Source organism: Nelumbo lutea, chromosome 5 (genome assembly GCF_056320005.1).
Source record: "Nelumbo lutea isolate HS-2025 chromosome 5, American lotus-T2T, whole genome shotgun sequence".
In the NCBI taxonomy this organism is placed as follows: Eukaryota; Viridiplantae; Streptophyta; class Magnoliopsida; order Proteales; family Nelumbonaceae; genus Nelumbo; species Nelumbo lutea.
In genome coordinates, this window is record NC_142688.1 from 1,336,146 (window position 1) to 1,407,641 (window position 71,496).

General features: G+C 40.4%; 4 protein-coding genes and 1 long non-coding RNA gene across 6 annotated transcripts; 2 read left to right on the forward strand and 3 right to left on the reverse strand.

Annotated features, from left to right (window-relative positions):
• Positions 1–2,105: 2,105 nt before the first annotated feature.
• EMB2762 (CCAAT-binding factor) lies at positions 2,106–37,472 on the reverse strand. The gene is made up of 15 exons (XM_088944015.1): positions 36,995–37,472; positions 36,781–36,873; positions 36,387–36,460; positions 36,013–36,077; positions 35,797–35,848; positions 34,122–34,225; positions 19,055–19,110; positions 13,773–13,874; positions 7,048–7,106; positions 6,774–6,948; positions 6,199–6,570; positions 4,804–4,907; positions 4,056–4,265; positions 3,851–3,956; positions 2,106–2,693 (listed from the first exon to the last, which is right to left on the reverse strand). The coding sequence occupies exons 1-15, from the start codon at positions 37,358–37,360 to the stop codon at positions 2,499–2,501; spliced, it is 2,133 nt and encodes a 710-aa protein (XP_088800141.1). The 5' UTR covers positions 37,361–37,472; the 3' UTR covers positions 2,106–2,498.
• Positions 37,473–52,271: 14,799 nt separating this feature from the next.
• Positions 52,272–54,172, forward strand: LOC148849740 (uncharacterized). Its single transcript, XR_016099599.1, has 2 exons — positions 52,272–53,250; positions 53,535–54,172. It is a non-coding gene; the product is annotated as an uncharacterized LOC148849740 (long non-coding RNA).
• A 557-nt stretch (positions 54,173–54,729) lies between these two features.
• On the reverse strand, positions 54,730–57,729 carry LOC148849741 (F-box/kelch-repeat protein At5g42350-like). Its single transcript, XM_088942588.1, has 2 exons — positions 57,433–57,729; positions 54,730–56,890 (listed from the first exon to the last, which is right to left on the reverse strand). The coding sequence occupies exon 2, from the start codon at positions 56,631–56,633 to the stop codon at positions 54,894–54,896; it is 1,740 nt and encodes a 579-aa protein (XP_088798714.1). The 5' UTR covers positions 56,634–56,890; positions 57,433–57,729; the 3' UTR covers positions 54,730–54,893.
• A 2,833-nt stretch (positions 57,730–60,562) lies between these two features.
• Positions 60,563–63,131, forward strand: LOC148849742 (Pentatricopeptide repeat (PPR) superfamily protein). Its single transcript, XM_088947784.1, has one exon. The coding sequence runs from the start codon at positions 61,026–61,028 to the stop codon at positions 62,907–62,909; it is 1,884 nt and encodes a 627-aa protein (XP_088803910.1). The 5' UTR covers positions 60,563–61,025; the 3' UTR covers positions 62,910–63,131.
• A 29-nt stretch (positions 63,132–63,160) lies between these two features.
• Positions 63,161–67,725, reverse strand: LOC148849743 (U-box domain-containing protein 44-like). Of its 2 annotated transcripts, XM_088947783.1 has the most exons (5): positions 67,323–67,693; positions 66,555–66,605; positions 65,899–66,477; positions 65,488–65,797; positions 63,161–65,117 (listed from the first exon to the last, which is right to left on the reverse strand). In XM_088947783.1, the coding sequence occupies exons 3-5, from the start codon at positions 66,451–66,453 to the stop codon at positions 63,541–63,543; spliced, it is 2,442 nt and encodes an 813-aa protein (XP_088803909.1). In that variant the 5' UTR covers positions 66,454–66,477; positions 66,555–66,605; positions 67,323–67,693; the 3' UTR covers positions 63,161–63,540. The 2 variants fall into 2 exon arrangements, with proteins under 2 accessions (XP_088803909.1, XP_088803908.1); XM_088947782.1 differs by having other exon boundaries at positions 65,899–66,605; positions 67,323–67,725.
• Positions 67,726–71,496: the final 3,771 nt, after the last annotated feature.

Below are 71,496 nucleotides of genomic sequence, written 5' to 3' on the forward strand. Positions count from 1 at the left end.
TGGTGTTAGGTGGGCTCCACTGATAAAATAAGTTTTTTTTGTTGGTTTTAAAAATCTTTACATTGGAAAAAAGGGGAAATTTTATATCTGTAGTTTCGGCCAAGTGTTACTTTCGTCCATGAATTTTAAAATATGTTAATTCAATATTTAAACTTTCAAAATGTGTCAATTTAGACCCTGCTGTTAATCAATCATCAATTATATGTATGACATGATGTCATGTATAATTTAAAACTTTTTTAAATGTCAAAATTATCTTTTTGAAATAAAACAATATTCATCATCTTCTTAAACAACTGTGCAATAAAACAATGTCAACACCACCCTTTGTTTGTTGTCCCATTCAAATAGGGTGGAAACATCACTAAGGATGCACATGGATCGTCCAAAGGTCCAACAAAATGTTATCCGAATTCAACCAAATAGGAACGGATCTCAGATCAAATCAGAACATAATCCAATCCATTTGCACCCCTAACCACCAGGCCCACCACCACCATGGTAAAGTACACCTAGATGCTGAAAAACGTGGGCACTCCGGACACCTATAAGGCATGTATGTCTTTGTGGACGATGACCGTGAAGATCTTGGTTGAGCCGAATACATTGAGTTTCAGTCAGCCAAATGAGAAGTAGACATTTATGGTGACGTTTAGTGGTTCGATACCATCGGGGATGACAAGCTTCGCTCATCCTGAAACAAGGAGCAGAAAGAAAGAAAAAATCTCTGGGAATGACTTATTATGTTTCGTATTTTGTTATCTAACAGAAAAAAAGGCCTTTTGTAGAATGGATTTAGGCAAAAAATATTAAAAAAAACATCTAAACACTGATGGTTTCACGTTCAAGTCATCAAGTGTTAAATGCATTATTAACGCATGTGTAGAATGGATTCTTTGGAGATACACGAAATATAAAAAAAAAAAGAGGAAATCCAAAACCAAACGAGACTTGTCATCCCTAATGGAGACTCACCGGAGAGAATCACCCCTGGACCTGACGATGGCTATGTGCATGAGACAAGAACCGGCGGAAGGAGGCAGAGGAAGTTCTCCAGACAGTTTTCTAGTGATATTTCTATTTCTACGGATTAGAACCAATGTGAAGACCCGGTGACACTAGAAGGTATTTGTGTCCTTTTACATGTAATTTAAGGGCTGCTTAACAGAAGGGACTAAATTGACACATTTTAAAAACTTAGATACTGGATTAACACATTTTGAAATTCAAGGACTAAAGTGACAATAAATCCAAAGTACAAGGTACTAATCAGAAATTTTTCCAAAAAATATCTTGACATCCAATTGGCAAATAAAACCATGGCCATGGGGCATGACTGGAATCCACTATATAAGGAAATAGATTTCCCATCACCAGACCAAAGAGGCATTACATAAAGTATTTAGGTGTTTTTTGTTTTGAAAACGTTGGAATGCAATGGGCATCTGTTGTGCCTTGTGGGCTGATGACTTAGATAAGCGACTCAAAATTGGTCATCTCTCGTCTTCATCTGTCTTAAGAGTTAAGGCCCTGTTTGGTTCGTGAGAATAAGGGTCTAGAATCGGAAACAGAATAGGCTATTCTGATTCTAACTATTTGATTGGATGGAATCAGAATATCATTCTCATTCCTGCTGGAATGACCTTCTCCCATTTGAGGGAATGGCCATTCCCTCCCCTCCCTTAGGAATGAAATCTCATTCCTGCTGATTTAAATTCCTATTCCCATTCCTGTCTAAACCAAACACAATATGAGAATGGATCATTCCAATTCAGATTCTGATTCGATAGGATTTTGATTCAGATTCCAATTCTAACTGCAAACCAAACGGACCCTAAGAGATTCAAGAGAATCATTGTTGACTGTGGAGTTGAAAGAGTTATTCAAGCGAGGAATGGTGTATCATCATATTTTTCGTTAAGTCGAGATTTTTTTATCAGAATCAATTTCATTAAAAAGGAATTTGACTGGTGAGCACATGAAACTCAATACAATGTTCATGGGTAATTTTCCGTGGTGTCTCTGAGACACTGCCTCCTGGTTCGTGGCTCTCTGGACACATCAGATATGAAATCACTTCAAGGTTCGCACTAAAGACTCCTCCCTTCTGAAGACGTTTTTGACAATTGCGACGAATGGAATTGTTTTACAAATTTCTCAGGTCACAGTTTAACTATGGGCCATGGCATCCTCAAACCCAATAGCCAATACCATCAATACAATTAAGAATTCGATAGCTTTAGTGTAGGTGGGCAACCATCTAAAATATGCCTCAACAGCATAAAAAGCCTATTAACGAGGCGAGAGAAAAGAAGTTAAAAAAAGCATTAAGACCGATCAAAATATTCTCAACAAGCTTTACAACATATTGATCAAATAATTGTAGAGAGAGAGAAGAGAATTGATTGGAGAATATTACTTCCACTATTAGGTGAAGGTAAATATACTGCAGATGAAGAGGCCAAAAATCGCTTTAGAAGCAAAATTTCTATGCTGGTTCAGCACTCAGTTCGTGGTCTCTTTGCAGACTTGTTACCTTCCGATGGCGTATTTAGTATTGGATTGTCATCGTTCCCCTTTTCCCGTTTCTCACTATCTTTGAAAGTCCAGCCTGCAAATTCAGATTCTGAAAACAGGGAGGTTGGAGTTGCTTTGTAAAATGCAAGAGGGACCTGTTTCACCCTGCGTCCAATCTGTGGTTCATATTCCAACAATATCACTGAAAGGTTTTATGTACCAAGATGAAGCAAAAACAAATGAAATTCCAACCAAAAACCCTGTGGCTCTGATAGGAGGGGGAAAAAACAGATTTTTGAATCCAGGTTTGCTCCATCTTAATTGAAAAAAGGCAGCATATCTGCTGGGCCACTGGATGGTACCATCTAAATTGTAGCTTCATGCATACTTTGACACATGTCGAGGAGACATGTAAAAATATCTTTTGGGGTTGCTTTGTGCCTAAACTTGGTGTTTTTTATATAAAATGTACACAAATTTTAGCTAAACCAATAAACCATATCATAATGGGGTAAAAGGGTGTAAAAAGGGCATCATAAAAGACTAATTTTCAATCTTGAGAGCCATAAAATGGGTTTGGAGCAAATCACAACAGCAATGGGAAAGTAGTGCTTCAACTAGCAACCCTCGTCATGTATACTTCACAAGATATTCTTTTACTAACCTCTGAGTTTCTATGAGCAAAACAAAACACCATCAACTTTATAGCAGATCAGGGCATTTTCACCTTAGTTTTTTCTCCTCTGTGATCAACTCATCATCCCTCTCAGTATTTCTAATTAATGACCAGAACAGGGGCTCTGCTCCATTTTTTCTTTTTCTCCACAATACACACAGGCACACACATACATTTCAATCTCCCTCTTGTTAAAAAAAAAAATTGGGCTCCACAGCCTCCACAGTTCTTTCCCCATGGGCTCCACCCCAGTTTTAATTCTTCCATGCAAGATCACTTTTAATGTCTGCTAGGCAACAAGGTTCCCCAGTCACCTAGCCTTGCCGCAATGCCTTGGCAATTGGCATGCCTTCTTCCTCCCTTGAAAATGAGTCTTGCCCCCATGGGGTCCACCCATAGTTTTCATTACTTCATGCAAGATCACCTTTAATGTCTGCTAGCCAACATGGTACTCCCCACTCCCCAGTCACCTAGCCCCAACAACTATGCCTTGGCATGCCTTCTTCCTCCCTTGAAAATAAGCTTTTTCTTAAGCATTTTTAGCAACCCATGAACAAATTCCCCATAGAACTTGGATAACAAATGAAGTTGACAATTTAAAAGAAAAAAAGAAAAGTCTATAAATTTATATCAGAATTCAGAAGCCACAGATCTTACCTCCGATCTGAATATTGTGGCATATGAACCAGAACTGAAATCCTTCACAGCAACTTCAGTGGTCTTGGCTCTAACAGTCAGGTCAGTCTCAAGTGAAAGGACAAATCTATAAATATGCAGAGTAAGTTGTTAGGAATAAACCTTTGTTTATTATTATTTATTTTTTGGAGGGGGGTTAAAGGGATCAGCAATACAATATGCTTACCTTGAAACAGCTGGGCAGTAATGGTAGCGGAGTGTGTCGATTTCCCATAAAGAACTTTCTGCTCCAGCAATTATATTGGCACATACATTATAATAAGCAACCATATTAGTACATCGCATGACTGAAAACCTAAAGATACAACCTACCCTCAAAAATATGCATAAACAAAACAGAAACAGATGAAATACAGAATTATGCATATGAATTGATCTATTGCAAAGATTACCAATAAAATTAGCATGGCAAATATAAGTCAATTTTTAAACAGGGTGAAGTGCTGAACAAAAGGAGGAAATCCTACAGCAACCATTCATGATCCTGTCTAGGAGAGTTTCTTAGTGTCATCTTTTTATCAATACTAGAAATCAAGATAGAGGAAAAAGGAAGGGTTTAAAATTGGGAGAAATTGGTGTAGCTGTAGATTTTTCCTTTTTTAGGGGGGTGTATGTGCATTTGGTTAGTCTGAATACACACACAGACACAGACACATAATATGCTGGAGATGGCAGCACTGTCGATTTTTTTATCAATAACGCATTCATTAGCAATTTCATTAATTCAGGATAAAGATGATTACAAAGAAGAAGACAAGAACCCTTGTCTTCCACATACAGCTAGAGCACTTAAGAAAAGAAACGAAAAGGAAATGGAAACAGTAGTTTACAAATTGGCCCAAAACATTGAGTCCCTTTCTACCCCTTGTTTAGTTAATCCATCAGCCAAGGAATTAGCCGACCTTTGAACCCACCTCATCTTCACTTCCATCTCCCTCACCAGCCACTTAAACCTTTTCCTCTCAGCATTGTCGATTTCTATAGGTACTAAGAGGACACATGGCATGCAAGAGTCACCCTAACCAGAGCATCAACATTCCTTCGTTTTCATTAAGACTCTCAAACCATAGAGGCGGTTTCTATCCTAACAATCATTTTCTTCATTTGTTCTTCAAGAATAAGAGAATAGATCAGCAAATGCGGTTGGTATTTAGCAACAAGAATAATAGTAGGAAAAGGACATGCTGGACACTAGTATATATTGTACACCTCTATATTTGACACCTGATCCACATGCCAAGTTGATATAATTTAGAATTTTAATATTATTTTATGGGCATGCCTCCTCGCTCTCATCTGTTTCCAATATGCTCTGCATTTGCCACTTGCTATATCCAGACAAAAAACTACTCCAGCTCCTACCTCTATTGTTACTTTAGGGAATCAGGATGGTATTTCCTTCAGGGATCTTTTGAGCCTTTTATGATGCAGTCAGATTGATTGAAAAATAATTACAAAATGGAGGGGTTAAAGGAGTCCCATTATCCCAACAAGCTGGGCATATGTGTAGTGGGTGTCAACAAGGTTCAGATTTCAGAACACAAACTAAGTAGATAATTTTCCAAAATTTGCACCTTCTAAAAATTCCTAATAAGTTTTGCTGAATTCACAATATTCTAGGAAGGCAATTATTAGAAGCCCCAGAGAAAAGTTCATTTGTTATTAGAAGTCCCAGAGGTAAAGTGATTTTTTTGAATAACAAGCCAAATGAAAATTTATGGACTGTGAATTGGGATCCCTTCCCCCTATGAATAGAGAACAACTCAACTCAAGTGCCTAAATCCCAAGCATTTATGGTTTTTTAATAATACCCCCGCTTCCAAGGACAGTTAAAGACAAGAAATACCCCTGCTATTTCTTGTTGAATCTAATATTAGTATCATTTTCATACTCTAGCTGCTCTTAATTAAAAAGAGCATCCATTTATCAGAAAATGGAACATGCTCAAATCAGCAGCCAAAGTCGTTTATTAATTACTTGAGCCACAACTGGAAGCCAACAAGATTTTTTTTTCTGAAAAAAGGAAATCCAACGAAAGAATTTTCTCAAGTTTGTCACTCTATATGTTGCATAAAGTTTCTCAAGTCTGTCAACTTGGTTCAATTTTTGCTGTCATTAGAATTATTCTACTATATGCGAAATTCATACAAATTGTACTACTATGTCAGAAGGAAGGGAATCTGCCCAATATCCCTTAAACTACAATATATGGCTGCTATGGTTAATGTGCCCGTGAATGGTATCAAACTTGCTATTACAAAAATGAGAGAAACTGAAGCACAATGCATGTGTCAGAGAGAAAATGATGCCCACATCTTCACAATTATTACACATCTAACATAAAGAAAAGCATACACACATACACACACAAACAAAAAGAATATTTGCATACTAATGCACCCACTATAATTCACAGTTTCATACATGCAATCATGTATAGTATATGGTAGTCGGTAGACAGATGTCTGTGTGTGTGTGTGTGAGAGAGAGAGAGAGAGTAACATTACCCAATGAACCAAACAGTTAATTGAAGGGTGCCTCCTTAGGAGGTTGTGTATTAGAGCAATAATAACTAGTGCTCCTGAAGGAGGGACCAAAAGTGCCAATCTGCTCAATTTCTTAGCAAATGCAGCAGCCAGATATGCTGGAAGAAGTGGAGATTTCAAACAAGCATCAAGAAGCTGCAGAATACGAAACAACTTAGACAATATTACAGTATCATCTCCAAAAACTAAATCTTTCTATAGTCTGAACTGTTTGTTCCCAACTCTTAACATCAAAATTCTGAATCAGCTTAGCTACCAATTGGATGAAGTAAAAGAAAACCTTGAATTTACAACAAAAGGTTATCAACTATCTTAATGGATCAATCAACAAATACTACCTCAAAAAACTTCGCCCGATGTTTTGCCATAAAGATAGAAGGCAAAAGTAGCACATAAAGCTTTTGATAGAAGTTGGGATACTCTAAACCATGCTGTGTCATAAGAATGTACAGGCTGCTAAGAGCCATGACACTAACACCACCACCAATGTCATATGATCTTGTTAAGAAGTCACTGCATATGGTCACATGATAAATAAGATGCTCCTCAGTTATACACATAAAATAAATCAAATATAGAAGAAAGGAAAAGAAATCTCAAGAGAGGGCTCACCATAACATGACAGGATTTGACAGATAAGGAATAACTGACTGATGGAGAGTAACAAGAACCTGAATGTTTTGAAGGGGAAAAAGCATATTAGGAAATAGGGAAACATAATAAGGAACTAATTTACCCAACAAAGGATAAGATCATTCAAGGTCAGATAACATGAATCTTGCCAAGTAAGAGAGTAAAATGAAGAATAGATGCCCAATCAGTTAGTTCCCTCCCTCCCTACGCATATCCCCCATAGGGGCTGTTGGGTAGCATAATAGTCATGGTTTGCAATATCAACGACATTTGGCAAAATATCCCCAATATATCTCCATTTGCTAGATAGTGATACGAAATCTTCGGGAATCTTTTTTTCCCAAATTACCTACGATACATTGCCAATATATCAGCGATGCTTCAGATTTCATTGATAAACTATATATTTAAAGTTTAAAAATTTAGAATATTATTAAAAACTTTTCAATATTTTATTAAAATCATCATATTTAAAAAAAAAAAAACTAAAAGAACCAATCAAGAATTAGCAATTGGATAACTGGCTTACTACTTCGATATGATTCACTTACTAAGTTACTATGATTCAAAAGGAAAGAAAAATGCATATAACCACAAAAGAGCATTCTCAATCTAATCATAACATGTAGTAACAACAAAGACAAAAGTTAAAATGGCATGCAACTGACATACATTAAGATGAGAAGATGGCTAAAGACCAAAAGGGAGACACAGAAACATACTTATCACAATCGCTTAATTTTGTCCTATATGAATTATATAATTCTTTGCTATGGTTTTTAAGCCTTAAATGTGCAATAATATTTTTTCTAACGACCTCTTGAAGGTTTATTAGCAAATTTAATGTTTCTAGGAAACTTATCTGATTTTATAGATTTGTCAAGTATCTTAGCAAAATTAGAGAATTATCTCCGAAACTTCCCCAACTCTACATGTAAAAATGTACATCGAAAATTATTTATCAAAAAAAAATGTACATCAAAAATTACGAACCAAGCAACACCAGTCCATACCCATAACCCCCCCCCCAACTTGGTGACAACAGGATTGGATACCCAGCTCAGGAACCACCTGGCCATGAATGTTTCTTTTACGTAGTGCACTTGTATCTATTCCCTCTCTGGCTAGACTTAACAACTTCCCCCGACTCTAATATCTACATTGACTTATATCATGCAAATAAAACCTCCTTGACATGTCCAAAAAAATGTCAACCTTCCCCTATTTAACTCACAATTACATAGGTATCCCCTCAGAGTTGCTTGTAGTTGTCAATATCATGTCCCTTCCTCCGTTGATTTTCTGCCCCCTTACAAGACAGAAGTAGCACATATTTCCCTTATGCCTCTTGTTCAAAGCCTAAGGCAATAACCCCCCTCAGTGTTTTAAAAGCGCAAGGAGCAAAAAAAGCACAAGGGAAAATTGTGCCCGAGGCACAAAGCAAGGTGCACACCTTTTTGAAGCAAGGCGCAAGAATGCAAAAAATGCCTAAAAATACAAAAATGCAAAATAAAATAAATAAAAATATTAAACATAATATAAATTAAAAAATTAAATTATATTTTAAAATAAATGTTTTAATAAGCATATTATCTCAAATTAAAATACATAAACATAGCATGTAAAACATATTCAAATGAAAATGTAAAAATAAAATCAAGCAAATAAAACATATTCAAGCATGTAAAACCCTTAATCTCATTTTTTTCCAATTGAATTACTTCAAATAGCTAATGTGGTGTAAAACATGATCTTATAATTTTAATTGACTTTTAAGAATGTATTATATTAGGATGAATCAATGAACAACATTAGTAAATAGGGGATTCTCAAAGCTCCGGTGAGCAAGTGAAGCGAGTAAAAAATTTTTAAAAAAAGGACAAAAAGGCACTTACTTTTCGAGTGAGCGAGTGAACCTAGGCAAGTGTTGTATCTAAAGCCTAGGCAAGGCACATACCTTGAAAGCATCTCGACTGTGCACCTAGGCGTGCCAAAGGCCACCTTTTAAATCATTGATCCCCTTCTTATCCTTTGTTTCTGGCAAGTGATCACGGGACTGGTCCAATGCCTCTTAAAAGTTAAAGTTTATTGCTAGGATGATTCTCCTCCTGTGTGATCCCTCTATCGAAGGAATGAAGAAGGTGCTAGGCACCTCTTTCTAGAATGCACTTTCACTACAAAAGTATAGGAACAAATTTACGCTCTCTTTGGTTTTTCATGGTCTGCTCCCTCAGATGTTGTAGGGATATTGTCATCTCAGCTCATAGCAATAAGAGGAAAAATTATTTCGCAGTGCACAAGAGATGCCCTCTTGTACCAACCGGGGAAAAGAAAAAGGGCAGCTCTCTTATGAAAGTATTTGGTGTGCACAAAATGCCAGAATCTTTAAGAACAAATATCAAGATACAAGTTGCATCCTTGACCTCTGCATGCTACTACAAGTGGCACTTTTGGTGTTGACTAGAGATGAAAAGGGCATAAAAATAGACTCAGTCCTTCATGATTGGTCTATGGTGATAGTATATTCACATCAAAGACAGGTAGCAGCTACTGAATGGCAATTGCCCAAAAAGAGGGAATAATATATTAGACTTTTAAGAATTTGATTTGCAATCCAGAATAATCAGGTGTTGGGGGAATTTTCAGAGACCATTAAAGAAACATAATGATGACTTGTGAAGAAGCAGCGGGAGTTTGAAATTCTTTATGAGCAAAGCTGATGGCACATCAAGGTTTGAAGTTAGCAGTTGAAACAGGCTGGAGTGTAATGAAAATAAAAGGTGATTATTAAATGGCAGTCAGCTGGTTTCTATCAAACAAGAAAGGCCCCTGGAAGCTTCAATATCTGACGAGGGATGTAAAAGTTATGGCATCTAATCTGAACTGCTTGTTCAGGTGGATTCCAAGATATGCAAATAATTTGGCTCGCTGTCTAGCTTAGACTAGAGTGACAAAAAGTGCTCTAGATTGGGGCATGCAAGGACTTGAGCCAGGGGTTGATTGTAACTTGCAACATTTCAAAGGAACTGAATATTGTGGTGCCTAGTTTTCTATAACTTAGGAGGTAAATGTATATTTTCTTTTCAGATAAATGTTAATGATAAATAAAAAATCCAAAAATATCCTTCAGCCTATGAGAACATAGTACACTATTTGCAGAATTTTTTAAATAATGGAAACTTTTTATTGATAAATTAAATAGTGGAAACTTTAGAGATTAAGGAAAAACACCATGGGGTTAGTTTAGGCTTTTCTTTGTTTTTGGTTATCAGGTTGGTGTGATGTTTTTTCCAGTGCCATCATCTTCTGTTAATATTGCTCTAGCAAAGAACTTAAAAATCCCATTCCCCTTTTATTCTATCAATTTCAAGGTGGTTCTGCAAGTACCATATTCAACTCACAGTGGTTTCTTCAGTTGAGGACAGTAAAACAAGTTAGTTGAAGAGACATGGTATATAGAAGATTATCCACTATACAAGTAAGAAGTGGCATGTAATGATTCTAGAAGAGTTAAGGGAAGGCCAGAAAGGACATAGGTTGAGATAGAGAGAAATGATTATGGAGCTCAAAATCTGACAGACAATATTGTCCTGTCATTGATAGAGCAGAGTGGCAAAATAGAATTCATATTGTTTAAGATAAGCAACAAAATAGACTTCTTTAATTTTTTTATGAACAAAATAGAATTCATATAGTCAATCCCATATAGCTGGAATAAGCGTTTGTCAGCTTATATTAAATTTCTTGAGCTGATAAGCGTTAGAATATGGCCTTGAATCTGAGAGAAGCCACTTTATGCAAAAAAAAAATGCCAAAAGTAAGGTCCATAACCAGTCCACCCCTCCCAAGACCCCAGGTAGTTTGGGAACAACATTAGAAATAGACCTTTATAGGTTTATTTGAGCTGATCTTAGCTCATCAAAAACCAATTATTGGAGACATTAGAAAAGTTCCCAAGTGGTAGAAGATCAGAGGCCAGTAAATCATTATGATTTTATAGGAAGATGGGCATTAGCTACAAGGAAGATAAAGCTCTAATTAGCAAGTACATCTATACCGAGTTTAAGGCAATACCTTTTCATGCCTCGAATTAGAGGCTTGAGCCTCATGGACATGTAAAATGACTTGAACAAAGATATTAAATTTCAAAAAACAAAAAGTCAGAATCATGTTTATTTTTCGAGACTAATCAATCCATGAAAAATATAAATTAACCCTGGTTAGCACAGCAGTCACAATATATCTCGTAAAAACACCAAAATAAGGATAAAAATGAAGCCATTCAAAAGAATATAAGAGTAGCTCCAATAGGTGATTAAACTCGAGAAAGTAGATGGTTCAGTTACATACATAAAGGATCACCTACAGCACCTGTAAGAAGAAGCAATCAGTTACAAGTTGAAGGGGCTAGAAGGGCTAGGAGCAGACCAAAAAGGACATGGGTCAAAGTAGTATGAAATGATTTGAGTGCTCATAATTTAATAATGGATATGGCATTAAATAGAATGGAATGGTAAAACAGGATTCATGTAGCCAACCCCATATAGTTGGGATAAGGCTTAAATGATGATGAAACAATTTACAATGTTTTATAAGCCTTTTTGTTTATTAAAAAACATGTGCATTTAAGGCTTATGTTTTGGCTCATATATTAGCATTTTAGAATATGCTATTCAGTTACTCGAACAAAAAGATATAAACCCATCACCATAACCTCTCAAGGTGAATAATAACAAATTGCGTACAGCATCTCCTCGGTATCAAATGGTTCCAGACTGTTCTAAGAAATTGGATGAGAATCAGGGACCACAACTTCACCTTGTACATTTCAGGGTTGATTAACAAAATGAGAGAATACACCATTGTTTAAAATTGGCCTATGTCAAAGAAGGTCAAAAATCGGTGAAAACTAGTGAAGGTAAATATCAAAGAGCATATTAAGAACATGTTGAGGTAGGGACTGAGATAAGCGATGAGAAATCTGTTGTTAGGAGTCAATAAGACTTTTGAGTTGTGCACAAAATATAAAAGCAGAAACATGTCAATGTAGAGGTTGAGCTAAAATACATACACCTAATTCTTATTTCATTTCCCCCTAATATTGACAACCTTGGTTGTCTCTTACTGTCTTTGTTGTAGTTTTGTTCTATTCAGTATGGTAATTACAGTAAGCTGAGGTAATGATCACATCTTGGTCTGTTATTCCAGAAGCTTTTATGGTGGTCGTACCATAAGGAGGTTATGGTTGGTTTGCATTCCTTGCAAGATATCTTGTATTCTTGCTTCCCTTGAATTTTGTGTTGTAATATTTATCAAGGTTCACAATTAAACAATAGATATGGCACAAAACAGAACCGAATGGTGAAATAAGATTCATGTAGCCAATAGTTGAGACAAGGTTTAGGTGATGACAATGATATTGTTTACCAAGATTCCTTGTGTGGGCATGTCTCTCTATTATTTATTAAGATTCCTTGTGTGGCCATGTCTGTGTTTAAACCAGTATTTTCAAACTTTCGTTGACCCAGAGGGTCAAACTATTCGACCTTTCACCCAGAAGCCAGGATGGTTTGGTCTAACCCCAGACCCATTAATCCAACCATTCAGATTTAATTTACTTAAAAAAAATGGACTGACCCATTCAACCCAGAGACTTGAACCATTAATCCCATCACCCAGAGAGGGAAAGGATTTGATACCCATGTCAGGTTTTTAAACACTGGTTTAAAGTTTAATGTGTTGGTATTTGGGAGTTATAAGAAGATACCTGTACAAGAGTTGCTGGCATTCCATATCATATCAGATACTTCAGTTTTAAGTAAAAAAATTGTATCTGACACAGTACCCAGCTGTGTGTCCTTGCAGCATCTAGGTAACATAGTTTGGAAGCCCCATGGAATGAAATCATCTCATAGCATTTACACTCAAGTGTCCATTACATGAAACGTGTCTATGGAATGAATTCATCTCATTTTAATATCTCATATCATCATATCTTAGATCCCTAACAAAATGGTTCTCAAGAACCAACTTCTAAATGGAAGGTAAGGCAATGACTGTAAGATCACAAGGAGATTCTGCAAACTCCATCACAAGAATTGCCCTAGACTGCATCTTGGACTAAAGCCCAAGAAGCTGCAAAAAAGCAGAGCAGTATCAAAAAGAATCAAAACGGTGAACCTATTTCCTCCCAAAACCTCTGCATAACTGCATGCCCAACCTTTGTGATTTCCATTTATGGAATAGATAAGTCCCTCTTGAGGAGGGTCGAACAGAAGCTAACCAGGTCCAAGAAAAAGACTCCCAAGATCCTTGGCAAAGGACAGGAGCAGTGAAGAAATAACTGGTTGATCGATTCCCCATCTTTAAGATGCAAAATGCACACATCAGAAACAAATTCAAATCCTAAAATCCAACAATAGTCTCATTTATAATTTAAATAGTATTCCTGTAATGACTTCATTTTAGACAATGAGCTTGTTTACTTAGAGCAGTGAAAAGAATAAGCCAAGGTTGTGTAATTCAATTTGGTACCTCTAAAAGTAACAATCAATGAAATGTCAAAATCCCAAGAAAGAATTGCATAACCAAATCCTCAAGCTATGTAACAGAAAAAACCAAAGAAACTACCCTAATAGTAGTATTTAAAATAAAACAAATAAAAGTCAAGAAAGAGTAAACCATAGAAAGAACTGTAAGTCTACCTCCTTGTACACATCAACAGGTAGCGGTAACCTAAGAAATGACATCCATGCTTTAGTGAACTTTAACTTCATCTTTTTGGTGATGGAGGATGTAGACAAGACCTGAATAAGATGCAAGTAATATAAATTTGTCAAAGCAATCTAATGATTCTAATATGGTAAAATATTCTAACCAGAGTCAAGGAAAAAAGGAGAATGTAGCAAAAATCAAATCTTTACTCAGATGGTGTTGATAACTGCTATAGTTGGCACTGAAAGTGGAATGGAGAAAATATTCCAAATAAAATTCCATGTTCAGCATTTGAGCAACTTGAAACCAACTTATTTCTTGAATGATGAAACAAGGGTATTGGGGAATTATGTTACCCCATAAAGTTTTATCATATACCAATAATACCTCAGGATTTAAGCTGATTTCAAGTTTGGAATTTATTCTTCATTCCGCTTTCAGTACTTACTTCAGCAATTACCAAACACAGCCTCACAGTTGACCAAAATAGAATACATAATGGTTTATCTGAAAATACACAAGTAAAAGAAGCACTGCTTATACAATTCTTTTTAAAACTCATTTGAATCAATTAAAACCAAAGAAATAATAGACGCCACTCAAATGTAAGGTTTCTTTTCAACAAAAAAAAGTAAGGTTTTTTATTGGCTAGTAAGGTAAATTTTTCATTACAATGGAAAAGAGTTAATGGTGAAGAGATATCACCCTGTAAAGAAAAAGAAACAAATATTTGCATCAACATATAAGCCTAAGTATCAGTTAAAAATCCAATGTATTCCAAAATGCAAGGCAATCATTCAAGCATCACTGCTAGCTCCTTGTCTTGCAACTAGCAAGTAAATCAGCAAGAGTAGCTGATCTTGGCACCCACTTGGCTATTTTTTGAAAAAAAAAGGTTGCTTTCATTGCTTAAAAAAGGAAAGGACATACAAAAAGAGATGTATGAGAACTACATCCAACCATAACGGCAAAAAAAACAAAACAAAAAAGACCCTCCCATCCATTTACATGGGTAAACTCAAATCACTATACAAGGATTCCCTTCCCACCCATGATTTTGCTAGAGCATTTGCCACACTATTCAATTCTCTAGGAACCCATCTTAAAAAACACTGCACCTATGACAAGATTTCCTTTATCTCATTGAAATGGTCGGTGAACCTCCAAGGCCTATCCTTCAAATTTCCCATCCAGTGGATGACAATTCTAGAGTCTCCTTCCACTACCACCAAAAATGTTTGCATCTACCAACTTCCTTAATCCCACCAGCAAGGCCTGAATCTCTGATCCTAAAGCTTCTGCCTCACCAATCAGTCCACTGAAAGACCAGACCAGATCACCGTTTAGTTTTAGAATTCTGCCCCCCCCCCCCAATGCCTGCCTGACCTCTATGATTTGTGAGGCTAATGAAACTGCCATCAAACTGAAAAATGTACTGCAAAGGAGGTCTTGGAGAAAGACTAGTTCTGTTAGATACAGCCAAATAAGAAGAGTTCAAGACCTGCTCAAGATTTCTTGCTAAGTCTCCTAAGGAGATTCCTCTGAACATCTTTCAAGCTCTCATACATGAATTTACTAGGAAGCTGGTTCTCCCTTTTAGATCTTCCAAAGATGTGGTTTTGTCTTCAAAAATGCTTTTCTTTCATGATTCCCAAATACACCACAACACTACATGGATGACTGCCTTCCCATTAAGGATTCCTCTTTTTTACCCAAATTACACCCTGGCCATTGCAAAAGAAAATCATTCACAGAACTGGGTGGAGCCCAATGGAGGCTTTTATATGAAGAATTCCAAAGAAGTACCACCAAAGGCTGCAATCTACCACACAGTTGATGAGCAGGAGGCCACAAGATTCACCATCTTTCAAGCATATTATACACACATGGGAAGCAGTGTACAAATGCTCTTTCCTTTTTCTCAAGATCCTACCATATATTCATATGTGCTAATGCTACCACAGGAGGCCTCCCACTAGGGGTATCAATGGTATTCGAAAATCTGATTTTGAATTCGAGATTCAACATAATTGAATCGAAATCGGATAATTCGAATATGGTAATCAGTTGAATTTGGATATCCTATTCATACCGATTAGCTAATCAGAGTCAATTTCAGATATAACCTGATTTGATTAGATAAATATCCGAATTCGACCGATTGTTTAATTCTTTTATATAATATATACAATGTTACAATGTTTTATATAATTTATATGTAGAATAATGAAATTATATAAATAACTTATATATTTATATTTTATATAAATAAAATATTTATTTTATATTTTTAATTACCTAAAATAATTAACCGGTCAAATTCGAATTGAATATCTGAATATTTAATTGAATTTGAATTCGGATATTAAATTCTAATATCCGTTGAATATCAGATTCAGATAACAAATTTCCTAATCGGATTTGAATTTGGATATTGCCTTATTCTATTGGAATTTGATCTGTTTACACCCCTACCTCCCACACACACATACACAACCAAAAGACACTCTTGGAGTTACTGCTTGAAGAAAAAGGATTTAACAGTAAACTGACCATTAGAAAAATGCCACCAGATTCTCTTATCAAAAGATAAAGGGCTGAGGAAGACAAAGGAGAGAGAGGAAGAGAAGATGTCACAGGATTCTAAATCAGTTAAGGCTCTACAAAAGTTGAAGTTAAAGGAAAGACCATGCTCCCCTCTTGAAATAACTGAGGAGATTGTGGCCTCATTATTCAAAGAAAGCCTAAAAAGGAGAGCGTAAGAAGTGCACAAAGGTTGTTGTCCTAACCAGAGATTGGTCCAGAATTTAATTCGATTACCATTACTAGGACTAAGCGCAAAAAAGGAGAGAAAAACTTAAAGAAACAATACCTTTCTAAGGGATGAAAGAATAAGTTGCAGATAGAGACAAGTTACAATCTGAACCATTCCTATATCTTTTGTACTTGCTCAAAATGGCGCAAAGAAACCAATGTTCCTCTCCAAAAGATGACCCAGCCCTAGTCCCCCTTCCGATTTGATTTTATAGATTACCTTCCAATTTACCAAATGATCTCTCCTTTCGCCACCACCATTCCATAGGAAATCTCTCTGCATCTTTTCAATCTGGTTTCTCGCCCAAAATGAGATCTTGAATACAGATAAGTAAGACAGCAATTTTGAGAGAGTTGCCTTATGAGAGTGATCCTCCTTTGGAAAGATAATATTTCTCTTCCATGAAACAAGTTTCCTTCCACAGCTCTAATAACAAGGTCCCAAAAGTTGGATGATCTGGGATTTCCTCCCAAGGCTAGTCCAATTTCTTTATTGGCCAATCTTCAATTTTACAATCAAAAATACTGTGGATAAAAAAAGAGGATGGGAACACAAAATTTTTTCATGCGATGGCCAATGGAAGAAGGCGTAAGAACTTTGTGGCTAGGCTGGAAATGAATGGGGAACAGATATAGAATCAGGATGAAATTGCCAAAATCTTTGTGGATCATTTCAAATCCTTTTATAGAAGACCCCCGGAAGAAAGATTGACTTTAGAAGGATCAGAGTGGCCTTTACTAGATGAGGAGACAGCAAGGTGGTTGGAAAGGGACTTTGAGGAAGAGGAAATAAGAAAGGCAGTGTTTTCCATGAATAGATCTAAAGCACCTGGACTAGATGGTCTCACGATGGCTTTCTATCAGGATTGTTGGGAAGTGTTGAAAGATGATTTATTTGAAGTCTTTAAAGAATTTTCCAACACACATATTGTTAGATTTGGAGTTAATGCAACTTTCTTGGCCTTGATTCCAAAAAAGCTTGATGCTATCCATCCAAAGGACTTTTGACCCATTAGTTTGGTGACCAATGTATCTACAAGATAAAATGGCAAAAGTCATGTCTTTGAGGATCAAAGTAATTCTCCCCTTCCTCATCAGTCAGTTTCAAGTAGCTTTTGTGCAAGGAAGACAAATAATTGACCAAATCTGATAGCTAATGAATGTGTAGAGGAGATGAAAAGGTCTAAAAAGGAAAGATTTGTATGCAAACTGTGACTTAGAAAAGGCCTATATGACATGGTGGATTGGAAATTTCTCCTAGAAGTAATGCAACATCGAGGGTTTGGAGAAAGATGGTGTACCTGGATGTTTGCTTGTATACGGTCTTGTCATTCCTCTGTCCTTGTAATGGAGTGGTGAAAGACTTTTTCCCAGCTTGTAGAGGGTTAAGGCAAGGTGATCCTCCCTCTCCCTTCCTTTTTACTTTAGTGGTGGATGTCTTTAGTAGACTCCTCTCTAAGGCAGATAGGGAAGACGAGTTTAGGGAGTGGAGAGTGGGTAGAGATAATGTTCTGATTACTCATCTCCAATTTGCAGATTGAAAGAAGTGACTAAGAAGTTTGAAAAAGTTTCCAATCTGAAAATAATCTTAAATAAGAGTTGCATGGCAGGGGTTAATATGGAGGAGAATGACCTGATCATGATAGCAAATTGCTTAGGGTTCCATATAACCCCTTGGCCTTTGAACTATCTAGGACTTCCCCTAGGTGGTAGGTGCAAACCCGAAGGAAAGCAGTTTTTGGAACCCAGTTGTAGAAAGAAGTAAAAAGAGGTTGACTGGTTGAAAGAGAAAGTATATCTCTTTGGGAGGTAGGTATTCTCTAATAAGATCTACATTGGCTAACCTACCCATTGATCTTATTTATACAATGGGTGGGAAGGGAGGCCAATGAACTGGCTGATTCTCTAGCTAAGCAAGGGGTAACTAGGGATCAGATGTATTGGGCCCATTTTTAAATCTGCTATATGTTTTTGTTAAAAAGTGAGGCTGCACCTTGTGCCTCACACTGGGATGCTTGTAACGGATGTAATCCTTTGATTCTAATGAAATTTAATGATAGTTATTTATTAAAAAAAAGGGGAGTTTTTATATGCCATTTGATTTCTTTAAAGATAAATCTAGTTCAACATAATCTTACTTATCCCAACAAAAAATCAAAATAAGTGTAGTCCATTTACATTTTTTCACACTGTAAAGGCTGAGGCAGGATTATGACTAAGAAAATCTCAATCAGACAAGGATATGGTAGGGACATCTTGGAAAGAAAAGAAACAAGCAAGGCACAATTCAATGAAGAGTTCCACAACTCCAAATATAAATCTAATGCAAGACATACATGACAAGAATAAAATGTCTTCATCTTTCCATTATATCTAGCAAGTTGAATAATATTCACTGAAATAAAATGAAGAAAGTTAAGATGCTTTTCTTAGTTCAAGTTAAAACACTTAAACTTACACCATTAGTAGTCTTCTTTGATTTCTGTTGCCTATCCTCTTCTTTTGATGAGAACCCTAAATAACATAAAGGGAAGAAAATTAAAAACCTATTCCATCAGAAAACTGATGAGTACATTACAGTTATGTTGAAAATTACACAACAAACAAAATAGCCATGCATTCAAATGATAATTCCCAAAGTGAGAAGTCGATATTTGGTTTAGAAGCGACAAAAGAATCAATGGAGAATTTTTGGGTTATAGGAGATCGGTATTGTTTCAGCTTTTTCATTTATTTTCTAGTTGGGAGTATCTCAAGAATGGGATTCTGGTTTTTATTTTTATTACTGTTTTGAAATTACTATGTATGGAATTATTTTTTAGTAAACACAAAGATTACTATTTTTAGTAATTTCTGGTGCCTTTGAATTAAGTTAGCTTTAGTGGGATTAGGTAAGTGTTGTTAGAGTTGTTTTAGTAATTAGAGTCATCATTGAAGTGTGTTTATGGGTCAAGTATTGATTTGTCATAGTTTTAAAGCAAATAGAAGTGTTTTGGGTCAGTGTCCTACTCCAAATTGGAGTTTGTAAAGGGGCATCCGATATTCCGAGTTAAAGAGTCATTGTAATTGGAGTTGAGGGAGCGTTATTTTGATGAAATAAAGATTATTTAGTGAATTCTGGTCATTTCCAAAAAATTCTCTCTCTACTATTTCTTCTTCTAAGTGAATTGTCTCTTTACGTTTGGCATAACAGCACTAATTTTCTTTCTCATTCTTTGGTGACAACAAGCATTCTACTTGCCTTTTTTTTTTTTGATCAATAACAGATTCATTCAATTCATTGAAATATCAAACTATTTACAGCAAGGAAGTCAAAAACTCTTATCTTCCGAGTACAACTTAAACCCACCAAAGAGAGAAACAACAAAAAGAAACAATTAAGTTACAGCTTAGCCCAAAACATTGCTTCCCTTTCTATCCCTTGTTTAGCTAATCCATCAGCCAAATAGTTAGCTGATCTCTTAACCCAGCGCATCCTGATTTCCATCTCCCGCACCAGACACCTGAATTTCCTCTTTTCATTTCTGTAATTCCATAAACCGCAGTTGTCTTTAATCAACCACCCTATCACCACCTCCGAGTCCCCTTCAATTATGAGTTTCCTGACATTCAACTCCTTGGCTTTCTGAACTCCTTCCATAACTGCCAAGATCTCAGCTCTAAAGGAATCCCCCACACCAATTGGGCCCGAGAACAGGGCAGAAATGACCCCGTTCTCATCCCTAAAAACACCTCCAATCCCTGATTGCCCCGAGTTCCCCCTACAACTCCCATCAAAATTTAACTTTAAGAAGCCAGCAGGTGAGAGAGTTCAAGAGACCCTTATTACTGGTTTGATCTGAGTGCCGTTTGCAATCTCACCCCACTTTCTCAGTATATCTTCCACTGTGTAGTCTGTAAATAGCTCTAATGATTTCAGCCACTGTACTGCCCTTATGTGGATCACAGCCTTCACATCTTCAGCCCCTCTCTCATTTTCTAAGAAGATCCTAGTATTTCTTTCTTCCCATAATGTCCAGCATACTGCAGCCCTCAGACCTCTCCACATAGTCCTTCCCCTTTTCATGTGCCACCTGAAAAAGGAAGGGGAAAATAGGCTCTGCAAGTCTGACGAAGGGTTCCACCTACACCCAAAGAGAGAACAAGCCCACTCCCAAATTGACTTTGCAAATTGGCAAGACACCAGTAAATGAAAACCAGTCTCCCCATCCGCTTTGCCAAGAACACACCAATGAGGTGACAAACAAGTATTGGATCTCTTTTTTTAGAGCAAGTCCCCAGAGTTGAATCTTTCCAAATAGGCTTCCCAACAAAAACTACCAACCTAGGAGGAATCAGTCTGCACCAAACCTCACTAACTGGGAAAGGGAAGGTTGCAGGACTGGTGGACTGGCAAAGGACTTTGAAGAAGGAAGCACAAGAAAAACAGCCCGTGGGGATAGGGGTCCAAATTCTAGAGTCCACCATAGAAGGGTCCAAGAAAACATTATCAAGAAATTCAAAGAGGTTCGAAATACAATCAAGGTCCGAGTCCCTCACAGCCCTCCTCAAACCCACGTTCCACCCAAACCCCGAACTAGAAGAGGAAGAGGTGATGAAAGAAGAAATTGGCTCATCTTTAAATTCGGATAGAGCATACAAAGAAGGAAGTTGTTCCATAAGAGGAAAATTCCCCACCCAAATATGTTCCCAGAATTTTATGGAATTACCTTAATTCAAATCATACCTGAGATTAGACCTGTTCATGGGCCGGGCCTGACCGGGCTTTTACTCATCATTAATGGAAATACGCTAGGCCCGAGCCTGAGCCCGGCCCGACCAACGGGCCTATAACTTGGGACCGAGCCCGGCCCTGATAAAAAGCCCGAAGCTCAAGCCCGAGCCCGAAGCCCGACCTAATAAAAAAAATTACAATTTTCCCTATTCAAATTAGAATTAAAAATTCATATGGTTTTTTTTCCTATTTAAATGAACAATGGGCCTACAAGATGGTTTTTTCACTTTCTTTTACGTTTTAAAACATAGTTTTACATTCTTAAATCAAAAAATTTATTCAAATGGACATAATCACATAACCCATTTTAAGTCTAATTGTAGGTCGGGCCGGGCTATTTTGACAAAACCAGAGCCCGGCTCGAATTTATTGCGGGCCGGGCTTTTTGGCACGAGTTTAAGCCCACGGGCCTATAAACATGTTCAACCGTCGGGCCACCCGGCCCATGAACAGGTCTACCTGAGATGAGGAGAGAAGACTGGAAGCAAATCATGAACGGCTTTCCAAGGTGAAGTGCTTGTGGTCTTTGCTCTGATTCCAACATCCCATCCATCTTGCTCCAACCCATGTATGCTTGCCACTGTTCTAGCCCATAGCTTCAGCCGCTCCAAAGGGAACCTCCACAACCATTTCCCTAGAAGGGCCGAATTCCTTAACCCAATGTTTCCAAACCCCAAACCCCCATAGTTTTTACTTCTGGTCACCACCTTCCAGCTAACCCTCTGGTCCCTCTTCTCCTCTCCCGGCTCCCAAAGGAAATCTCTCATCAACCTCTCCAACCTACTACAAACCTTCCTTGGAATATTAAACACCGAAAGAAAATAATTGGGTAAGTTTGCTAACGTGGCCTTAATCAGTGTAATTCTACCACCCAGAGAGAGAATTCTTCTTCCAAGATACAAGTCTTTTTTCAAATCTTTCCACCATCGGGTTTCAAAAGCTCTCCCTCTTAGGATTATCTCCTAGGGGCAACTCTAGATAGTTCAGAGGCCACCCTGATACTTCACACCCCAGTACTTCTGCACTCTCCCTTAACTTTCTCTCCTCCAGATTCACCCCCACTACACAACTCTTCCCAAAGTTCACCTTCAAATTTGATACCTACTCAAATAGTTGAATCACCAGTTTCAGATTCTTTATGAAGCTCACATTACCTCCTTCACAAAACAGGATCGTATATTCAACAAACTATAAGTGAGTGAGTGGGATGTTCTCCCTTCCAACCCTCCAACCTCTAATGAAACCCCTAAAGTCTTCCTTGTGGATCAACTTCCCCAAAACATCAGCAACCAGTAAAAACAAAAATGGAGATAAGGGGTCTCCCTGTCTTATACCCCTAATGGCTGGGAAGAAATCCACCACTGTCCCATTCATTAGCATTGAATAATGACAACTCCGAACACAACCCATGATCCATTTGCACCATCTGGCCCAAACCCCATTTTGATCATAACTTTCCTTAAGAACTCCCAATCCACCATATCATAAGTCTTCTCCAAATCCAACTTACACACCACCTCCTTTTTATCCTTCTTAAAATTCTCCACACTCTCATTGGCAATGAAGATTTCATTTGTGATCTGTCTTCCACTTACAAAGGCACCTTGATTTTGTTCAATTATGTTTGGCAATACCCTCTTCAACCTCAAGGATAACACCATTGCAATGATCTTGTACAAACTGTTTACCAAACTAATTGGTCTGAAATCCCTTGGATGCAATGCTTCTTTCTTTTTAGGGATCATAGCTATAAAAGTGGAATTCACCCCCCGGGTTAACAATTCCTCTCCTATGAAATTCCTCAAAAACCATGAGAAGATCATCTTTCAAAATATCCCAACAATCCTGATAAAAAGCCATTATAAACCCATCCGGCCCTAGAGCTTTTGTTCTGTCCATAGAAAACACAACCTCTTTAATCTCCTCCAAGTCAAACTTCCTTTCCAAACTCCTCCTATTATCTCCCCCTACATTTGCCCAGTCCAGACCTTCAACCCACACCTTTCCATTTACAGGTCTTCTTAGAATGGATTTAAAATGTTCCACACATGCTCCGGCTATCTCCTCTTGTTGAGTTTACTCAATCCCATCCACCACCAATTTGGAAATGAAATTTCTCTTTTTTCTTCCATCTACCAAAGAATGAAAGTACTTGGTGTTCCTATCTCCCTCTTGCAACCATTTGCACCTAGATTTTTGCCTCCAACCTCTTGCAACCATTCTACTTGCTTTTCCACCCATATTCTTCATATTTAATCACTCACAAAGCCCACCACCAGATCTAAATTAGCAAGGCCCCTAACCTGTCCCACATCACCACAATTGCTGAACAAACTAGAGGCAGATTTTCGTTTAGAGATAAATGGGTAGAATTGTTTCTTTCAAGGTTTCTTATGAATTATGATATAGAGGGTAACTTTCCAGTATTAAAAGGTCAAGGGGCAAAAAAGTGCAAGGTGCATTTTGCACGCAAGGTGCAAGGCAAGGCACACGCCTTTTTGAAGCAAGGCACAAAATGAAAAAAAAAAGTGAAGAGCAAAAAAAATAAAAAATATATTAAGCATAATATTAATTAAATATATAAACTTAAATTTTAAAACAAATGTTTAAAAAAATATTATCTCAAATTGAAATGCATAAACAATCTAAAACATATTAAAAATGAAAATTTTTAAAATAAAATCAAGCATATAAAACATAGCCAAGCATGTAAAACTCTCAATCTATTTTTTTTGATAAATCAATCCCTTTATTTGTTTCCCCTTGCATTTCTTCAAATAGTTAATGTGATATTGAACATTTTGCTTTCTTGACTCTACAATCCACCTTTGTACCAAGCCCCTTGAGGCAAGCCCAAACAGTCCCATGTTAAGGTCTTAAATTCTTAATCCCTACAAAAAAAAATGATCTTATAATTTTAGTTGTCTTTTAAAAATACCTTTTATTAGGATGAATGAATAAACAACATTGGAAAATAGGGGGTTCTTGGAGAAAAATGCACAAACTTTGAAAAGGTGCATGCTTGGGCTAAAGCTTAGATGTGTAAATCAGGTCTTGCCGCCCGCAGCCCAGCACAATTGTGTAGGTCGCGCTAGGCCTGGGGTTTTAGGTCTACAAGTCGGGCCGGTAGACCTGTAGACCTAAAACAGGTTTTCAACTATCCGAATCCGAGATGGGTTTAAATTAACTGAATTTGAATGCGCAGAAGGTAGCGTAGTTCAGTTAGTAGAGTAATAATAGCATATTGCAGAAAAAATGGGAAGTCACTATCAGTCATTAATTGGTTGATGTTAACGCTCATGTGGAGTCTAGCGTTTTCAACTATGGATAAACCCAAGAAACAAAACCCCTAAATCCTAAGGTTGTGTTTGGTTTGAAGGAAAAGGTAGGGAAACCTGACCCATAAATAGCAATGAGTGCCAGAAGTGCAGTGGTTCAAATTCAATCCACTCAAAAAGATCTCTGTAAAACAGAATAAGCAATTGTATAAATCAAAATTCATATAAAATTAAAATTTTAAGTTTTTTTCAATTTTTTTAAATAAATAGCTTTGGCCCGGCCTGGCCCAAGGCTTGGCCCACGGACCAGCCCAACCCGTGGAATGACATGGCATGGCACAGACTTACACGGGCTTGGGTTGTGGGTTGTGGGTTGTGTCGGGCCAACCCCCCAAATTATCCCAGGGGAGGGCGACATGGCCTGCACTTTGCACAGGCCGCCCACCTAGCACGGCCCATTTTACACCTCTACTAAAGCTCAAGGCACGCATGCCTTTTAAAAGTGTTGTACCTACAACCTAGGCAAGGCACATGCCTCACTTGTGCACCTAGATGCACCTTAATCACTTAACTTCCACACACAATATTTTAGGGAAAAAAGTCTTACTTTCTGAACTAAGAAACTGAAATTTTGAATAATATTTTCCAATTTTACATGGAGTCTCCTAAATGATTAAGTGTCCACGTCAGAAACATGTCAGAATCCAACACCCCTTGGATTCTTCAAAGCCACTTCTATGTGATTTTTCTTTCTTTCATTGCTTATTTGACATAAATGAACAGTCGTGTACACATTGAATATCATTTTTCCTACAAAATGTTTAAGTAACAAAGATAATCTTTTAAAAACTTCAATTATTTTTTCCTACAAATAGTTGAATTTCAATGAAATACAGAGTAATTTAATTGGTTATATTTGTTTACAGATGTGTAAGGAAGTACTTGTTTTAACAACTGTGCAACTATCCAAGGCCTTAAAACACCTAGGTGATTGCTATGCAATGCTTTGATAATACTGCTTACAAGTACTATGATATAAAGAATGAATCCCAGAGAACAATGTGCACACCACTCCACTGTGGTTTAACAATGGATGTGGCAAGGTTGAGGGAACAAGGAGGGCAAATGGACTGTGGGTCTGAAGGTTTCATGGTGACTTCAAGGTGGAGACACTTCCTGAAAGTGGAGGCCAAGAATTTTCTGTTCGAGGAGTTAAATATCAAGGGACAACTTAGCTTGAACATAAGAGAGAAGCAGAAGGCAACTGTATTGGTAGAAGGAAAAGAGACAGTCGAATGGCTCAAAGATTTTCTGGTTGAGGCTGCAAACAAAGGGAAGAGCCCAAGTTGGAAAGAAAGAGTTACAGCAACAGGAAGAAGGTACATATTGGAATGCAGAAGAAACTGTAGAAGATTTTGCATTACCCTTACAGTGTTCTTTGCAAAGGGTAAGAAACAATTGGTATGCTTCCCAGAAGGAAAGGATAGCCAAGGTTGGCAAGTGGTTGCTAAAAGTCTTAGGACTCTGACTAACTGGAAGAAAGAAAAACAGGAGATCTCTCAAGTGGAAGTACTGCAAGCTCCCTCTGAACCTTTGGGCTCCAAGTATGACCCTATAGCTTTGGCTCGAAATACAGCCACCCCTACTGTGAACATCAACTTCAGGAGAGAAGTGTGGGAAAGGATGCTGGTAGTTGAAGGTAAAAGTCCAGTCTCCAATTGGAAGAAAGTTGTTGATCTTATGCAACATTAGTTGAGGTTAAGAAGTACTTTCATATTAACTCCTTTGACAGTTTTAAAGCAGTACTCAATCCCCTTGATAATTTGCTGGAAGGTTCTGCTAAGAGCTTCCAAGAAGTCTAGGGGTCTTTTGATGTGTTTCATTGGACTCCCTCATCTAACACAAAGACATTTTCGATTATGGATGGAGTGATAATTCAGGTATTAGGGCTGCCTTTTCATTTGTCGAAACATGAAGTAGTCTCTCTCATTGCTGTTCTTTGTGGTGCACGTCTCGATGGTGAATTTTGGGGAGATCTCCGTTCAGCAGCCCTCCTCTTGAGTGGCGTCAAACCAGAGGAGATCCCTAGGAAAATAATTTTCTGTGTGGATGGAATCCCAGTGTGGTTGGCTTCCTCCATTGAAGCTGCACTGTGGAGGGAAAGTCGGCAGGTAGAAGATGAACTAGTAGAGGCACAGGTGCTACATGGAAGGTTGGGATTGGAAGTTCAGAGCTCTGACACAAGGATTGGATTGGAAGATCAGAGGTTCGACAGAATTTTCAAAAAAATGGATAAGCAGGCTTTAGCTCCTCCAAAAGAAGTAGGCAGGTTGGAAAGTCAAAAACGCGAAGACCAAGTTAATGGGCTGGCTTGTTTAAAAACCTACGCCCAGGTGGCAGCTAAAGGCACCAAAAAACAGACTTTTAAAAACTTCAGGGGGTCTTTCCTCAAAAGGAAAACAATTTGAATTTAATCTAGCTGCAGAAAAGACAAGGGAGTCTCCAATTAAGGGCGCACCAGTGGGTCAATCCAGGGGGGACTCTAACTTAAGTTGTCACGTGAGGGCCCATATTAGCACTCATAAGCCTGCAGAATTGTGTAGGCCCATTTTTTCAGAAGGAAATAACCCAGTTAATTTGATTCCACTTGGCCCATCTGTCAAATTGGCAAATGGGCCAAGTCTAGAAGGCCCACCAGCCTCAAAGGCACATGATCACTTAAGTAGTCACATGCCAAAGGGCCTCCTTTCGATAGACGCAAACTGTGGTCTATCTTCTTCCTCAAGCCCTCCGAATCAGGTTTCAGTCTCAAGCCAGAATGGGAGCTCTTTACAATGGATCCCGACCAAGAAGCTACAGAATCTCTCATCTAACCACCGCAATCCCCGAAGCGTCAGGTGCATTCAGTTAGAAATGGAGGAGGAAGACAGCTCCAAGGAGGAATTTTCTTCAGAGTCTAACACAGACAACACAGTCAGCCTTGGTAGTGTGGATCTGCGGCTGTCGAGGTCGATCTTAGAGGATGAAAGCTTTCACACAGACTTGCTTTTCTTAGAAGATGATGCCTTGGGCCCATCAGAAGACGTCCAGGAGGAAGTTTTGCAAACTCTCAGGTCACCAAAATTGGCGGTAAATCCAGCAAAGCCTACAAAGGAAACACAAGGGACACTTAACCTAGAGCCTATTCCCTTTTCAACAGAACAACACTCTCTTCATTGAATCAGAGGAACATGAACCTTTCTGTTCACAGAACATAGATTCAGCGGTTGGGGGACAAAATGCTAAGGTGGATTTGGATGTTACAGTTAACACAGATTTAATATAACCAAATACACTTCCACTTTCTCCTCAGACACAAGGTTTGGCGGCAGCCCCTGATTACCTTTCTGGGACTTCAGAACCTTCATCCTCAGCCCATACTGGTATAGGTATGTCTGTTCATTTGGTTTTTGGTACTGATGTGGGTTCTATGCTTGAAACAGGTATCTCAGCTTCTCAACGGGAAAGAACAGCTTTTAGAGGGGAATGTGTGGGCATAGCTAATGATTGTGTTGAAAAGGAGAGAGAGCTTCAGAATTATCAAAAAAAAAGAAAAGGAGAGAGAGCTTCAGTTGAGAAAAAAGCAAGAGGAGTTAGAGAGAATGTGGAATCTAATATATGCTCTTCTTGAGGAGTACACGCAAAGGGAGGGGTTGGGTGTGGTTTCTGAGAACTGTGAAAAGGAGGGGGGAGAGCTACTCTTGAAAAAATTGCAGGAGGAAGAATTAGAGAGGATATGGGGGCAAATCTGTGAACTATTGGAGGAGTATAAGATCACAGAGGATTATTTGGAGGAAAACACATATGAGAATAGGAACCCAAAAAACTGTCCCAGCACCCAGGGGGTGGAAAATAACAAAAAGAAAAAGAAAAGAACCGAGGTAGAGAGGCTGATTTCAGATACAGAAAGGGACATTGAGTTTAGTGGCAGAAGGGGAAGAAAAAAGACTCCCAAGTAGGAACCTTTAACCTTAGTTGGGCTCTAAAATTTTGTTTCCCATGAAAATCATCATTTGGAATGTGAGGGGCTTAGGGAGCACAAGGAAAAGGAGGTTAATTAAAGACTTGCTCAGAAGGAATAGGCCTGATATAGTGATGCTACAGGAGACCAAATTAGTCAAATTTGACAAAAGATGGGCCAGAAGTGTGTGGAAGTCAAGAGGAATAAGTTGGGCCTTTGCACCCTCTTGGGGGGCTTCAGGGGGTATTGTCACATTGTGGAGAAAGGATGTCGTAGAGGCAGAGGAGGAGTTAATAGGAAACTTTTCGGTGTCTATAAGTTGGTGAATGATGGTTTTGTTTGGGTGTTGACCAATGTGTATGGCCCTAATATCTATAGAGAGAGAGAGAGAGAGAGAGAGGAATGAATTTTGGGAAGAGCTATATGAAATCCAAGGGCTATGGGAGGGTCCTTGGTGTTTGGGTGGTGATTTTAATGTATTACGCTACGTTAACAAGACAAATAACCCCCAACAGCTCATTATAACTAGTATGAGAAAATTTCATGATTTTATTAATTGTAGAGAGCTTAAGGAACTTCCTCTTGTGCAGGGCCTTTTTACTTGGTCCAACTTCCAAGAAAGCCCAACTTGCTCGAAGCTTGATAGATTCCTTTTTAATGAAAGTTGGGAAAATCATTGGAGAGACTTGCTATCCAAAGCTCTACCTAGAGACTAGAGTTACCTCTGACCATTGTCCCATTGAGCTAGGACAAGAACCTTTCAGGAGTGGACCCAAACCCTTTAGATTCAAAAATATGTAGCTGACACACCCAGATTTTGTAAAAAAGATTGAGGAATGGTAGAATCAAGATATGAGGGGGTGAAGTGGAAAGGGGTAAGGTTTCATAAGAAGTTGAAAAGCCTAAGGGGGAACTTAAGAGAATAGAATAGGGACCTTTTTGGGAGAATAGAGGAACAAAAATCCAATCTGATGACCAAAATAAAGGAGTTGGGTGAGAAGGAATCTCAACGAACCATGAATACTTGGGAAAGAAAATTAAGGTAAAGGTTGAAAAAGGAATTAGAGGAGGTTCTTTTGCGAGAAGAGATATCTTGGAGGTAGAAATCTAGGCATAAATGGATAAAGGAAGGTGACAGGAATACTAAATTTTTTCAAGATATGGCCAATGGAAGAAGAAGGAAAAACTTGGTGACTAAACTTGAAGTGGATGGTGTGGGGTTGGACACTCAAGAGAAAATAGCCAATTGTTTTGTAATGCACTTCAAATCTATATTAAGGAAACCTCTAGCTAATCAAGTGGAATTGGCTGGGTTGGATTGGCCTACACTGCCTGAAGAGATGAAATTGTGGTTGGAAAGGAGTTTTGAGGAGGAGGAAATCTGACAAGAAGTTTTTTCAATGGATAGATCTAAGGCACCAAGGCCAAATGGCTTTACTATGGCTTTCTTTCAAGACTGTTGTGTTGGGCCTCGAAGGGGGTCACGGACCATGAGGAGTTGTCAAAACCGGGGGCTTCGTACACGTACACGCGCATAAGACTTGTACACAAGAGATGGGCACCACTTACAACCCAAAAGCCTAAGCTTTTTAGTTATGGGCCACTCTTGTATATAAGCCTCATTCCCCATTCCATACACCTACTCACATGTGCATCCCAACATGTTGGAACATAATTAAAGGAGACTTGTTAGAAGTTTTCAAAGAATTTGAGGAACAGTCCATCATTAGTCGTGGAGTAAATGCCACTTTCCCAGCCTTGGTCCCTAAGAAGAAAGAGGCCAAACATCCCAAAGACTTTAGGCCAATCAGCTTGGTAATAAGCATCTATAAGATATTGGCAAAGGTCTTATCTTTGAGAATCAAAAAGGCTCTTCCCCCCCATCATAAGTCAAGCTCAAGATGCTTTTGTTCATGGTAGACAAATAGTTGACCAAATTTTAATAGCAAATGAAAGTGTGAAAGAGATGAGAAGATTGGGTAGGCAAGGTTTTGTTTGCAGATTGAATCTTAAAACGTCCTATGATTTAGTGGATTAGAGTTTTCTGCTAGAGGTGCTCAAAAAGTGTGGTTTTGGGGATAGATGGTGCAAGTGGGTAGGTGGTTGTCTGACGTCTTGCCATTACTCAGTTTTAGTAAATGGAGTAGTAAAGGATTTTTTCCCAGCATGTAGGGGCTTGAGACAATGTGACCCATTGTCCCCTTTCCTTTTCGCATTGGTTGTTGATGTTTTTAGTAGACTTTTGTCAAAAGCAAACAGAGTTGGATTGATAAGAGGATGGAGATTAGGAAGAAATCAAGTTTCGATTACCCACCTTCAGTTTGCAGATGATATCATAATCTTTTGTGAGGGATGTGATTTGTTGAGGGCAAAGAAACTGAGAAATCTAATAACCCTCTTTGAGAATGTCTCAAACCTGAAAATAAATCTTGAGAAGAGTTGTGTGGTGGGGCTAAATGTGGAGGGAAGGGAGTTGGAGTCTATTGATGCCTGCTTAGAAATGCCATAATTCTGCTTGGCCCTTGACCTATCTAGGACTTCCCCTAGGTGCAAATCCAAAGGAAAGTAGGTTTTGGATCCCAATGGTAGAAGTTTGAAAAAAGGTTAGTGACCTGGAAAAAGAACTATCTCTCTCTAGAGGGTAGAATAACCTTGATTAGGGCCACACTCATAAACTTACCCATCTACTTTTTGTTTGTTTTTAGGATACCTGTTAGGGAAGCCAAGAAGATAGAAAAGTTGATGAGGGATTTTTTGTGGGAGCCAGGTGTAGAGAAAAATGATCATTTGATTAGATGGGAGGTGGTGAGTTGAAGCAAGGAACAAATGGAAGGGGGGGGGCTTAGGGTTAGAGAACCTAGTAAATAAGAATGAAGCTTTTCTGCGCAAGTGGTTATGGAGGTGGCCTCTGGAAAGAGAGAGATTGTGGCATGAGGTGGTGGCTAGTATCCATGGCTGTTTTGAATCTGGTTGGGATGTCGGGGTATCTCAACGGGCCACACTCACTACACCTTGGAAGACGATTTTTGGCATCCTCCCAAAATTTCTCAAGTTCGTAAGGTATGATGTCTGCAATGGTAATTCTGTGCTTTTTTGGGAAGATGTTTGAGTGGGCAACCAACCATTAAAAGACCTCTATCCCTCCCTTTTTTCTATTTCCCTCTATAAAAAGGAGCTTGTTTTGAGGTTTCTTTCTCCCCCCATTCTCCCACTGTCTCTTAATTGGGCTTTTGGGTTCCATAGAGGGTTGAGGGATGAGGAATCGATTTCTGCCTCTGAGCTATTACTTTTACTTGATTCTGTTTGTTTGGACCCTCCTAAACCATATAGAAGAATTCGGTCTTTAACCTTGAGTGGCTCTTTCTCTTGTTCTTCCTTCTTTAAGTTCCTACGATCTACTACTTCCCCTTTGTTGTTCCCAATTAAAGAAGTCCGGTCAAGGCCAATTCCACCTAAAATTGCTGGTTTTTGTTGGGGAGTGTATTATGGTAATATTAATACCGTGGACAATGTACAAAAAAAGAGACCTCACTCATGCTTGCCCCCAATTGGTGCATTTTATGTAAAGTGCAGAATGAGGACTGTTATCACCTACTGATTTCTTGCTCTTTTACAGTAAATATTTGGAATTGGGTTTTTATGTTGTTTGGGTACAGGTGGAACCTACCTCCTGAAGTAAATATGCTTTTTGATCCGTCTTTTTTTGGTTGGCCAACAAAGAGAGAGAAAGTAATGTGGAAATGCATTAGGGCAGCCCTCTTATGGATCATTTGGGAGGAAAGAAATGCCAGAATTTTCTAGGAGAAGGAGAGAAGCATAGCTGAAATAAAGGATTGAATACTGACAAGGGCAATCCTTTGGCTACAAACTACTGATCTCTTTGCGGATTACTCTAGTTATGACCTTTGAAGGAGTTGGGCAGCAGTGGTCTCCACATCATCCAAGAAAAACAGAACACAAACAAGTTGGTTACCCCCACCGGAAGGAGTTGTAAAGTTGAACTTTGATGGGAGCAGTCAAGGCAATCCAAGACCTTCGGGTATAAGAGGGATCTTGAGGAATATGGATGGCAACATTTTGTCATGTGGGTTATGGAGACTCTACAAGCGCTGAGATATTAGTTGTGGTACAAGGACTACAGATTTCCAACCAACTTGGAGTGACTAATTTGATAGTTGAAGGAGACACTAAGGTGATAGTGGGATGGATGTCGGACCCAGAAACTATTGTTTGGGGATATAGGCAAAAAAGTCAAATGTCTTACGAGAACCATGTCAGTTAGCTTTCAGTGGGTTAGTAGATCGGCAAATGCTTTGGCAGATTCTTTAGCTAAACAAGGGGCTTCAAGGGATTCTCTGTTTTTGGCTAATTTGTAACTGCAATCTGAAAAGAGTTGGGTTTGGAACCACCTTTAAGGGGAGGTAACACCCTGTGCCTCCTCTTAGGGTGCTTCATGCTTGTACTATTTCTATCTCTATTTAATAAAATACTATTCATGCATGAAAAAAAGGAAGTCCTTGTTTTATGATTGCAAAGAAAAGGAGTGTAGAGAAAAGAAAAGAAACTCCTTAGTACAATATTAGTAATGCTTATCTCACTAATGTCAAACGTATATACCTGGATCCATAGTTGTCAAGGCGATGCCTAGGCAGGCACCTAGGCAACAAGGCGCCCTTGGAGGCTCGCCTCGCCTAGTCGCCTAGCGGTTTTGTATTGTGTCTTATAAAATACTTATAAATTGTTACCATTTTGGGATTATAATTATAAAATAGACATTGTTAAACAAAAACATTCATTTTTTGTGTTTATAAACTAATTTCTTTTTATTATTTTCTTATTTGTTAGGGTTTAATCAACACAAACATTGCTAACTGCTGTATGGAACCCTCAAAGACTTCAGAATTAGAACCAATAAGTAAGGAAAAACTTAAAGTTTTGTCTAATCAACACATTTTTGAATTTTCTTTTCTTTCTTCTTTTTCTTCTCATAAATATGCTGATTTTCTAGACATAAACATGAAGTTTATAATTTTCTTATGAAAATTATGGATAGTTATTAAGGAATGATGGTTATGGAACCTAGGGAACAATCTAGGATATGTATTTTTCACTTAAAAAAAATCCATTGCCTAGGCAACTAGGCAATAAGGCGCCCACTGTCGCCTAGCCTTGCCTTGGCGCCTTGAAAACTATGCCTGTATCTAGTCGGTACATTGCAATTCTCAAATGTAGAGGTAGCATGCAAGTACTAGGGGTATTGATCAAAAAAAAGGCTTGGAAGTAAAATGACAAAAGACACAACAATCCTCAGCATGTGAAGCATTATGACATGAAAGGAACAATCCTCAGCATGTGAAGCATTCTCATCTCAATTAATAACGCCAGATCAATAAGGTCAACAGAGTTCTAAATAGAAAGTCAGCATAAAGATCAGTAGAAATTTTAACACAAAATCCATGCAGTAAATGCTTACCTAACTGACTCCACATCTCATAATCAGACTTTCCATCTTGACCTTCTAGAGGAGGGATTTGTGCCAGAATGTAATATATCTTGCGAATAGAAAGTTCTATGTTGCTTCATATCAACAAAAAGTCAGTTATGCAAATTACTTGCTACTGTAAGAACAGGATTTTAACATAAAACTAATACTTGAATTTCTACTGAAATTGGATATAATCATCCAAAAATCACCAAGCTGGTAATAAAATTAGGAATTAATAAGCATACTAAATACAAAGCATCAAGGCAAAAGTAAGCAATAGGATGTTACATATTCTCATATTTTTAGTTGGTAATTGGTACTCTTCGAGGAAAAAGATATATGCGAATAAACAAATGGCAAGTAGCAAACAAAAAATTAAACAAAACAGGTCCTTGGCCAGAAATGAATAGAATTCATTGTAAACTATGCTTAGGAAAATATTAACATTATAGAGTGTGGGGGTAAGAGTAGAATTGAAGCATAGCTGAAGCTTATATAATAGACAGTGGTTTAAGGCTGCAAAGCAAGAAGCAAGACCATCTATCACTGTCTAATCTTTTGCCCTTATGTTACTGAAATTTGAGAACATATGTTTGCCCTGTTTGGTGTAAGGTGGCTAGAAAATAGTGGTACAAGGTGCCCAGAAGGAGAAAATTTCAGAGGGATCCTGTTCAATTTCATCACCACTGGGGTGCTTCATTGACTTTGAAGAGCAGGAATGACAGATTTTAGCACCCACAGGATTGTGAACAACTGGAAAATTCTGGCCCCATTGTCGAGAAAAATTTCTGTCCACAGGCTCTATCCACAAGGCATGTGAATCCATACAGCCATGCCTTCAGCAATGGTACTGTCACATGGAATGCACATGGACTAATATGTCATGCAGGGAGAGACCTTTGGATTGGACAGCACCGGATGTTGAACATAGACAGACATTTTTTCCATCTAGCTAAGGAAGGACTGTATTAGGAACCAGCTATTGGCTATACTAGGAGCCACGTGCGCTTTTTTTTGCACCTTGCACTTTTAAAACACTGAGTGGGTTGTGTTCTTAGTTGATCCTTTGAAAAAAAAAAGAAAGAAAGAAAGAAAAGAAAAGAAAAAACCCATCCACCTTGTTACCAACCAAAAGAAAGGTGTTTATTTATCAGTCTATCTTGCTAATAGAATTATATACACTTAAGCAAACCTTACACAACTCAAGCCTCAAAGCCTGGGCAACATCTAGATACAGGCACAATTTGCATGCATTGACAATTTGGGGCACCCCAGGCATGTCATATAATTTACTCAACAGAATTATAATTCAATTCCATCCTTCACATGAAAACAACTCAGACTTTTTTCTTATTCTGACCGATTTGAAACAACTATAAGACAAAGAGCATCATATGTCTTTTGGTATCATGAGAAATGCAATGTGGACTGCCAATCTAGGTTGAGGACATTCAAAGCACAATCATCACTAGGAGGGACCTAGACAAATGTGCATGAGAGAGAGATGTATTATGGAAGTAAGAGATGTTACAATTGCCTAATGGGGAAAAACCAAAAGGAGTTAGTTAATTAGCTAAAACCTGGTCAAAAACTCCAGCATTCCACCATACCAAGCGGATATTTAAAAGAAGATGGAAGTAAGAGACGTTAATATGACACTAACCCTGATTTAGAGATATCACCTCCATTGTCACGCAAAGACACATTTCTGTCATCTAACCAAAAAAAAGAACACTAAATCAAAAAAAAAAACACAATAGACCAAAACTTAAAAATGAAGAAGTTTGGTGAACCAACATGTGATAATTTGCATAGGGAACATACCACAACCACTATAATTAAACAAGTCCTAACACTTAAGTGATTGTAGAGTAAGTACCATTAGTAGTATCCACTGTTTCCAAGCTTCTAGCAATTTTTTCCAGGCTAATGCAGGTAAAATAACTGCACCCAGAAAAGAAAATTTAAATATTAGTAACTTTAAGTGCCTAGCACTGCATTATGAAGAACTAACACCCAAAAAAGATAACTAACATCTCGATTAAGCTTATCCTGAGAACAAATGGCAGAGCCAAGGAGGGTGTGTTTTGATAAGAAGTCTCTGTGGAACTTTCCTATATATTGTGCTTGATTCATGGGGTAAGGATCCAATGCTATCATTTTTTTATCAATTCCAATGCTATCATGTTAGTGTTACTTGTTCATATAATAAGACAATATTTATTTGAATAAGGGTGAGTAATTTTTCCGTACCGAACGTCTATGAACTTGAAATACTTCGAAGGGAGAAGGTTTAATAATAAACCATCTGACAATGTTGAGTGAACCTGCAATTGATGAGGGATCATAAACAATAAAACATACAATTAAAAATTTAAACATACGAAACCATATGATGAGCCGAATAATTCTTTTCACCATATGGATTCTAACGAAAATAATTATAAAAAAAAAAAAAAAGATTCTAACGAAAATCTAAGGTGGCAATACTTCGCCTGGAATAGGGACTTTGGGGTTAAAAATTGTTCGGATTCAAAAAAAAAAAAGCAGCACATGCTACCATATTCATATTCCCATGTAAACATTCACGCAATACTGCAATTGGGAGAAAAATCAATGTCAACGGAGTTCCAATTATACAACTTACGATAGTATGAATAAGTTTCTGGTATATAACCGACTGGAACCTCCCTCCTTTACCTAACCTCACGAATTCCATTACTGCGTCTAATGCAATATCCTGAAGTATGGAATTTTACAAACGATAGCAAATTAGAACCATAACCAATGTAACATAGCACAAGGCAAACACCCTTTGCAAGACACGAGAAAAAATATACAAAAAATGAGGGAAGTCTCACTCTGAGAGCTTCTTCACACTGTGAAGAAACAACGACGGTGATGAGTAGTTTAACAAACTCATCAAACTTTGAGCGAAGCCATGTTCTGTAAGTCAATTCCGGATCCTTCTTAGACTCCTCGACGTTACCATCTATGAGAGACTTCGCAGGAAGGAGTTCAGGAAGAACGGGAATGAAGAAAGATTGCACAGAAAGGAGAGCCTCAAGGACGTTTTGAGGACGAGAAGAAGAAGAGATGACGGAGAGAAAGAGAGGAAGGTTATTGATATGAGCTCTTGAAGATAGGAGTTGATGGCCTAGGGTTTTCAGTTCTTCAAGACTGTACTTTTCTCTCTTTTTCTGCTTCTTCGCAGAAGTGGAAGCCATTGTTGAGTGGCGAGGTCCACTGCGCGAGTTTGGAGGGAAACCCACTACAGAAAATGAATGGATTGAGGTAGGGTTGTCGCTCGTGAATAGACCTGTTCACGGGACGGTCCGGGCTTTTCCTCTTTATCAACAGTCAGCACATATATTTTTGGTGTAATTTAATAAATTAATATTATATTAATTTAGTAACAATTTAATAAATTAATTTATAATTTTTAAATAGTAAAATAATATTTGATAATAATTTTATAAATGAATATATTATATATAAATAATGTATATTTCTATTATATGTAATAGTATTGGGTTGGGCTTAGGCTCGGGCTCGAGTCGAGTTTATTTGAGAAAGCCCAAGCCCGGCCCAAAAAAATAGTTAGGACCGGTATTTAAAGCCCGAACCTTAGTTGCCGGCCTGAATTTTTGTTCAAGCCCGAAAAATATCAAGTTGGGCCAAGCCAAACCATCAGGCTACTTGGCCCATGAACAGGTCTACTCGTGAGTTCGTTTCTAATGGACCACATAGATATGGCAATTTCACCCATTCCCATGGGGGCTTCACTCCGCCCGCCCCCCAATTAAGGCGGTTTTTTACCATTGATCGGGGTTTGGGCAGGTTTTCTTTCACCAAAACCCTTCACATCGGGAATATGGCTGAATGGTATTTGACCACCCAACTCTTAATTCGCCCCCATATAACTAGAGGTGGCATGGGCGATGCATGGGATTTGTTAAGCAAAGGCTAAATAATAGAACACACATGATACTATACAATTGTTTTATGTTTTTAACGTGTTAAATAATTAATAATTATTTATATTTTATATACCACTTTTAATAATTTTTCACAATACAAAAATAAAAACACTTAATTTCAACTATGACTGTTTATCAAATTGACCAACCCAACCAACTCGACACGAGCTTGTTACTTTTCTAGTATTTCCGGTCGATTTTGATTTAACAATTTCCTAACCTGACCAGGTTATATTAGTTTCGCTTTTGCAATTTTTAATTTGAACAATCTTACCATAGGTATATATTAATATTTTATATTTTTAATATATAAAAGTGGAAAGTTTCTCATATTTCTTGGTCTAAAATACTTTATATAATAACTTTAAATTTGTAATTTATTTTTTAATAACATCGTTATACTTTTTAGATTTAAATTTATTTTTTTTAGTTTAAATCTTTTGAACCAACCGACCAAAACAAAAATTGACCCAAACCGATGCAACCCAAGTTGGCTGCTTTCACTAATGGTCAGTCAACTCTGAGTGACCAACTCCCCAACTTGACTGAGCTGATTTGGTTGGTCAAATAGCCTACAACCAAACCGAACAAACCCGGGAACACCCCTAATTTATAGTTAAATTAATAGTCTAATATTTAATAAATAACAATAGTTTTATCTCCAATAATTATTAAAATTTTATAGCAAAAATACATAATAATTGAAAAATATTACGATAAGGAAAATACAATAATTATAAAAATACAACAAATACTAAAAAAATATATTAAATTAGTCAATAAACAGTTTAATCTTTAATAAATATTAATCGACAGAGTATAACAAGAATACAATAAATTAAATTTAAAAAGTTAATAACAGTAGTTAAATCTCCAATAATTAGTGAAAATTTTCTACTAAATAAAAAAACAAAAATAAATTTATACATAATTATTTGTAATATATTAATCACAAAAAACAATAAATAATCACTAAAAAACAATAAATGTTAAATTTAATATAAATAAATATATATTAATATTTTAAAATTATTATTAATAAATATTTTTTGAAGTTATTTTCTAGAATTATTAGTTGATATAAGTTAAATTAGTTATTTAAATAATATCAACATTTAAATTATTATTTATTGAATTTAATAATCTGTAAAGTTATAATTACACTATTATTACATAATTTCATTATTAATTTTGTAAAAATATTAAATTATTATTAATTTTAATATTATGTTATAATTATTTTCTGCTTTTAAGGACATTTTTTAATTTATTACATAATTTCATTATTTTAACTACTTAAAAACTAGTTCTGTTAAATATTTCATTATTTAAAATATTTAAATAATATATAAAATATATAAAGTTTTTGTTATTTCAATCTTATTGATTTTAAACTTATCACATGATACTAAATATTTTGTTTTATAATTATTTCGCTATTTTTAATATTTTTTATTCAATATATTTAGCTATTGAAATATTTAAATAATGTTTTTTAAAATATTAAATTTTATTGTTTGAATAAAATTTGAATTGAATAATCCGGAAAATCATAATTTATGTTGTTAGTACATAATTTCATGATGAACTTTGTAGAAATATAAAATCAATAATAATATGTACATTAATGAGTCTATTATAATTATTTATTGTCTTCTTAATCAATGTTTTAAAGTTAATATATAATTTTGTTATAATATTTGAATAATTTTTTAAGTTTTTTAATTCAAACTTTCTTTAGATAGATATAGATAAAAATTGGGGAGAGGATAAATGGGGAGTATAGATAATTTATGAGAGAAACTCTTTACTAAATTAGAGATAATTTATGAGATAAATATGAATTGGAGCTAATTCGGTAGATAAATAAGAATTAGAGGTAATTTAAGAGAAAGTGGGGGAGTTAGTTTAGGATAAGTTTCATGAGATTATATTATTTAGGTTATTGAGAATTTGTGGGAAAGAGATTGAGATTCTAGGTAATCTTTTGTGGGGAATGAGAGTATCTCATTAGTTGTTTGAAAAAACAACATGGAAAAAATGAAAAATATGAGAAAATTATAAAATGACGTGTTTTAGTATATAACCCATGCCATGCATGGAATTTTTAACCGATTTGTAAATTATAGTTAATGGCTTTTAAAGAGCCCCATGTACTTATAAACACCTTACCACAAAATTTCATCATAGATACCCCCCATTTAACCATTCATTGCACTAAGATTTTAATTTGGGATATCTCATTTGCCAATATATTAATTTCTTAGATGCCCTTGACCATACCATTCATTGACCAATCAAACCCCACCAAATGATCAAAGAGACCAATACCTTTAGAAACCTCACCAACATCTGATTTTTTCTCAATTCGTCATTGAAACCATAATTTACCCCGAGCACATGATCATACCAGTCTGATCCTTACAAAGTACCTAAAAATCCCTTAAAATTGCCATCAAACCTAGGACCTTCTAAAATATTTACCCCTTAAATTTCAACCAAAGATTCCCCTTCATTTATTCTTTTACTATACCAAGATTCCCTTTTGAACCATCTCATTACCATGAAGTACCCACAACCTAAATTTCCTTGATCCTAACACCTCTTAATCAATTAGACCATACAATTAAACCCTATACACACCAATAACATAAACCCATAATTTTTTCATTTGCCCCATCAAACAAGTATTCCATTTTGAATGCTCTCATTGACCCAAATTTTCATGGTTTTGGTCATCCAAAATCAACCCAGTGTTTCCATAAGATCCTAGACTCCCTAAAAACCCTACCCACAAAAGCCCAACCAAAAATACATGTTGTTTGCACATCCATTACACTGAGATTTCCTTTCAAAAGCTTTGCATTAACTATATCAAAGCATTTCCAAATATTCCCAATATTGGCATAATTAGGCTATATGTCCCTACCAATCAACCCATAATGCTCAAAAACATCATAGTGCCAAATTTAATAAATTAACAGAATCATTACCACTTTAGATCTACCTAATCCAAGCCTATCTAGGCCAAATTGACTATACCAATCGATTCAAGATGCCTAAAAACCCCACCATGTAAAGTTTCAATTAAAACCCTTGTTTGCCCTCCATATAAGAAGATTCATTTTGGCCAATCTTATTGGCCTGTACATGCAAAACCAATGTATATACTAAAATCCATATCCACCTTTCATTTTTTAACTCAAAATTCTCACCATTAGATTATAATTTTGTTTTGGCCTCCTTAGACCCGAATTGACTAAAATACCTCATTGAGCTTACCAAAATACCTAAAATAAATGAATAAATACCATAACTAATTATGCTATTTTGTTAATAATTATGGCATTTATTTAATTGTTTAACAATATTACATGTATGTATATATGGTATTTATTTAATTAATTAATGATGGTATCTCTTTATATATATAACTGTTAATACATGTTAATATATATTATATTATATTACATAATACAAAATAGTTATAAGTAAATTTAAAAATAATAAAAAATAAATTTGCAAGTATGTAAGTAGGAATGAGGATCCCTGCTCCCCGTGGGGACGAGGATGGGTTGAGATTTCTAGTCATGGTGGAGTATGGGGTAGGGACAGGATGGGGCATTTAAGTTCGAGGCCAGGGATGGGATATGCAAAGTGTAGATCAATAGGCAATATAGAGAGGGCAGGAAAGTCATTAATGGAAAAACAAAACTCTCTCTCTCTCTTGAGTGCTCATTGTTTAATCGGCATGCCCATTAGGTAGAATTATCTAGAATTAAAGAAATAAAAAATAGATAGATATAAATATAGAGGCATCACTTTTATGATGTATTGATTGGTTATAAGAATTTCTGATATCATGTATTTCTGGCAAGGCATCATAATTGAACCGGAAGTAAGCCCAAACCCGGAAATTTGCGGTGATCCGGAAATGGACACCACTAAGTCGAGGTATTGCCTATGGCTTTGTCCGGTCATTGTATGATTTAACCATATGTCACAAAAATACATCTGGCAAGGCATCATTATTTTTGGATGTTTGAATTCATTGTTTCGTTCGAACACAAAAATACAGAGAAAATCACATAATCAAATGAAAGAACACATGTCAGAAGCCATGCATCCTGCAACTTTCAATACATTTAGATTATAATTAAAGGATCACAAATTAAGAAAATAGAAAGGCATATCAATATCCCTGTAAGAGTATTGAAGTTCTTCAGGAAGAATATGACATAACCAATCTGTACTAAAGAATAGGAAATAACTCAAAAGAGAGGAAGATGATAATGTTATGAAATTTTACTTTCTTTTCCATTAACAAAAATCAATGATATTTGGGTTCGTCTGATATATGTTTGGCATTGATGTTGCAGGATTATAATTAAAGGATCACAAAAGAAAATAGAAAGGTATATCAATATCCCTATAAGAGTATTGAAGTTCTTGAGGAAGAATATGACATAACCAATCTGTACTAAAGAATAGGAAATAACCCAAAAGAGAGGAATATGATAATGATATGGAATTTTACTTTCTTTTTCATGAACAAAAATCAATGATATTTGGGTTCGTCTGATATATGTTTGGCATTGATGTTGCAGATGTTGATGTGTGGGTTGGAAGCATTGTTTTCTACCTTTTTTTTGTTTGGATTCTAATGGTGCGCAATCCGGCCGATCTTAGCTGCCAATGACCTTGTCTCTGACTGGAGCAACAGGGGGGCCTGAAACGGAGAAGAAGGTAGGGAATCTTCGGGGAGGAACCTGGTGAGATTGCTCTGAAGCTCAAGTTAGTATTCTCTAAGGCAAGATAAAATTAGATGGCGCGAAGTTCACATACCTCGTTCTTGGGGGGTAGGGAGCCTTTTATAACCACCTCGCGCACTCACTCCCAAGCTTTTGTCAGGTCGGATATGACTCTGCGCTCCTGCCAGTTCAAATGTCATCACCTCTACTGGGACAGAACCCCCACTGCTCTCTTTGTCGGAGCCGTCCTTGCAACTGGAGATGGCAGTGGCAGGTGGCGGTGGCAGGTGGCCGTTGAAGTGCGGCTGTCAAGCGTCAGATCCCAAGTCAGTCAAGTGTGCCACCCCTGGGTATGGACTTTCTCGGTGTTAGGCGTGGTACGACTGTTTAGTTTGGCGTCCTCGAGGCGAAATGTTGGAGTGGCGAGCGATCCCAAGTCGGATAGAGGTGTGTCTCGAACTGCCATGAGGCAGGCTAGTTCGGGTTGTTGCCCTTTGTGTTTGTAAGGCTTGGGGTCAAAGGGAGAGCTCAGGCTCCTTGCGGGGAGCTCGGGCTCCTCGCAGGGAGTTCGGGCTCCTTGTAGGGAGTTCGGACCGTTGGTTCCTCCTTTCGGAGCTCGTGCCTTGGGCGTGCTGTTGTGCCGAGCTATTGCCTTTGCCACGTGTTGAGTGATTATGAGGTCGAGCCAAATCTTCCTTCATCAATTGCCCCCCACTCCTCGCACTAAGGGACTTGCCCTGGCGCGGGGAGTTTATGAGGTGGCGGGTGGATTTGTCCCGAACTTCAATCTGATTTTGACTGATAGCGCGAAGTGCGCGCTTGTCAGGATTTTTTCGAGTTTCCTCGAGCGCCAAAAAGACGAGAAACGCGCCAACCTGTCTGTAAATGCTGACAGACGTAACGACGCGCGCCCTTTTCAAAATTCAAAAAGCACGTTGCTGGGAGACGTGACAGTGGGCGTCTTTTCAAATTTGAAGGAACGTTCCACTGCCGCCTTTAATGCGAGGTGACGTGTTGTCGCCTTTTTCAGTTTCGGAAAGACGTGCGGCTAATCACGTCTCGGTCTCAGGAGACGTGTGGTCAGCGCAACTGCAGGCCATCGAATTATCTTTGATATGAGCCGTTGGTTCTCGGTTACTGTGGGCATAAATAGTAGGGGACCCCAATCGCTATCATTATCCTGCATTTTGCCTCTTGAGCTCGCATCTCAGTTTCAATTCGCATCCCAGCCTTTAGCTCGCGTTCACATTCCCATGGTCCGTTAGCTTTTCTCCGAGTGAGTACTTTCCTGTAATCCTTATCTTCTTCCAATGTCTAGCTCGGATAGCTCAGACAGTTCTTCAAGGGGGTCAGATGCGGGTTCTACGAACCGAACTACCTCCCTCGACAGTCCTAGCGAACCTGAGGTAGAACTCGAGGAAGAGTTCGAACCTGTAGTCTGAGTGGCCTCGGGTAGCTTGGCGTCCTCCTCTTGTCGAGGTCAGACGTTGGATAAGTTTGGGTCTTCAACCATGACGCTTGAGGGGCTTCATTCCCTTATCACACAGTTCAACTTGCCTAGGGAATACACCTACTTCATACCTTCGGGCAGTTTTCCTTGAGAACACGGTCCTAATGAGATTGTGATATTCTGGGAGCACCTCGCTGCTGGGTTGCGCCTTCCTTTTCACCCCTTCATTGTTGAGGTAATGAATCACTTCGGTGTTACAGTCGGCCAGCTTCACCTGAACTCCATTCGTAACTTGATGGGGACAATCTCCCTATTTTGCGATCAGGTCTTGCCTTTAGACTTGGAGATCTTCTCCTCCATTTTAATGCTTAAGAAAGGTCCCCTTCTCGGGTGTAGGCGGGCGTATTACCTGTCTCCTCGCCCGGGTTTTAAGCTTCTACACGAACTTCCTAAAGGTCCCGACGTGGAAACGGGACTACTTTGGGGTGCGAAGTGAATTGGGGTGGCCGTTCCAAACCGGGTGGGGGATGGTTGCCCCTGACGCCGGCGTTACGCTTGATAAGGAGACGGCAAAGGGCCTCCGGCAATGGGCACGGCTTGGGCTAAAATGCCATCATTATCTGACGGAGGCCAAGCTCATTGCGACCGGTCTGAGTCCAGGTAGGTTTTTTACTCGGGTTTTTGTTTTGCTCCATTCTTTCGATTTTCTCTGATGCCGAGTTGTTTCCGCAGGTGTGATGGACTCAGAAAGGAATCATGGCGAGCACCTGTTTCACGTCATGAAGAGGAGAAAGCGAGTCGCCAAACGAAATCGTGCTGAGCTGCCCCGAGATGCGGAGCCCAAGGTACCAGACTACCCGTCAGAGTATTCGCCCAGGGAGCCCGAGATGTTCCTCCAATGCAAGAAGCGGCAAGGGCCCCTTATGCCGAGGCTACTTATACGGAGGCTCTCGCTTACTCGATAAGGCCCTTCCCAATTTGGTCCGAGTTTGCCACGCCAGGCTCGGGTGCCATGATCTTACGGAGAACCAGGTCACTGATGCAGAAGTTTCACTTTTTCACTTTGGCATAGTAGTACCGAGCTACCTTTTGCTGGTAAGCTGCGGTCTGAATGTATGTGAGGTCTCTTACCTCGTCCAGTAGGTCGAGGTTGGTGTGTAACTCATCTCCATTTGTTTGAGCGTCGTATGCTAGTCGTAGTGTAGGTATTTTGATCTCTATCGGGATTACCGCTTCGGTGCCGTAGGTGACGTTAAAGGGCGTTTCTCCTGTGGCGGTTTTTTCTGTGGTTCGGTGAGCCCATAGAACACTTGGTAGCTCGTCCGCCCACAACCTCTTAGCTCGATCGAGTCGTGCTTTTAGTCCGCGGAGAATAGCTTTGTTCATTACTTCTGTCTGACCGTTTGCCTGCGGGTGTGCGACCGATGTGAAGTTCTGCTGGATTCTCATACCTTGGCACCACTCCTGAAACTTGATATCCTCGAACTGCTTGCCATTGTTGGAGACCAATACTCGAGGTAACCCGAAGCGACATACTATGTTCTTCCAAAATAAGTTATGCACGTTTCGAGCTGTAACTATTGCCAGGGGTTCAACTTCTATCTACTTTGTGAAATAATCTACCGCTACTACTAGGAACTTCCTCCCACTTGTTGCTGGTGGGAATGGCCCCAGGAGGTCGATGCCCCATTGCGCAAAGGGCCATGGATTGGTGAGGTACTTGAGCTCGGTGGCAGGCTTATGGTGGATATTGGCATGCTTCTGGCACTTGTCGCATTTTCTGACGAGCTCTGCCTTCATCGTTGGCCAGTAGTATCCTTGTCGAAATGCCTTTTGGGTGAAGGCCCTGCCCCCCAGGTGTCCGCCGCACAGACCTTCATGAGTGGCACAGAGTACGAGCTCGGATTCAAGAGGTCGCAAGCAACGTAGGTAAGGGAGCGTATAGGACCGTCGGTACAACTGTTCGTCTATTATGACATATTTGGCTGCCTGGAGCTACACCCTGCTGGCTGCATTGCGGTCCGTAGGGAGGGTTCCATCTAGTAAGAAGCTTGCGAGTGGGTCATCCAGCTTGGCTCTGCTTCAAGGACGGGAGCGACCTCCTCTGCCCCACCGAGAATGCTAGGCCGAGGTAAGTCCTCTACGTACACGGTTCTCGTGGTGTTGTGACTCGTGCTAGCTAACTGGGACAGGGCATCGACCTCAGTGTTCTCTAACCTCAGGATTTGCTTGATGAAGTGTGACTGGAAGTTGAGAAGAGCCTCCTTTACTTTTGCCAAGTATGCGATCATAGTGAGCTCGTGTGCTTCATATTCGCCCGTAACCTGGTTGACCATGAGTTGGGAATCACTGCAGATAACTATGTGTGTTGCTCTTACCTTTTGCGCTAGATCCAGCCCAACTATCAGTGCCTCGTACTCCGCCTCGTTGTTGGATGCTGTGAACTCAAAGCGTAGTGCGTATTCCAATTTCGTGCCACCCGAGCCGCATAACACTATTCCAATCCCGCTGCCCTGCAAGTTCGAGGAGCCATCTACGTGAAGGATCTAGGGTTCCTCATCCCATTTCGCGTTTGGCCTAACCAGGAGAGATGTCACACTGGTTGTTACTTCACGGGGCTCAGACCCTACTGGCTTGAGAGCTCCGGGCTCACCCGAATTGGGGATCTCGAGCTCAACCAGCACAGGGGCTTCTAGGCTAAACGTGCACTCGACGATAAAATCTACCAAGGCTTGGGCCTTAATAGCAGTTCATGGTTTGTACTGGAGGTCGTACTCGCTGAGCTCGATGGCCCACTTTGTTAGTCGACCGGAAACCTCGGGCTTGAGTAAGACTTGCCTCAAAGGTTTGTCAGTCAAGATGATGATGGTGTGAGCCTAGAAATATGAACGAAGTTTCCGAGCTGCAATTACCAGTGCGTACGCTAACTTTTCTATCTGCGGGTATCTCGTCTTTGCTCCCTGCAGAATTTTACTAATGTAATAGACGGGCCGTTGGACCTGATCTACTTCTTTTATTAGTACCGAACTTAACACTTCGTCGCTTGCCGAGAGGTACAATTCTAAGACCTCGCCCTCCTCGGGCCTGACTAAGGTTTGCACACTAGCGAGGTAGCTTTTTAGCTCGACGAACGCGAGCTAGCAGTCTCAGGTCCATTCGAACCCTTTGCCTTTGAATGCCTTAAAGAAAGGCAGACAACGGTGCGCTGATTTGAGGCAGACAACGGTGCGCTGATTTGGACATGAAGCGGCTCAGAGCAGCTATGTGGTCGTTTAGCCTCTGAACCTCTTTTACTTTTCGGGGTAGTCTCATATCTAGGATGACCTTTATCTTGTCTGGGTTGGCCTTAATACCGTGCCGGTTGACAATGTACCCTAGGAAATTACCTGATGTGACACCAAAGGCACATTTGTTGGGGTTCAATTTGATGCTAAATTGGCGCAGAATTTGGAAGACAAAATCTAAGTCTTGTATTAATTCCTGTGAAAACTGCGTCTTGACGACCATATCGTCTACATAGCATTCTACTTTCGTGCCAATTAAGGGCCGAAACAACTTATTTACAAGTCTTTGGAAGGTCGCCCCAACATTCTTCAGTCCGAAGGGCATGACCTTATAGCAGTACATGTCGCCCCAGCATTTTTCGGACTGGTCCATTCTGATTTGGTTGTAGCCTAAGTAGGCGTCCAAGAAGTTTAGCAACTCATGTCCTGAGGTCGCGTCCACTAGGCGGTCAATTCTTCGGAAGGAGAAGCAGTCTTTTGGGCAAGCTCGGTTCAGGTCAGTGTAGTCGACGCACATGCGCCACTTGTCGTTTGCCTTTTTCACCAGCACTGGATTGGCTATCCAACTCGAGTACTGAACTTCCCTTATGAAGTCCGCTGCGAGGAGCTTTTCGACCTCCTCGTCGACTGCCCTCCAGCGTTCCGGGGCTAGGCTGCGTTTCTTCTGTCTAATGGGTCTGACTACAGGGTCAGTATTAAGCTTGTGAGTTGAGGCTAGGGTCAATACCGGGCATATCGACCACGGACCATGCAAAAATATCTGAATTTCAAAGTAAGAAACTCACCAGTTCGGTTCGTAGAGGCTCCTTGACGGAAGCACCGATCTGTAGCATTCGAGCCGGATCCGTAGCCGAAGTCGGGATTGAAACCGTTTCTTCTGTGGGCAAAGCTCGTTCCTCGCCCTGCTCCATAGGCCGCTCTAGCTCAAGGTCGTCGACCGCCTTGGTTTTTCCCTTAAGGGCGGCAACATAACACTTGCGGGACTCAAGCTGGTCGCCCCGCGCTACCCCTACATCGAAGTCTGTAGAGAACTTCATTGCTAGATAGTAGGTGGAGACCACTATGCGTAATTGGCCGCCCTATTATGGCATTGTACGGGGAGGGGGTCGCGATCACCAAGAAATCGTGGTTGAGTCTCACCGCACAAGGCCATGTGCCGACTTCCACATGTACTGTTATTTTTCCAAGGGGCATGACTTCCTCACCACTAAAGCCCACCAGAGGAGTGTTCGTGGGCTTCAACTCGCTTCTCTGCAACTGAAGTTGGTAAAATGCCGACTTGAAGAGGATGCCTGTCGAGCTACCTGAATCCACGAGTACGCGCCTGACTTCGAAGTCGTTGATCCTTAGTTTTATGACAAGCGCGTCATCGGGGGGTAGTGGACACCTCGTGCGTCGTCTTTGTGAAGAAGATTGGTTCTTCTGTTCTTCTCGGGCTGCTTCGCGAACTGGCATCCGAGCCACTGTTGAAGTACAACCTGCTACCACCGAACCTCCCACTATTACGTGGATGGTTCCCCGAACTGGCCTCTCTTCCGGAGGCTGCCTCTGTGATGGTTCGACTGCATGTTCCTAGATTCGGGAGCATCCTTACCGTGCTCCCCTTGTCGGCCTATCTTATTATTATTATTATTATTATGCTGTACAAAATTTCTCAAGTACCTGCGATGGATGAGTCCCTCTATCTCGTCTCGGAGACTATTACACTGTTCGGTACTATGACCGTGATTTCTATGGAAACTATAGTACACATTTTTATTTCTCTCATTTGAGTTCCCCTTTAGGCGAGGTGGCCACTTTACGTATGGGGCGTCTTTGATCGTCATCAAGATCTCAGTCCGCCTTGTGTTCAAGGGTGTGTAGTCTGTCCAAGCTGCTAAGGGAGCTCGGGGCGGCTGGCTTGGCCTCGCTTCCTAGGCCGGGTTTTTTCTGTCACCTGGGTTAGAGGGCTCGCCTTCTCTTTTCCTTTTATCGACCCCGCCTTCGGTCCTTTGGTTGATCTCTTCCTCTGTTCTCATGAACTTGTCTGCGAACTTAAGGAATTCGGCGATGGTCGCGGGCTGGCTCGCTACCATGTGCCATTTGAACTCCTTGTGTGTTACTCCTCTCTTGGCCGCCGCGAGCTGTACCGTGGGGTCCAATCACGGTATCTGTAAACACGCGTCATTGAACCGCTTGATGTAGCCCCGGATGGGCTCTCCTTCCCTCTGAACCACTCCAAAGATGCTTTCCTCGGTTCTGGGGCTCCGCTTGTTGGTAACGAAGTGTGCGGTGAAAACCTGCACAAACTGGGTCCAGCTTCTTATTGACCCGGGGGCTAAGTTCCTGTACCAGGTGCGGGCCACCCCCTTGAAAGTGGTGGTGAAGGCCACACACATGCACGACTCACTGGGTCTTGCCAGGTGCATTTGGGATTGGAAGGCATCAACGTGGTCCTTGGGGTCGAAGGACCCATCATACTTGTCTAAAGGGGGGAATTTGAAGTCTCTGGGCATGGGGACTTCAAGGAGTCCTGATGAGAGGGGGGAAGGAACTGGGAGAATAGGGGTAGCTTTTACCTTGTCCGAGCTTGTCTCTTCTTTACCTCTGAGCTCGATGGGCCCAGAATGTTGGTAGTCCGCTGCTAAGGCGCTGAATCGGTTCTCTGTGAGTGGGAACTCAGGCTTAGAGCGCCGAGGTGCTAACTTTGCGAGCAAGGTTCTAGACCCGCCTGTGAGCTACGAGGCGGGGGTGATTCTTCTTTCCCTTCAGTCCGGGGATGAGGCCTGACTGTTAGGGGGATTCTGAAGCCGGGAGGCTTCTCCTCGGTGACGACGTCCATCCTGGGGGGAAGCCTTGACCGGTTTTGGGGCAGGATGCCGCGGTGGAAGCTGCGGTTGATTGATAGGCAGTTGGGGAAATTGCTGCTAGTAGTGATATTGAGAGAGGTGGTGTAGTACTTGGTGCTGCTGGAGCTGATGCTGCTGAAACTGCTGCATTTGGGCTTGCATTGCCCGCATGCACTGCATCAGGTCATCAAACTGGCTCTGGCTAGTTGCCAGGGGGATAGCAGTTGGTGGCGCATTTAGGCTGGGGATCCCATCCACCGGAAGGGGGATGGTGATCTGCCCGATGCACACCACGGGGACTTGAAGTTGTTCCCTGCATTCAGGCTGGTGATCATCTCCATGCCACATCCGGCGTTGCTGGAAGAAGCCATGAATGTTGGGGTTTTTTGGAGAAAAAAGAGGTTATGAGAGTTTTAGAGGGAGGCTTTTGGAAGCGTTTCCCACAAACGACGCCAATTGATGGTGCGCAATCCGGCCGATCTTAGCTGTCAACGACCTTGCCTCTAACTGGAGCAATAGGGGGGCCTGAAATGGAGAAGAAGGTAGGGAATCTTCGGGGAGGAACCCGATGAGATTGCTCTGAAGCTCAAGTTAGTATTCTCCAAGACAAGATAAAACCAGATGGCGCGAAGTTCACATACCTTGTTCTTGGGGGGTAGGGAGCCTTTTATAACCACCTCGCGCACTCACTCCCAAGCTTTTGTCAGGTCGGATATGACTTCACGCTCCTGCCAGTTCAGGTGTCATCACCTCTGTTGGGACAGAACTGCCACTGCTCTCTTTGTCGGAGCCATCCCTACAACTGGAGATGGCGGTGGCAGGTGGCGGTGGCAAGTGGCTGTTGAAGTGCGGCTGTCAAGTGTCAGATCCCAAGTCAGTTAGGTGCGCCGCCCCTGGGTACGGACTTCCTCGGTGTCAGGCGTTGTACGATTGTTTAGTTTGGCGTCATCAAGGCGAAGTGCTGGAGTGGTGAACAATCCCAAGTCGAATAGAGGTGTGTCCCGAATTGCCATGAGGCAGGCCGGTTCAGATTATTGCCCTTTGTGTTTGTAAGGCTTGGGGTTAAAGGGAGAGCTCCGACTCCTTGCGGGGAGCTCGGGCTCCTTGTAGGGAGTTCAGACCGTTGGTTCCTCCTTTCGGAGCTCACGCCTTGGGCGTGCTGTTGTGCCGAACTGTTGCCTTTACCACGTGTTGAGTGATTATGAGGTCGGGCCAAATCTTCCTTCATCAGATTCGTTGATGCCAGGTAGGACGTTTCCTAGAGCAACAACAATTTTTTTCTGTTTGGTATCAATGCTACAGGAAGCGCTTTCAACACTTCTACCCATTATCCAGTCCACATCACTGCCCCGTTGGCAACAACGAAGTGCAACTCTGAGAAACACCAAATTTGACATTGCTCCAAGCCATGCCTTCCCGATTTCCAAGGCATGGCTTGAAATACTGTTTTATATGAAAAAACAACTCCAAACAAATGACTCTTTCTTGGATCACCATTTTTTCGTACGTAGCGCTGATGTAACACCGTTTTCTGGAGGTAAGGCAACGGCTCCAAACAGATGCCTAGTTACTCCTAGAGATATACCAATGGATACTTTCTTTGAATTTAATGAGAAAACTCAATTGTAAGGTCTGTCTGATTACTCCCATAAATACCAAGGTGCCAGCTAACCCTGTCAGTGATGTCTCTATGTGGTTATAGCAGCGACCTGGGATCCAATCCTGCGGGTCGGGGGATCTAGGGCATTTCATCATACAGAGCAGCAGCTTTCTCAATTCTGTTTAGAAATATTTCAAGAAAATTAAAAGGTTCTTAATATTCCTTTTTAGGGTAAATTAAAAAGACACCCTATACTATAGGGTCTGTGAGAAAGACTCTCCCATACTTTGTTTTGGGACAAAGACCCCCTATGACCGTGAGACAAAAACCCCCTTCCTTTACTCCATGTTAAAATTCACTTTTTAATCCCATATTAGCATTGTTATAAATATTCGAATAATTGGGAAAAACACTGTTCATCTTCCCCAACGTCATGATACACGATCAGGCGGCGAAAAACACTGTTCATCTATCAAACAACGTCTCTCCTTTTATTTCTCTACTCCACTTGCTCATTGGTTCAGAACTTCATTCAGATCTCTCTAGCCAGCGACAAAGCGGCTTCTTCTCTTCTGCTGCTTCCGCTGAAAATGACTGCCCACCTTCTGCATCGGCTACTCTTGTTTTTATTAAGCCAAAACGTTGCTCCTCCGATCAGCTTTTGTCGTTGATTTTGTCTTCAACGGCTTCAGTTCGCCTGACCTTTTATTCTACGGCACAGCAACGCTCGAATCCCGTCTGCTCATCCTGCATAGCTCGTATTCAACGTCTTCGTCTCTGTGGCAAAAAGCCTACTTATTCTAGACCCATCGGCGTACGAGTAGTCGTAGCGGCAAGTACTGTAGAGGCGAATGTGGTTACAGGGCTGGTGTTTCACCGGAGCAAATGTGATTGAATGGCGAGCCAAAAAGGCCGAGCCTGGAGGGTGTTTGCTACAGTTCCAGCAAGCAGAGCACTTCGACCCAGACGAGATCGCTGCCTGTATCCGCCACAAGGAGGAGGCTCTGAGGTGGGGTTCCGATCCTGAAATCGACGAAATACTGGCGAGCTCATTGATGACAGCCCTCTTAGATTACAGTCAACGCTCTCAGCCCTCTTAGATGATCCCATTCTCGCTGACGTCCTGAAGAAACCCACACTTTCCGATGTGGACAACCTTGTCACCTTGGAAATGGGCAGCGCTATGACAATTTCCGTCCTTAAAATGGACGGCACAACCTTTCGGTACCCACCTTCCTCTCCTCCTCATTAATTCACTGCTTCATGCTCGTGGTTGCCACATTTTAGCGAACACATTACTTACGATAGGAAAAGACAAAGAAGAAGGGTCCTAAGGACAGGGTTCACAATTCACGTCTTATTCTTGAAATAGTTTCTTTTCTTTCCCTTTTTGAGTAAATTCTCTTGATTTCTAGTGATCTGACTGACCTAACTAATTAAAGAGTAGCAGAATGCATTTAGCTTTTTGTTGGCTTTGGTTTACTAACTAGTTGAGCCTTCTTGATGAGGATGCGGCTGTGCTGAGGATCTGAAGTTAGCTATCAAAAAGAAAACAAATGTGACGGAGCAGTCACAGATGGAACATCGATGCGCCGGAGATAATGGGAGCCTTGAAGGCTCTACAGCTGCGCAGGGCCAAGAAATGAACAGAGAGACGCTCAGAGTCCAAAGAGAGAGCTTGTGTTGGGAAAACAAACGGGTTTCTGTGAAGCAATCTAGTTTCAAGTATTCGACTTAGCTGCTGTTGTTGAAAGCAGCCTGGGTGTTAATGAAAGAGGAGAGAAAGTGGAAGGAGAAGAAGAGAAATCGGGGGAGAGGGATGTGAAAGAATCCGAAGTTGAATGAATTACCACCACTGTTGTTTATGCATGTGAGGTCCGAAACATGAATGCTATTTTTCTCTCAATTGTCCTTACGTATGGGGATTAAAAAATATTGTAACCTCTCTTTCCAAAAAAATCAATACACCAAGCACTACACTTAGATTTATTGGATTTGTTGCTAAAAGAATCGGTTACATTTTTCATATGATCTCCCCTTATAGATAGGACTAAAAAAATCGAACAGAGTTCTTTTTGTATCACTTCGCCACTTTTCTTTTTGATTGACTTGATTTTTTTATTAATTTATAAATTTCCTTTTTTGGAAATTGATTACTTTTTCTTATTTCAATTGAAATTTCCAATAAGAAAGATACTTATTAGAATTAGGTCCCAGGTCTCATGTCAATTGAGAAATACCTCGTTTGTTGCAACGCTTCCTAAAAAAAGGGGTTCCATTGGACTAAGGGCGGGAAGGAAGAAAGCAAGTGGATCCGCTAATTCTTCAGCAGATTTCAATGGAAAACTCATGGAAGAAGGTCTTTGTCTCATGGTCATATTACAGGGAGGTCTTTGTCACAGACCCTATAGTACAAGGGGGTCTTTGTAATTTATCTTTTTTTTAAATTACTACCATTCCGTGGCTCAACCAATTTGTTTTCCAAATAAGCTAATGAATAAGGATAAATAAAGTAAATAAATACTTAAAGCGGGAATCATGCGATTAAAAAAGGGGCATCCAGCAGAACAACAAGCTGAATTACAAGCAATAAAAACCAAAAGGATGTTCCGCACTGACGAAGACAAACTTACTGTAATAAAAGGGCATACAGAAACAGAATCAATTTCTACTCTTGGTGATCAATTTACGTGAGAAGGCAAGGAAGAGAAAAGAATGCATCTATTAAGAATTTCGATCAGAAATTGCAACGACAAGCATACCAAGATACAGATGCCTAAATAGAAAATTTGATGTGAGAAAGGACATTGTGCGAGCACTTAAGAACCCAAACATTCTTCATGAGTCACAAAGTTCGACCAAGTACTCTACAGATGTAGCACTGCCATTGACTTGGTTATGCAAGATGAAGCATCCAGTTCATGTGCCACATGCTTCCTGGAGATACGGCTCCACTTAGATCCCACATATGATACATCAAAAACAGTAAGGAAGTCCAACACCTGACCAAATATCTTGAACATCTCAACCCCAAATATACAGTTCCTATCTGCAACAAATGCAGCATTCCAGTCCATGGGTGCATCAGGATGTCTAGAAACCTCCGTCCATGTAAGAAACATAAGATCTAGCTCCCACAGTTTCCTAATGGCTTTCTCTCTCCTACCTAGCTGGCCATCCCTTTCACACCAGGAGACAGAGAGCATGAAAAGCCTGCCATTGCAAGAAATGAGCTTTGGGCAATACTCATGAAGACGGGGAGGGGGCCGAGCAGTCCTTATAACAATCCAGACTCTCCTTTCTAAGTCATAGGCGGCAAGCTTGTCAGTCTCAGAATAAACATAAAACTTCCCATCACAAACAACCCCAGAACAAGGAACACCAAAATCTCTGGGCAGCCTTGGGATGTCCATCCATTTGTTTGATACTGGATCATAGATCTCCCCAGAATCCAGAGGCTCATCCCAAGATCCTAGACCACCTACGGCAATCAGAATAAACCTCTTACAACCATCCAGGTTGGGCCGATTGCCTTGTTTGGCAATAATGGATGGCTTTCTCTTTGGTTGCAACAAAGTTTCATCTTCATTGAAAGCATCCCTGAGTTGTCGTCTGAGCGAAAGCCTGTGAGGATCCTCATAAACATTTGATATACCACCAATCCGTGACCTGGGAAAGCGCCAATCTTGCCGGTCTTGCCAACTTTGGAAGATGGGGCAATCAGAACTGACCTCAAAAACACCTAAAACAGGAACCGACCTTGCATGTTTCATAGATGCTACTTTGCGGAACGATCTGGTTATAGGGCTGAATATGAATACACCTCTGTGTGTCTTGAATGAGCTCTTATCAACCTTTCCAAAGTTGTTCAAGCTAGAACAACCTCCAACAACATAAACTTCATCCCCAATACTGGCAACCGAGAACAGAAATTTCCCCTTCAGAATATCAGCATCGATTCGATGCCACTGATCAAGAGCTACATCCAAAGCGTGTATCTGTCCACTGCAATAACCATCCTTTACAACACCAAACAGAAATAACCATGGACTCTGATACAAACCTTCATGCCTCATTTGCATAAACCGTGGTGTGGTAGTCAAAGATCTCCATTTCTTGCAGACCAGGCGAGCAGTCATGAGACCGGCCAATGGAAGCCTCACCAAGCACATTTCTAAAATGTCATCGGGAAGCAAAAAATCTATTCTATCACTTGGTACTGCTTCTTCAAGTTCCTTCTCCTTTTTACTATTTCTCTTCCACAACCTCTCTGACACCCTATATGAAAAACAATCAACTCTAGTTTCTTCGGTACCACAGATTGGTTGGTATCCTTTCCATTCATCACCAGAATTCGACCTCTTTCTGGCAACTCCATCCCCAAGCTCTTCGCTCATGTCAGCACATACTTTGCAGCCGCCACCCCTCCCATACAAGCCAAGGCATCCTGAAAAGACGCTTCTCTGGTTTCCATCTTCCTCACCTTCTCCTCTACGACTTTTTTTACTCCACCTCTGACTAACAGTTCTTACAAGGCTTTTTGACACACTCAAATCCTTGAAATCCCGTTGAAGAGATGTTTCTCCGATCACCCTCCCAATTGTCATTCTGCTATCTGATCCTTTTCCAAAATCATCATTGAGAAGTGCAGTCTTACCAATACTACATGATCACTTGCGTCTACCAATAGTCGTCATCTCCAAAACTCTCAGAACCCTACCCCCTGAACCTTATGCCCGTTCTCTATCATTCCAAATATGAGACAATAAACAAAAATGGGGAACAGTAGCTAAGCTAGCTCCGTCATCAAAGAAAAAACTTGCCTTCGCAGAAACGCAATTGATCTCGTCTCGATAACCAAATCCTGACATTCCAAAAGAAAACAAGAGCGTCAAATTTGGGGAATCCAAGTCCAACTAGCAGAAACATACACATAAACGTTCTTAATGAGTAGGAAATCTACCCAAAAAACTGAGAAACAAAAGTCAACGTTCTACTTCCAAGAAACGATAAATTTCCTCGGTTTACAAGATCCGGAAAGATCAAAGCGTCAATAACACACAATCTAGAAAGCATGGACAGATTTAAATTAGTTATTAGAACGAAACTGTCGAAAATCCAAAAAGAAGAAGTAAGAAAGAATGATCAAATACAAAATCAGGTCCAGGAATTCATTTCCAAAATCATTGAATACCCAAATAAAATTACTATTTCATAGTTCATACCAAAATAACAAGAAAACATGCAATTGTAATGTTATTTAACAGTTCAATGAAGAAATTGAACCACGTCAAATATATAAACCCTTCTTTTAGACATGAAGCCTCAACTGTGAATTAAGAGCACAAGAACAAATTCAAACTAGAAAATCAAAACCGCGATATGAAATTGAACAGGAAAACTTGCCTTCCAAGGCGCCACATCAGCTTCAGAGCTCAAATCATCACATCTATTTGTGTTAGCGAAATTTATAACCGAGAACGGGATTTTGTTATAATTAACAGCTCTACTTTTTGTAGTGACCCAGGTATGAACCCGTGAATGCTATCTAGCTAGGGTTTACAGGGATAATAAAAAAAGAAAAAAGACGGTCAAGACTGTTATCTGGATTGCCTGGTACTCCTGCCCGTTGGGTCGCTTGCTTGGTACTGCAGCGTATCAGCGGCGTCTCTCCGCCCCTCTTTCGGCGCGCATATATATTCTGGCCTTTCTGCCTATCTGGGTTTTGTTTGTTGGGGCGCTGTTGACTGTTGTTTGTTTGCTGAACGGCTCGACTAGCAAAGTCCGAAGAGCAATGTTTTTTTCGAGATCACATCTGCGCCTCACATAGAGCCCTACAACGCTCTATATATTCTCAATACACGGTTGGGATATGCTTTAGTGTCACGGGGTTAGACGCTGGAGCCCCGTGCGGCACTCGAGAACACTTGTAATAATAGGGCGTTAGTGAGCCCTCTGTGAGGCGCAGATGTCGTTTTTTTCTGCTTTTTTGCTGTGAGTCATCAGTTGCCTTAAGATCGGCTTCAGTCAGTGCAACGCTCGTTTGAACAGCCTTGCATCGGAAACATTTCGGTATTTCTGTGCTTTATTTTATGAGGAGATTTTCATAATGCAAGACCGTTGAAACGGGTTCTGCATTGATTGAATCCCGTTTCGTTTTTTGTTCCACGTGGGATGCCCTTCTCACTTTTCCTCTCTGTTGCCTGTGACTGGAGGAGACCGAATCTGTTTCTCATATCGGGTGCCTCACACGCACATCCTATCATGTATTTATCATTTTTTGAGATCATCTCTGGTACTGATTGTGAGATATTTTTAATGCACGGTGGATATACATGTAAAGCGCCCACTTGTAAGGAGCAAATCCCGTCTCGACTGCGAGATGAACAGAAGTCAGCGCTCTGTGAGGAATACATCGGGAATTAATCGGACGACGGTTAATTGCCCAAAAAAATCGTATGGCATTAATCAAGTACCAATGTGTGGGTGTGTGTCATATTATTACACAGAAACAGGATGAGAAAAGAGAATCTAACACGATCAGACGGCTGATCAGTTCCAGTTGACTTTTCAGCATTGCAGTAGCATTGGACATTGGTGCGGTGGTGCCTGCAGCAGCATTGCAAGTTGAAAGTTGGAACAATTTTGACCGCCACTCTGTCTCTGTTTTATCACATAACCATGGAGGCATGGACCATGGTCATTCGACAGCCAGCAGTTTACTCGATTTGCCTCTGGCCAATCTATGTTTTTTATTTTTAAGGTCACTGTCATATTCAAAAGTTCTGTATTTTTCAACGATATTTAAAGCCATTATGTTCCAGAGAATCATATCGTTGATAGGTTTATCTAATTGAGTCTATGAAGTTATTGTGATTTATCATCTCTTTTATCCTTTTTGAAATTTGAAAGAAAATAGAGGCTAAAAGAGTTACAGGATATCTTTTTAAATATTTTTTAGAAATTCAGGGCATGTTACTAAAGGTTTTAAGTCCTTTTCCGAAATTTCTTCACATGTTGATAAAAATATGAAATTTACTCCATTAAACATAAAATATAACAAAAAAAAAAGGGGAATTGGAATACAATAACGCAAAGACATGGTATCAAAAAATATTAACAACCAATCAAACGACATCATAAAAGTAATAATCAATCAGGTGGGTTCTATCAAAATTCACGGGAGGTTGCAATTGGTCAAAACCATTTTGGTATCATGTATGTTTGCCATAATATAATATATTAAAAAAAAGGAAAATATTTAATATCAGGGAAAACATATGATGCTGGAAATATATGATATCGGGAACCAACCTGGCCTAATTTATTTTGGACAAAATCATATAACCAAAACCAACGTAATTAGTTCGGTTATATCGAATGTATGTATGCCGAATATATGAACCTGACCCATCGAAAGTCATACTAGTCCTTAGGAACGGGAATATGGTGGGGCAGGCCGAGTTAGCTTTTTTGTCTTCTTTTATTTAAAACATCCTTTATTTATCGATAGTGACTTTTTGTTACCCATGCATGCTTATTGTTTGAATATTTAATGATAATTTAATGTTCGGTTGAATTACATTAATAAAGTTTTAAGATTATTCAATAAAAAAAAGTAGATAGGAATTTGATCAAATGGGCTAAACATAACCTAAAATGCAATAATTGGGTTAGGCTGACAAACTCAACCCCGTGCATTGCACGGGTTATGACCAGTAATATATAATATTGGGAGCCTGAACCATGCCCTTCATTATAGGAGCTAGGGAGCTAAGCCTGATTAGCCATGCATCGCACGGGGCTGATGTTAAAACTTGGCCATGTTTTACGGGGAATCATAATCAAAACATGCATGTCATGCATATTTCAAGTTCCAATTTTATAACTTCCTACTCTGCAAATTTCAGGAGAAAGCAACCTTGAGAATGTGAGAAGAATTTAGGAGGTAGAGGTTGAAGAGGAGGGATGGGTAGACCGATAGAGTAGCAAAGACTATTCACGTAGCTATGCATCAATTGGTACAAATACAGCTGTGCTTATTGCTATGGCCGCTCTGGGTCGGTCATCTTGCAGCCTATCTCCTCCTATATAGGTATTTCAAAAAAACCGTTTCCCAAAACCACAGACCATGCTTTTCAAAATTGGACCAGGCCAGACTGGAAAAATTAGGAACCGGCCAGGCCATTTTTCTTTAAAATTGGAATTTTCTCAAAAAGACATTGATTTTGGTCAGTAAATCGCTGACCCGGGTGGTTTACCATTCAAATAGTTTTGACCATTTTTTTATGTTTTTGTTAGAACGGACCAACCATTCGACTCGAAAATTAGACCCTGATCTATTCGTTCTTTGGGTCGATTTAGAAAACCTTGCCACAAACAACGTTTTATCTCTTCCAAAACCTGTCAGGGTCATATCACAATGGAGTATAGACCTCAAGCTTAGCTCATCTAAAACGATGAAAACTTGGCAATTCCGTCGCATCAGTGGTCTAGTGGTAGAATAGTACCCTGCCACGGTACATACCCTGGTTCGATTCCCGGCTAGTGCAAATCACCTTTTTATTAGTTCTCTCTATTCTTTTGTGGTTTCGTAGTTCGTGGATTCGTGCAATAATGTACTTATGTACGTACTACATACCGTTTGACGGAAAAGTGAAATCTTCAGCTACAATCCAATGAAACGGTGCTACAGATGATCGGCCACAGTGACAATCATTTCAAATTTCAATGGGGTCGAATCTTCTCTCAGTTGTCTGATCCAATCGTCGAGACTCGAGAGTATGGCTAGCAGGGTAAGGTGTGACACCGCGCAACCCAATTGAAATCGCGATCGGCAATTCCATAGATATAGGCTAGCAATTAGTAAATAGCCTAATATGGTTCGTTCTGATTGTAAAGGCACATTTTATACTTTCTGTCTGTTGAAGGAGCGGGAAAAAGCGTAGCTTTAGAAAACGAACCAGAGAGAACAGTCGTCGACCGTTGGGCGGCCGTCCATGCCCAGCGTCTCCAATACCACAAAACTGGCCATCTTCTCTGCAACCCATCCAAGAATTCTTCTCAGATTTCAATCGAGACCCTTCTCATCTTCCTCATTCCTATCTCATCAGCATATTGCCCATCTCATCCTTGATCAGAAATCTCCATCTCAAGCCCTCCAGACCTTCAGATGGGCCGCCAAACTCCCGAATTTCATCCACAATCAATCCACCTACAGAGCTGTGATCCACAAGTTGTGCACCTTTCGGCGATTTGAAACTGTAAAGGAGCTGCTCGACGAAATGCCTGGTTCAATAGGGTGTCCCCCTGACGAAGACGTCTTTGTCACGATTGTCCGAGGGCTTGGTCGGGCCCGGATGACTCGAGAAGCGACTAAGGTACTTGATTTGGTTGCTCGATTTGAAAAGGACCCGTCTTTGAAAATATTTAATTCGATACTGGATGTTCTTGTGAAGGAAGATATTGATTTCGCTAGGGACTTTTATAGGAAGAAGATGATGGGATGTGGAATTCAGGGTGATGATTATACTTTTGGGATCTTGATGAAGGGTCTCTGCTTGACGAATAGAATTACCGATGGTTTTAAGCTTTTGCAACTGATGAAATCTCGAGGCATTACGCCAAATACCGTGATTTATAACACCTTAATCCATGCCCTTTGCAAGAATGGAAAGACTGGGAGAGGTCGCAGTTTGATGAGCGAGATGATGGAGCCTAACGAGGTCACTGTCAATGTTCTGATATCGGCATATTGTCGGGATGGAAATCTGGTTCAAGCCCTCGTGCTGTTGGAGAAGAGCTTCTCTCTAGGGTTTGTACCTGATGTCGTTACAATTACCAAGGTGGTTGAAATTCTCTGTAACGAAGGTCGTATTAGAGAGGCTGTTGAGGTTTTGGAAAGAGTGGAGGAGAAAGGTGGCACAACCGATGCCGTGGCTTACAACACTCTGATTAGGGGCTTTTGTAAATTAGGGAAAGCAAAGGTTGGGTGTCGATTCTTGAAGGAAATGGAGAGTAAAGGCTGTCTTCCCAACGTACACACATACAACGCATTGATCTCTGGTTTCTGCGAGTCTGGAGATTTTGATTCAGCTCTTGATTTGTTTCGTGAGATGATAATAGATGGGATTAACCCGACTTTTGGCACATATGACACATTGGTCAGAGGCATGTGTTCAGGAGGAAGAATGGAAGATGGGTTTAAGATTTTGGGTCTAATGGAAGAAAGTAAAGGGGGTTCAGGAGGTCAAATTAGTCCTTATAATGGTGTCATATATGGTCTATACAAGGAAAACCGTTTGGATGAGGCACTTCAGTTTCTCACCAGGATGAGAGGTTCTTTTCCAAGAGCTGTTGATAGGAGCCTGAGAATATTGGGTTTCTGTGAGGAGGGGAATATGGAGGAAGCAAAGAGGGTCTATGATCAGATGATCCGGGAAGGTGGTATTCCTAGTGCTCTTGTCTATGATCGATTAATTGGCAAATTGTGCCAAGGAGGCGATGTGAGGGTGGCATTTGACCTAATAAATGATATGATTGATCATGGTTATTTTCCCATTGCATCTACATTCAATGAGCTCATCAGTGGGTTTTGCAAGCAAGGTAAAGTAGGAAGTGCTTCAAAGTTCATGGAGGAGATGGTTGAGAGAAGATGTTTAACTGATACAGGAAGCTACAGTCCCCTTATTGATGCTCTTTGTAAGAAGGGTTATTTTGAAAAAGCTGTGGTGCTTCTGCTGCACATGGTAGATAGAGGTGTTACTCCCGATTATTTTATATGGAACGCTTTGCTTCTCTGTTTGAGTCAAGAAACAATGTGGTTGGAAAGTAGAAACATCCCTCGTGTAAGTAACCTTTTAAACTGGATTCATGAGAATTAATCAAATTCATTGAACCCGTCCTTTGCAGTTAATTGTTGCTATAGCTAATGAAATCATAAAGTGTGAAGAATCGACTCCCCAACCCCAGGTAACCATCAATGCAAAATGATGTTGATGTGATAATGCATAGAAAATTGTAATGTGAAAACATCATGCTGTCACCGTTTTTGTGCTTGAATCTAATTCCAGATGTAAAACATGGCTATGAACTCATTTCTGTTCTCCCTTTTCTGTAGTCCAAGAATAAGATATATTAGAATGTGACTCCTGCCTGTTCTTATGGTTATTGAAATTGTAAAATGCGTTTACAGAAATATTACAGAAAATATACAACATATTTCCACTATCAATGCTACTGCAACTTCATTTGTCCATGTAATAAATGGGTGGTGTAACTCTGGGAAGCAATTCAACCAACAAATGAACATATAACATCTACAAATGGCAACATAAAAGATGTATAGAAAAGATGGATTGCAGAAGATTCAGCAGTCTTCCAAGACCAAAATCACAATGGTGATGTTAATTCTCCTCCTGATGGTAGGAAATCTGAAAATTGATCAATACATGTGACCCCTTGCAACCATCAACTGTCTCCATGAATGAACGACATGAAGTAGTTATAACATGCCTAGCCCATGTTCTGAAATATGCCAGAGAAATTTGGTATCTTATTAACATGCTTCAAGGCACGCTCAGCAATCTGCCGAGTTTGATAGTCACCATGCCGAAATGCATCAACCAGTGCTGTGCTCACATTGGGGTCACCAGAAACTTCATATGCTATGTCTTCTGTCCTAAGAAGCCTTTCAACAGCATAAACTGCTTGCTTCCTCAGGGTCTCTGTCCGATTCTCAAGCAATACTTCAATTATTTGTTTGACCCCCTCCATCTCACACAAGATCATCACCCCTTGTTGAACATCAACCTCATCATCCAACAATGAGCAGATTGCTCCAAGTGCTGCCTCAACCACCTTTTCATTTGTGTGGTCTAAACAAGCCACTAACTTCCCCACAGCTTTTCCTTCAACAAGACAAAAGGATTCCTTCAGTGAACAGATTCCATGGTGGAGGCGGCAAAATCCAGTCACTACTTGTTGTTTGCTGAAACAAGGAAAGACTGAAGCACAAAATCCTGGTTTTGGAAACTCTGGAAGTTCTGTCAGACGTTTGGACTCTCGTGAAAGGTTGTCCAGAGCCAAAGCAGATACCATCTGTACCTTATCAAGTCCATTTGTCTGAAGTAGATCAATGAACAATGCAGCAAGATTGTACTCACGAGCCAGAGCTACAGCCTCAGGCTCATCAGCTAAGACAAATGTGAGCCTTGCTAAGACACAAACAAGTCCTTCTAAATAGGGAGTCACAAAACGGCTACCCCGAGTTTCCCCTTGTCGAATTCCTACCACCTTGGAGACTACCAACCTAAAGGCACCTTCATCCAACAGCTGCCGGGTGAGGCCCAAATCCCTCTCTGGCAGGTCTGCTAACAGGCTAACAGCTGCTGCTTGCTCTTCTGTGATGCCATTGCTTTCTGAGATGATTTGGATCAGGCTACCAAGCTGACCAGCAGTACCACGTAGGGCATCAGCTAGCTCTTGACCCATGTGGGGTGAGAGGTTCTGGAGGAGTTTTAAGGAAGCCAAACGTAGTTCCTTCTGTGGAGCTTCAATAAATTGGATCAAACTTATGGTAGCACCAGAGCTCTTAATGGCAGAAACTACATTCAGGACAGTTGCGGAAGAACTAGTTAATCCAACAAGGACTTGAAGTAGCTTGCACCCAGTGGCAGGGCCAGTGTTGCTGATAAGATGGAGTAGGTTGTGCACTATGTCTTCAGAGACTAGAGTCTGGTGGTCTGGTCCTACAGGGATGGAATCAAAGTCATAGCTTGAGCTCACAACATTAGCAAGAACTGTTGCAGAGATCTCTTTCAGCTTCATAGGAAGCTGATTAACACCGACAGTGAAGAGGTCCTTGACTAGTGGAGGAAGGACTCCAACTTTTATTAAGATTCTGGCACTTGTCTCGTAAGATGAAATCTGGTTCAGGGCCTTCAGAGCAGCTTCTCTCAACTGAACATTTCCACTTTTCATGACATGAACAAGTGATGAACCCAGTGTTCTGGTCACTAAAACTTTCTCGTCATTGTTCAGAACCAGCTCACCGAGGTGTGCAGCCATAGCTAATTTAGTTTCAGGGGAACCTGCGCCAAATTCTCTTTGTGGTGAGGTTACAAGGAAAAGTAATAAAGAGCAAGGGAAAAATATCCACACAATTAATATACTGAAATGCATGATAATAATTGAATTGGTAAAGCTTTCAAGGTTCTTTGTAATCAGTTCCCCACCATTGAAAATTTGGTCTATGCACACAATTCAATTTGGTCTATGCACATCCTGTTAAAAAAAGATGTTTTTCCATTTTTTAGCTGACCCCATATGGTTGGGACAAGGCTTAGATGATGACCTTTTCCCAATAGAATATGGGTATGGACTGCAGCTCTTAAGAAATATGAGAAAGGAATGAGAAGAGAAGCAACTGTTGAGAGAGAGAGAGAGAGAGAGAGGAAACACCTTCAAGCAGGAGCGCAAGAAGAGGTTGCAATCTACCATTTTCAGCCATCTGTCGCACATTGTTCTCACACTTCCCCAGATTGTCCAGTGTTTTTTCAGCTTTCTCAACAGTCAAAATGTTTTCAGAGTTGCTGCTTGACATCCCAACTAGTATAAGAATTGCACCATTGACAGCACCAATCTTTTCGCACAGAGTTTCAGATTTTGAGAGCTCATAAAGCAGAGACACAGCTTCCTCCCTCTCCTTGGAAAGCTCATGAGACAAGAACTTGACAATTGTACGTATGGTGTCTCCTTCAGCAATTACCTCCTGTAAAACAAGAAAATTTGTTCAGAACACACAAAAACAATATCCATATTTGCTAGAACATGAGAGAATCCCCAAAGAAAACCAGTAAACCTGCAGACAACCTTATTATCTGCATCCTCCTCTGCAACAATACGAAGGGTTTCCAGAGCTTTACACCGGACTTTCCGACTGCTGCTCTTCAACATGTTGACAATCATGGGTATCAGCTCAAAACCACGTATGGCATGCTTGTTATATCTACTTTTCTGGCAAATGTACTGAACATACTTCAAAGCATGCAGAATATCATGCTCCGAGCTGGCCAGAGAGAGTGACCTACGGGCAATATCAATTTGTGCAGCTTCATTCCTTGCAGTCCATTCTTCGATTGTTTTTCGTAGAGCTATGCTAGGGTTCAACTCGGTACTTCTTAATTCTTTCAATGTCAATGGGCAAACAAGTTTCCTTCCACTCTCCCTGCATTCCTTAAACCACTTTTCAATTGCTTCCCGCTCAAAAGTCTGCCCACTTACTAATGTAACTGGGTCACGCATTACTTGCTTTGTTAGAGGGCAAACAAACGCATCATAAATAGGCTCGATATGTATTTTCTCAAAGTGGTAGCTCTCATCAGACGGGCTTCCATGGTCATAACTTCCATCCCAGCTGTCTGCCATCTCTTATGGGAAGCCAATTGCATCCTATGTTAAGGTAAAAGATAATATCACAGATTCCTCCACTCTGTTGTAAAAGTAGATCAAATAACCAATATGCGTACCAATATCAGTTAAAATAGCCCAAACTGCCAAGGCAAGCTGCAAATGAACTCCTGAAACGTCAAGAAAAGTTTGTGAGAAAGAACAGAACTGATTATTCCAATTCTCAATATAAGATCCCATGGATTTTTTTTTTTTTTTTTTTTTTTTAATTCTCCCTGTCTCCTCTCTCTATCTAGGGAGAGGATGTCAAGTTACCAGTTTTCCCCCTTAATCATCGCGAACCAATTAGAGGAAATGCAATTATTATTCTTGTATGCAACCTTAATTATTGACTCTACCCAATTACTCCTCATTCTACCCCAGTTATTATTCTTTAACCAGAATGTTGCAAAACCGTCTGCACGAACATGATAATTCCATGTAGCTGGGCCTTGCATATTGTTACTAGGGATTGGGAAAGTAAAAACAAAATGATATGTTCTGGGATGGATCTTAAGCTCTTTCCGATGTTTTTAAGCTTAACAGAGCATAAAATTTTCCTGAACCCAACAGGTAGATAAAATTTTCTGTTAAATTCGGCTTTGCGAAATTAATAGGCTTCTAGTCATACTTAATTGATGGTAATAAGCAATTTAAATAAGTATAACCAATTTAAATTTAGCCCATTCAATATTCATTCGGTTAGATTGAAAGAGAGGCTACTAAGCACATCCATTGATAGCTCGGGAAACAAGGTGTATTGGAAAGCTATATACTAAGAATAAGCTAATAGACGTTCCTTGAATTATGAGAAAAGAGAAACAAAAATTCCCAGTACAAGTTTTCACCTGAATTCAAGTTCTATCTATTTCTTCGTAGTTGATTGGGTGACGATTCTGAGTCTGATCATGTGAGATTGCTTCCTCCAGCCAATCGTCGTCGGCAACTAGAAAGAAGTAGGAGAAGAAGAACACAAAAGTCAACTGCTGGTCGATGGATGGAGTGATCGAATTCTTGAATAACAGAAATTAAGGTTGGCGTTTGTTCATCTTTGACATGGAAAAGAGAGGGGGGAGGAGAGATGGAAACGTTGAATGAATATGATAAAACAACAACAATAAAAAAATAAAAAACAAAAAACAAAAAATTGAGGAAATGAAAGAAAAGGTTTTTGGTAAAGGAGAGAAAAGGATGACTCCAGAAAAAATGGTCATCGCTGTACGGAGAGACAGACACAAACGAATGAGTTATGAGACGGGCTGCCGGGGGGAATCTGGAGTCAGGAGTCTGGATCCGGAGCCACCTCCGGACCTCCACCAGCTTTCAACATTTTCATTTTGTAAACTTCAAATGGGCCTGCCGGGTTTTGAGTCCCAATCGGGTGTAACCCGAAAAACTACATCTTCTACGCCTGTTTATCCGACCCTCGAATCACTACTTACTTTACGCAGGCAGCAGAACAAGAACTAAAACCACCTTATGGCGGGTCAAACCGTGTTTGGAAGTGGTATCACCAACCACCACAACGAGGAAGGGTTGACTGCTCAAGGATCCGGATTCCGGACAACCTGGCGTGCTCGGACTCTCCTAACAACATTTCTAGTTGGCGAAATTGCATTTTTCATAATTTATATATTAATGGTGGGGTGTATGTAGTTATAATGTCCCTAGGTAATTGCTCTTCTCCAGCTTTTCGGGAGAATGACACATAACTTGAGCTCTTTTTCCTTGTGGGAGAATGAGACATAACATTTCTTCACTCTATTAATGGTGGGGTGCATGAATTGAGGATAGTAATTAGATATTCCTTACTGCTAGATCGGGGTCAAGCTTTGCTGTGTTTCAAGATCTATGATCAAGGAAGAAGTCAGAGGCCCGAGGAATTACTCTCGGGTAAGTACTCCGACGCTTAAGTTAGTAGGAGGTGGTGGATGAATGGGCCGAACTATAGGGATGTTGGTCTGGGCTAATTACAGTGTGTGTGTTAGAAGTCAAGACAATCCCTTACCTCGAGCATGGAGTATCTTTTTATAGCTAGAGGGTCCGTACCCTGATTGGAGTAGGTTTTCAGGAAAATTGGGGCAGAGTTCCATGTCGACGTTACAGGGGGTAGGGTCCTATTCCTTGACAGAGTTGTCTTCCCATCCCTATTTGCTAGGCGAGCTTATTCGTAAGGGGCGTAGCTGATGTGGTCGGTGGGATCATGGCAATGCCGTCGCCCAGCCGAACTGTGCCGACGTGGTCGAGCTGTGACAGATGGCCAGGGGCTTCATGGCCAGCTCAGCCATGGCCCCAACACCACTCCTCAGCTCCGAAGCCAAGGGATGAGGTTTCCTAGGTTTGTTGCCCGACTGAGGAACTTTCGAGCATGCATATCGTCTGCACTGCGTTGGTCGTTGCCGAGGAGTCCTCCGATCATTGGCTATTGGACTTAAATGAGAACCAAAATTTCGGTTCCCGAACCACTCCCCCAGTTCTGCTATCGAGGAGGGGGAGTGCTCGACCAGTCTACTGCATAGCCTTGTGGCCGTAAGCTGCTTAGTCAAGGATTTGAGTGGCCTAGCCGATGATCCGTGTCGAAGGCTGGACCGGTTCTGTGGGTCTCCGTGCCAAAGGTTGGACCGGTATTGTAGTTGAACCAGCGCAATTAATGGGCGCAACCGCTGCCCGTTGAGGGTGCCACTTTGGTTTCTGAGGCTTCCTAACGTACGTTATTGGTCGCGTCGATTGGCCTTCCGAGGCGTTGTCAGAGGTGCTTCATCTGCACCGTTGATCTCTCCTCGGTCTGTGCCCCTGATGGTTATAAAAGGGAAGAGGGGGGGGCCTATCCTCAATATTGCTTGCAAGAGTGTTTGGCATTCACTGCTCGGCAGATTCGTCGGTCACACAGTTCGGCAGATAGCTCGCTAGCTTTCGCTCTTCAACTCCGCAAATTGTCCGGTATGTCCTCTTCATCTCGTCGGTCCTCTTCCTCATCTAGGTCCTCAATTAGTTCTGGTTCCAACTCTTCTCGTGGCTTGACCTACGAGCCTGAGCTGAGAGATTTCGTGGCTGCCTAAGTTGAGGAAGTCGAGGTTGGTCCCTTCGAGATGGAGACGGAGCTTCCTATTTGGGCAGGTCACCGGTTCAGTACCATGCCCAACATCTTGACACTCGGGGATATGGCTCGGATCCGAGCTAAGTACGTCATTCCCGAGAATACCAAATGAGGTGTCCGCTGCCCGGGGAGATGGCCACTGATGCTCAGCTCGGTGAGCTATGTGTTTATGAGCACAACTTGGAGGTTGGGCTGAGGGGTTCACCGAGGTGCTAAACTGATACAAGGTGTTTCCGGTGCAGCTGATGCCGAACTCCTTTAGGTTTTTGCTCGACCTTATGTCCTAGTGTGCCATCCGCGATATCGAACTAACCCTGGGGATGGTAAGCTTTATGCTCCAATTGAAACACCAGCAGCAAGGGTACTATTACTTCTCCACTTGGCGGAATATTCGGTCGTTGGTCGGGGCCCATTCTTCTGTGAAGCATTGGAAGGAGTCATTCTTCTTTGTGCGTATCCCCGGGGGTCTCCCTTTTCATGTTGAGCTATGGGGGCCGAGGACAACTCTGCCGCAGCCCCGATGGTCGGCGCTTACTTGGGAGGAGAGGTCGGCCCTGAGCATGATCCACGAAATCGACATTATCGCGTACACATGCTCGGAGATGCTAATGCTTGCTGGGCTGATGGAAAAGGTGGCCGGTCTGTTTCCTTTACTTTCGTTTGCCGAGTTAAATTTATCTTGCATGCTTTGTACTTACCTTGGGTATCTTACGTTGTAGGTGTGAGTATGGCTAGCGAGGAAGAGATTGTTCGCTGGATGAAGGTGCTTCGACAAAGGTAGGAACGAGCCAGTGTGCAACCGGAGGCTCGTCCTGAGGCATAAGAGCGGTCACGATCTGAGGATAGGGCGGCTCATCGACGAAGAAGAGTTCGACAACGAGAGGTCTTGGAGGACAACGTTGTCATGGTTGACCAGGAAGGGGTCTGTCGGTAACTGAGGTAGGCAGCAGCTCAGGTCTGCACGTGCTGAGGTGGTCAGTTCGCGTAGATGATAATCTGGAGACGCCCGGGGTTCCTGAGTAGTTACTACGGGGAATCTTGACAATGTCTATAGCTCAGAAATCGATCGGGGTCGGTAGCAGAGCCTTGGAGTGTGCGTTGATGCGGTTTGCTACCAAGGTAAATCCTCTTCTTCTTATTCCTTGTGTTTTGCTCTCCTTTTCGGTATACTTATCATGTTTTTCTGCAGAATGGTTGTGTGGCGGTTGCGCTGGTTGATCATCTTCGAGACCTTCGATCATCATATGAGGGGGAACACTCTGAGTATCTATGGCAGAAGGCCCAGTTGACCGAGCTTTTGACCGCACTGGAGAGGGAGGTGGCCGAGCTAAAGGCGCAATTGGCTGAGCAGGCTAGTCTTGTCCGGGAGCTGAAGCGAGAGATCACCGAGCTTAAGGCTGAGCGAGACAGGTTGAGGCAGGAGGCCTCTGAGGAAGCCGTCAATGAGTACAAGGCATCAAAGGATATGTAGCTGCATATGGATGAGTATGCCGAGGTTTTCTTCGCGGTTGGGTTCAATCTTTTCCATCGAAGGATCTTTCGCTGCCACCCAGAGTTGGCCATTGAGTCGCAAGGCTGGGATGCCTTTGATCTAAATTCTCCACAAGGGTCCCCCGAGGGTTTTGTTTTTTTGTTTTTTTTGGGGGGCTCGGTATGCTGAGCCTTGAATGATGTAATGAACAATTTAGTTAAATGTTAATGTTTCTTTATTTGATCATGTGTTGCTACACTTGTGCCTCTTTTTACAGTCGAAGCCCATCTGTTCGAGATGTTGTGTGTGTCGGGCTGGGCTATTCCTCTATCTTGTGTGGTTTTGTTGGTCGAAGTGTGGCTGACTATGCTATTGTGTGGGCCGGGGTCGGTTGTGCCTTGGGCAGCCTCTTTGTACTTTGCGATTTTAGTTCGTTAGCCGAGGTATAGTTGAC

Bases quoted from the DNA above. Each gene is read 5' to 3' on its own strand.
- EMB2762 (XM_088944015.1), bottom strand. From the start codon at position 37,360: ATGGCTTCCACTTCTGCGAAGAAGCAGAAAAAGAGAGAAAAGTACAGT. The intron at 35,849-36,012 runs GTACTTACTCTA...TTTTTTGGTTAG, and splicing joins AACAGTGGATACTACTAATG to ATGACAGAAATGTGTCTTTG. The intron at 34,226-35,796 runs GTTAGTGTCATA...GTTGATATGAAG, and splicing joins GGTGATATCTCTAAATCAGG to CAACATAGAACTTTCTATTC.
- LOC148849741 (XM_088942588.1), bottom strand. From the start codon at position 56,633: ATGACAATTGGGAGGGTGATCGGAGAAACATCTCTTCAACGGGATTTC.
- LOC148849742 (XM_088947784.1), top strand. From the start codon at position 61,026: ATGCCCAGCGTCTCCAATACCACAAAACTGGCCATCTTCTCTGCAACC.
- LOC148849743 (XM_088947782.1), bottom strand. From the start codon at position 66,453: ATGGCAGACAGCTGGGATGGAAGTTATGACCATGGAAGCCCGTCTGAT. The intron at 65,798-65,898 runs GTTGTCTGCAGG...CTTGTTTTACAG, and splicing joins AGGAGGATGCAGATAATAAG to GAGGTAATTGCTGAAGGAGA. The intron at 65,118-65,487 runs GTGTTTCCTCTC...AATTTGGCGCAG, and splicing joins TCTTGCGCTCCTGCTTGAAG to GTTCCCCTGAAACTAAATTA.